Source organism: Papio anubis, chromosome 4 (genome assembly GCF_008728515.1).
Source record: "Papio anubis isolate 15944 chromosome 4, Panubis1.0, whole genome shotgun sequence".
Taxonomy (NCBI): Eukaryota; Metazoa; Chordata; class Mammalia; order Primates; family Cercopithecidae; genus Papio; species Papio anubis.
Genome location: NC_044979.1, coordinates 117,792,634 through 117,856,942, shown reverse-complemented (window position 1 = coordinate 117,856,942; position 64,309 = coordinate 117,792,634). Strand labels below are relative to the sequence as shown.

The 64,309-nt window shown below is 41.9% G+C and overlaps 2 protein-coding genes across 7 annotated transcripts in view; both read right to left on the bottom strand.

Annotated features, from left to right (window-relative positions):
* The window catches only part of UPP1 (uridine phosphorylase 1), a 20,538-nt gene extending 16,096 nt beyond the window's left edge, over positions 1-4,442 (bottom strand). Inside the window, exons 1-2 of one of the 4 annotated variants that reach the window (XM_017956724.3) lie at positions 4,103-4,442; positions 2,640-2,835 (exon numbers count right to left, since the gene is read on the bottom strand). The gene's annotated coding sequence lies outside the window, so the exon portion shown is untranslated. Of the gene's footprint in view, positions 1-2,639; positions 2,836-3,602; positions 3,881-4,102 lie in introns of those variants that run through there. The other 3 variants (XM_003895997.5, XM_009202978.4, XM_021935793.2) reach the window with 3 other exon arrangements.
* Positions 4,443-31,794: 27,352 nt separating this feature from the next.
* C4H7orf57 (chromosome 4 C7orf57 homolog) lies at positions 31,795-58,455 on the bottom strand. 3 transcript variants are annotated; one of them, XM_003895998.3, is made up of 9 exons: positions 58,349-58,455; positions 57,616-57,771; positions 52,256-52,441; positions 50,165-50,273; positions 46,444-46,600; positions 43,102-43,199; positions 40,154-40,374; positions 38,469-38,480; positions 31,795-32,877 (listed from the first exon to the last, which is right to left on the bottom strand). In XM_003895998.3, the coding sequence occupies exons 2-9, from the start codon at positions 57,668-57,670 to the stop codon at positions 32,831-32,833; spliced, it is 885 nt and encodes a 294-aa protein (XP_003896047.1). In that variant the 5' UTR covers positions 57,671-57,771; positions 58,349-58,455; the 3' UTR covers positions 31,795-32,830. The 3 variants fall into 3 exon arrangements, with proteins under 3 accessions (XP_003896047.1, XP_031521271.1, XP_031521272.1); XM_031665411.1 differs by having other exon boundaries at positions 40,154-40,326; XM_031665412.1 differs by lacking the exon at positions 58,349-58,455 and adding an exon at positions 55,156-55,191 and having other exon boundaries at positions 57,616-57,689.
* Between the last annotated feature and the right edge of the window lie 5,854 nt (positions 58,456-64,309).

Below are 64,309 nucleotides of genomic sequence, written 5' to 3'. Positions count from 1 at the left end.
AGAAAGAAAGAAAGAAAGAAAGAAAGAAAGAAAGAAAGAAAGAAAGAGAGAGAAAGAAAGAAAGAAAAAAAGAAAAGAAAGGAAGAAAGGAAGAAAGAGAGAGACAGAGAAAGAGAGAGAGAGAAAGAGAGAGAGAAAGAAAGAGAGAAAGAAAGAGAGAGAAAGAAAGAGAAAGAAAGAAAGAAAGGAAAGAGAAAAAGAGAGCAAGAGAGAAAGAGAGGAAGGAAGGAAGGAAGGAAGGAAGGAAGGAAGGAAGGAAGGAAGGGAAAGAAAGAAAGAAACAAACAGGGTTTCACTCTGTTACCCAGGCTGGAGTGGAGTGGTGCAATCATAGCTCGCTGCCGCCTCAAATCACTGGGCTCAAGTGATCCTCCCATCTCAGCCTCCAAGTAGCTGGAATTACAGGCATGAGTCACACCACCAGTGTAAAGGGAATGAGTTTTAAAAGAGGTATCACGCCTTGGTCCCCGGTTCACCAGGGGCCAAATGAAGGACAGTGTAGGGATGAAGCTTCATGAATAGGCAGAGCTACCTCTCCCTACATGTGTGGAAGGAGGAGAGAGGAGCCAGAGCAGTGCTTCTCATCAAAAGGCCCTACAGGAGGATCCTGGGGCGTTGGCATCTGGTCATGATTTCAGACCTTCTTCAGGATCCATTAAGCAGACCTACCGACTGAGGGAAAAAGTAGGATTTAGGGTCAGGCAGAGAGTCCTGGTCCCCAGGGCCAGTTTCTGTTGAGCAGGAACATTCCCCCATAAGAGTGGCTCCTCTGAAGAACATGCCCTCTTACAACCTCCCCCAAAACTCTGTACCCTCCAGGCTGCTATTTTTGTCTTTAGGGGTAGGGAGCTAATGGGAGGGAGCAGCCCCCCAGTGAACTGGGCAGGGGAAGAGCTAAGAAGTGAGCTCCCTTGGGTCAACAGCTGAGAACATCCCACTGAATCAGAGACTGCTAAGTGGCTCCTGGAAAGCTCTCCAGAGAGAATCCAACCCCGTTTGTAGAAAAGGAAACCCAACCAAAGACAGAACTTCCTGTCTGGTCTTGCAGAGTAAGGATGTTTCTCTCTAGGCTCGGTTGCTTTTCTTTACTCTGAACCAGAGAAACCAAGGCCACATCAACGGAGAAATCAGCTCCCTTGTCCAGCCATTGCCTTCGACTGGCTCCTTCCTAGTGGGGTCCAGGGCCCGCCTCACTCTCTCTTTCCCCTTGCAATCTTAGTACCTGTAGCATCCCCCCTCCTGGGTGTGAGTGTCCCAAGAGCTACCTTCTCTCCACTTTTCAGTCCTGCACTCAGGGAGGCTCTATTTAACCACACCCACGTAGGCAGAGAAAGTTGCAGATGTCTGCAATGCTCCAGTTGAAAAGACCCTGGTGTTGAGGAAGATGTCAGACTGGGCTGATTTTAGAAAACCTTTCTCCTAACATTGTACCACAATGTTCTCCAACTTCCGTATGGAAATGAAATTCAGTTTCTCAACAAGTCTTCTCTCACCTCTCTAGAAAGTCATGCTCTTCACTCCCCTCCCCACATAACAGGAGAGTTTTGCTGGTTTTACCTGGGCTGCAGATTCTACCTCCCAGGGAAATCCTAAACCTGGCTCAGGATTTGGTTCCCTGAGGAGGAGCCTTTTCAGTGATCAACTGGGGTTCCCCTAAATATTACCAGCCAGATCCAGCTTACTAAAAAAAAAAAAAAAAAAAAAAAAAAAAAAACTGAAGATGTTTTTACTTTTTTTTTTTACTTTTAACCCATTAAACTCAAATCAGATTGGTAAGTTACTTGCATAAATAGCTTAGTTTGTAAACATTTAAAATACTTTCTTGAACGAACATATTTCACACGCAAATGTGTATGAGAGAGATTGGAGAAGGGAGAAGAATGTTTGGTGTTTATCTTTAGGGAAGAGGAAAACCTAGAAGTTTCATTTTCTGTTATATATTTGATTTTTGGGTTTTGGGTTTTGTTTTGTTTTGTTTTTTTACAATAAGTTTGCATTAATTTTAAGATAAGTAAGGTCAACAAAAGTCCACTTTGACAAAAAGCCCATGTAAAGAAAAACTAATTTGTCCTTCTTAAATGAAACATGAATGCCCACCAGTGCTGAAAGTATTGGAACCAAGAATAAAATGTGTGCTCGAGAAACCTGTGCTGAATTAAAACGGTCTGTGGTGATGAGGTTTAATGCAGAGGACCAGAAGGTCAGGGTGGCCTCTGAAGAAAGAAATAATGTAAGAGTGGCTGAGAAGTGGGGAAAGCTTGGGCCAAAATGCAGATGGCAAACAAACTGAAAGGCGGAAGAGACAAAGGCCTGCCCTGGGAATGGCTCAGCAGAGCTTGTAAAAACCCAGAGTAAGACATTCTGTCTATTCAACGAAGTCACAAAGTTTTTTAAAGACCCGCGGTTACAGCCAATGAATGGAACCACTGGTCTTTTCAACCCAGAAGACCCCAGGAAGGTAGAAAATGAGCCAAGGAAAGGCCAGGCAGGGGACGTTGGGGAAAGGAAACAGGGATGGAGAATCAGAGACGGAAGTGCAGAGACAGGTCACCCAGGCGCCTGGAAACTGCCTCCATGGCCTTCACGGGAAACGGCCTCTTTCTACTCCGGATCCCAGACTGTGCTGCTTTGAAACTGACCGTCAGAGAACAGCGGCTGGAGGCGGACAGACGTCTGCAGTGGGAGCCGCAGTGGGAGGCCCTCCAGGCGTTCCAGGCAGGGGCAGGAAGACTGCCGGCGAGTCACCCACGACCGCGAGTCACCTCACCAAGCCCTGAACTGGAACAGGAGTCGAGAAGTGTCGACGAGCTGCGGAGTTCCTTGCTTCTCTTGGCCCTGTCAGGTCCAAGAACAGGTTGCCATATAAAAGAATCGTAAAGGGACCTCCTTCCCCTTGCAAATTATGTCATATAACGCATATGACTGTAAAGTTTCTCTGCGGAGCTGCCAAATAACTCGACGCCAATATTTTATGCGGTAACATTTTGTTAAATGTTGACTCGATGGCCACTTACTCCATCTTAACTGAGGGCTCCCGTAACAATCATCCTCCAAATGAAATTTTACCCCCTCTCCCTTTAAAAGGCGGTGGGGACCAAAACATCACTTGGTCACTGAAGTTACCAATTCCTTCCTCTCATCTGGGGCTCCCAGCACAGTTTTAGGGGTTCCCGCACTCCCTGCCCGGGTTTGGGCGCGAGAAGCGCCCGCCTGCGCCCTGCGGGACCTGACCCTGCCGGCTCTGCCTCCACCCTCGCAGCACCTCGGCCTGGTGGGCTCCCCGCCCGGAGCCCCGCGCGCTCGGTCGCCGGGACGTGGCAGAGGCGGGCACGGGGTGGACCCGAGGAAGCGCATCCCGCCCGCGCGCTTCCCCCCATGCCCACCTGCCCCGCACACATCGGCCCCAGAACCTCCCGGCCGCGCGCAAGCCTCCCCGCGCAGCCTTCCCGGGTTGCTCTCTGCTCCTTCTCGCAGCTGACAGCCAAGGTGCGCCTGAGCCTCCGTCACCGCCCCTACAGGTAAGTGGGCAAGTCGCCAAGGCAGGGGATGGGCCAGCCTCCAGGGAAGAGAGAATGGCGGGAACCGGGCCGCGGCGAACTCACCGCTCGGTCTGCGCAGAGACCCGCTACACCCGCTGCGCCATCCTTGCACGGCGACACCGGCGACAAACACTATGCTCCAGGGCAGGTCGAAGGGGCAGCTCTCGGGAGGCTCGCGGACGACGGGGCGAGGGTCTGTGTGCCGGAGCACTCGAATGAAGGAACCTCTTGCGAGGTGAAGCTCATAGGGAGTCTGCGAGCGCCCCGCCCTACCCTGGGGTTACCGCTTGGCTCAGGCCCCGCCTGCCCTGGGCCGGCGGACTCGGCTGACCGCACCCTGGGCCATCCGGCTGACAAGCCCCGCCCGCCCCCACCTTCCTCTGCTCCTCCGACCCCGCCCACCCCCACCACCCCACACCTCCCACCCTCTTCCCGCCTAGGTGCCGGGAGCCTCCGCCCTCACTTGCTTCTACCCTCTGCGGAGCAGTTGGGCAATTGTCAAAAACCAGCAGCCAGTTCTGTCACTCATTAAACCGCCCCTACTATAGAGGAAATCTCCTTACCCACGTGATCCTAGCCTGGGGTGGATCTGGGGCGGAGGAAACCCGGCTAGAAGCGGCTCTAGGAGTAACCCAAGGTCACGCCGCCAGGCAGGATCCCCGGTCTGTCTGTCTGGAGGTGGCCCCGCGGCTGGGGCCAGCGGAGACAAATGCCAGCGTGGAACCAGCCCTGGCCCGGTGGTCGGGGATGTGGAGCTGGCACTGTCACCGTGTGTACCCTCTATCTCTCTGGACGGCCTCCGCTTCCCCCGCGGAGAGTTTCTCTGGAACCTTCCTGATCCTGGGAGTTCCCCAGCTGGGGCAAAGCCAGGAGCTCGCCCGAGGAAGGGAAGTGACTCATTCATTTAGAGTCGCAGCTAAGTGGCAGAACTACCTCACACCGGCGCTGCACTCTGACCCCCAGCGGCCAGACCCGCCTCTCCCCGGCCGGTGCCCAGTCTCCGTCTAAGACGTCTTTCCTGGTCCTCTCCCTGCTTCCCGAACGCGCACTCTGGTGAGAGCACAGAGCCTGGGAAAGAAGACGACCTAGCGGCCCGGGCTGCCCAGCACATCTGTTACTTGCTTCCTAAAGGGAACTCCAGTTCCTGAGAAAACATGGGGTTGGACCAGGAGTGGTGGCTTACGCCTGTAATCCTAGCATTTTGGAAGGCCGAGGCGGATGGATCACCTGAGGTCAGGAGTTCGAGACCAGCCTCCCCAAGATGGTGAAACCCTGTCTCTACTAAAAATACAAAAATTAGCCGGACGTGGTGGCATGTGCCTGTAATCCAGGCTACTAGGGAGGCTTAGTTGAACCCAGCAGAGGATGCAGTGAGCCGAGATCGCACCATTGCACTCCATACTGGGTGACAAGGGTGAAACTCCGTCTCAAAAAAAAAAAAAAAAAAAAAAAAAAGAAAAGAAAACAAAGAAAGAAACGTGGGGTTGACAGCTATGGCCTGTAAGCCCCCATGCCCCGGAGATTACGTTTTCCTTCGTTTCCAGAGGCTGCACATGAGCGGGGAAATCAAACCAATACCAAAGACTTCCTGTGTCAAAAGACAAAATTATAACCAATTTAGTTTAAAGATCTCAGTTGGCTTTATTTTTGGTTCTAGGCTCTGGCAGTGCGTCATTACATAGAACAGAATAAGTGTTCCAATGAGCTGAGCAGAGGGATTTGGCTTTATAGACAGACAGGAAGGGCTGAAGAAGGTAGAAATGAAGATCAAAAAGCAGATGGGTCTTTTCAAAATTACTTTCCTTGTAAGGCAGGGACAGGGAGACGAATAATAGAGAATAACTGATTAGTCAACCTCAGGTTACTTCAGGCTACCTATTTTTGCGTGTAAGAATCAAAGCAGAGGGAACTTTATTATCATGTGGGCTTGTTAACCATGGAGGGTGTCCAGGTTCTTGGCATCTTGAACAAAGAATTGAACAAAACGCACAAACAAAGCAAGGAAGGAATGAAGAGTTTCATTGAAAATGAAAGCACGGCCGGGCACAGTGGCCCACACCTGTAATCCCAGCACTTTGGGAGGCCGAGGCAGGTGGATTACGAAGTCAGGAGTTCAAGACCAGCCTGACCAAGATAGTGAAACCACGTCTCTATTAAAAGTACAAAAAAAAAAAAAAAAAAAATAGCCGGGCACAGTGGCAGGTGCCTGTAATTTCAGCTACTTGGGAGGCTGAAGCAGGAGAATCACTTGAACCTGCGCGGCAGAGGTTGCAGTGAGCTGAGATCATGCCACTGCATTCCACCTTGGGTGACAGAGTGAGACACCATCTCAAAAAAAAGTAAATGAAAGTACACTCCACAGTGTGGGAGTGGGCCTGAGCATAGGGGCTCAAAGACCCCATTCCAGAATTTTTGGGAGTTTCAATATCCTCTGCTTGGGGTACACGCTATGTAAATGAAAGAGATGACGCAAAGTTACAAAGTCATTTACTTGGCCTAGGCAGAGGCTATTTCCTGTCATAGCTGAAGTGTGAATCGGCCTTATGTTCCCTGCCTCCAGACCCTATTTTCCTGCCTCATACTGAAGACTGAAACTGGCCTGGTTAGGAAGTTGGCTATTCTCTCTCTCTCTGTTGATTTCTCAGAAGGTAGATTAACAACTTAGTTTTAGTTTTGTTACCGGAAGAGGGTCCCAATCCAGACCCCAAGAGAATATTCTTGGATCTTGCATAGGAAAGAATTCGGGTCCAGAGTGAGTCCACAGATAAAAGTGAAAGAAGAAAGCTTATTGAGAAAGTAAAGGAATAAAAGAATAGCAACTCCCATGGGCAGGGCAGCCCCTAGGGCTGCTGGTTGGCCTTTTTTTTTTTTTTTTTTTTTGAGACAGAGTCTTACTCTGTGGCTCAGGCTGGAGTACAGTGGCACGATCTCAGCTCACTGCAATCTCCGTCTCCTGGGTTCAAGCGATTCTCCTGCCTCAGCCTCCCGAGTAGCTGGGATTACAGTCTCCCGCCACTACACCCAACTAATTTTTTGTATTTTTAGTAGAGATGGGGTTTCACCATGTTGGCCAGGCTTGTCTCAAACTCCTAACCTTGTGATTCGCCCGCTTCAGCCTCCCAAAGTGCTGGGATTACAGGCATGAGCCACCGCACCCAGCTGCTGGTTGGCTATTTTTATGGTTATTTCTTGATTGTAGACTAAATAAGGGTGGATTATTCATGAGTTTTCTAGGAATTCTTCCTTTTAGAACATATAGGGTAACTTCTAGATGTTGCCATGATATTTATATACTGTCATGGTGCTGGTAGGAGTGTCGTCTAGCATGAGAATGCATTGTGATTAGTGAATAATGAGCAATGAGGATGACCAGAGGTAGCTTTCCTCACCATCTTGGTTTTCGGCAGGTTTTGGCCAGTTTCGCTGGCTTCTTTACTGCATCCTGTTTCATCAGCAAGGTCTTTGTAACCTGTATCTTGTGATACCAGCCTGCCAACCTCCTATTTGATCCTGTGACTAAGGATGCCTAACCTCCTGGGAATGCACTCCAGCAGATCTCAGTCTCATTTCACCCATCTCCTATTCAAGATGAAGAGTCTCTGAGTCGACTCCTTCTGACATATTTCCTGGCTCTACCACCCTTAGGATTAAGGCTTCCCTTATAAAAGGGAAGAGGGAATAACCGAATAACCCGCCCCTTTCTTGGAAAACTCATGAATAATCCACCCCTTGCTTAACACATATTCAAGAATAATCGTAAAAAGTACCCACCAGCAGCCCTTGGGGATGCTCTGCCTATGGAGTAGCCACTCTTTTATTCCCTTCCTTTCTTAATAAACTTCCTTTGACTTTACTCTGTGGACTCATCCCAAATTCTTTCTTGCAGGAGATCCAAGAACTTTCTCTAGGGGTCAGGATCAGGACCTCTTTCCAGTAATAGTTTGGTGAACTGAAACTTTAACGTGGGTGACTTTATATTTATTTTTATTTTTAGTCTTGTCTTTTGGGGCCTAGTGCAAGAGCTTAGTCCAAAACAATGGCCTCCTATAATTTGTGTTTAACATTTGTCAGGTTAAAACCCTGTCAGTGTGACAAACTGGAAACAAAATTGTGTTGGGCAGCTACTAAACCACACTCAAAATGCCTGTGTCATCAATGTTTGCAAGCAGAGAGCAAATGCAGCCCACCGATGGTCACCTGGAGCAGCAGCTGCTAGAGGCAAGAAAGTCTGGAAGGGACCCAGGGCTTGCAGGCTCAGCCAGGCTCCCCCTGCTCCTCAACAAGGCCTTTGGGCTCTTTCAGAAATACAGTTGGCCCTGAGCTCTGAGAGGTGGGAAGGGGAGGGGCTGAGAGGCTGAAGGCCAGGCCACACCAGGCAGTGACACCCCACTGCCCTTGAGATTTCTCAGATCTGAGTAACTTCAAACTATTTGAAATTCTCCCAAAGCTAATGTGTCTGCCTAAAAGAAAGATGAGACAAAATTAACATAGAGACTTTATTTGTGCTCAGGTTGAGAACTGTAGCCCAGGACACACTTCCAAGTTGCCTTGGGGAGTGCTCCAAGAACAAAAAGGAGGCCCAAATTTTTCAAGATAAAAGAACAATTCAGGAGATGGGGTGATTACAGAGTTGTCAGGAATCCTCATTGGTTTATGGAAATAACATTGGTTAGTGATTGGCTACACAGTGTTGAATTATAGGGTGGATGACATCTTATGACTAATTGGCCTCAGTCTAGAGCCACATAGCAAGTGGCTTCAAGAGGTAACCATTTAGCTGAAGGGAGAGTGAGCCATGACTGTTGTTCCCTTCTAAATGTTCTCTGGGCCTGATAATTTAAAGGGGTTCACCTTCCTCAGGAAAAGAAATGTGTTTGGTGTTTGTTTGTTTGTTTGTTTTCTTTCTCAGATGATAATAACTGAGGCTTCTTCTCTGTTTGGCCTCACTACCCAATTCCTCATGCAATTGCTCTTTTCTTTCCAACCCAGCAGCCATACAGATTTCTAGAACACCCCTCAGAGAGGGCAGAAGTTCAGGTGCAGTGTTTTCTAAACAGCTGCCTGGTCCATCCGTGGGTCATGAAACCCACGTGGTGGGTCACAGCTAGCGTTTTCATTGTCAATGAGATAGAATAGAGTGAAAAAGCCTCTGCCTGCTTTCCACACCGGAGCACGTACTTTTGTCACACAAACTATGACTCAGACACCACAAACCCAAACCAGGCCCCCAGGTCAGAGGCTGATTCACCTGGGGCCTGTGGTGAGACTACAGCATGACTCAGACCCCAGACTCCTGACCTGCCCCCAGCTCAGAGAGGCTCACAGTGGCAGGCCCACTCCCCTGGCAGCCAAGTCCAGTCTAATAAGCCATCACTTTCCCAGGTTGCTTGTCCTAGTTGTCAGCAAAAAGAGTCAAACTCTGTAAAATATTTGAAGAGATTTATTCTAAGCCAAATGTTGAGTGAACATGGCCCATGACACAGCCCTCAGAAGGTCCTGAGAACATGTGCCCAAGGCGATCAGGGTGCAGCTTGGTTTTATACATGCATGAGACAGCAATCAAATACATTTAAGAAATACATTGGTTTGGTCCAGAAAGGCAAGACAACTCAAAGCGGGATGGGGGGCAGGGTTCAAGGCTATAGGTAAATTTAGACATTTTCTGGTTTACAATTGGTTGAGTTTGTCTAAAGACCTGGATTGATAGAAAGGAAATGTTCAGGTTAAGATAAAAGATTGTAGAGACCAAAGTTCTTTGAAGTCTTACAGTGGCTGCCTTAGAGACAATAGATGACAAATGTTTCCTATTCAGATCTTTAATAAAAGGTGCTAGACACTTAATCTCTTTAAAATTGGGAGAGCCTGGAAGAAAAAGCTCTAGCTATGTTAATAGAGATTTTTTACAGATGCAAATTTCCCCCACAAAGGACAGCTTTGCAGGGCCATTTCAAGATATGGCAAAGAAACATGTTTTGGGATAAAATAATTTTATTTTCTTCCCTGTCTCGTAATGTTATGCCAGAGTTAGGTTGGAAAGTAAGTCACGATATGTAGGGTTAGATAAAACCCATCTCATGAGAATTCATCGTTTTTAGGGCATGACTCCCCAGAGCCCTTAGATAAGAATTTGGTCAAGATAAAAAAACATCAGAGCTTAGTCCTCATAGTCAATGGCTAGCCTCCAAGGAAGCGGAGGATTCCCACAGGATTCCAGCTGCCCAGAGGCTGCACAGGCATATCCATGTTTACAGAAAAGATACAGGCCATGAGATATTCACACAAAACACTTAGGAGTCACAGCCAGCTACCCGACAGATGCCAATGGCTGACTGGTTCTTGCCCTCTGGGTCTTCACTTTTAGGACAGGAGGTGCTGGCAGGATGTGGCATTTCTCATGCAGGGCCTCTGAAACCATCTAATCTAGGAAACACCCTTGTCTCATGCCTCGCTGCCACACAGCTCCATTTGCACTGCAGTTATCCAGGCAGCCTTCTACCTGACCGGTGTTGCTCTTAACTACTATCTCAGACTGAAATTCTTCACAAATTCCACCCGGGAATAATAAGGGTTCATTTCTGAACTGGGCTCAGCACACCATATGACCCATGGAGACATTTTCCTCGTGAGATTTGACACAGGGGTTGTTGGCCATGCCGCACCCCAGCTGATGACTCGGCAAGTTACCAAAACCCATCTGAGCCAGCCTCCTCATCTACCCAAGGGAATAATATGGTTCTGCAGGAGGGTTGGGGTCAGGGAAAAATGTATTAAAACTGGCAAATTCTTGCCAAAATACAAAAAGTGAGATTCTTCCCACCAACTCTCACTCATCGTATAGAACTACTCAGTGCCCTGAGATACCTTCAATATTGCTGCTTTTTAAAAAACTTCAGGTTGGCTAAATCTTACTTCTATGATGTCATAGATCAGCAGTCCTCAATTTTTTTGGCAGATATTTTTTCTACAGACGTGGGGGTATGGGGATGATGGTTTTAGGGTGGTTCAAGCACAGTTCATTTATTGTACATTTATTTCTATTACATTATAATATATAATGAAATATTAAATAATTATGCAATCCATAATCATGTAGAATCAATGGGAGCCCTGAGCTTGTTCTCCTGCAACTAGACAGTCCCATCTAGGGGTGATGGGAGATAGTGACAGATCATCAGGCATTAGATTTTCATAAGGCACATACAGCCTAGATCCCTCACATGTGCAGTTCACAGTAGGGTTCATGCTCCCATGAAAATCTAATGCTGCCCCTGATCTGACAGGAGGCAGAGCTTACGCAGTAACATGAGCAATGAAAAATGGCCATAAATACAGATGAAGCTTTGCTCATTCACCCGCTTGCTCACCTCCTGTTGTGCAGCCCAGTTCCTAACAGGCCATGGACTGGCTCTGGTCCACAGCCCAGGGATTGGGGACCCCTGGCAGAGATGACCCTTAAAGGCATGGTTATTTAAATTACCAAGGGGTTCACTGTTCATTTTCTAGAAGTGCCATAATCCAACTTAGGAAGCCAAAAAGCATATGGTGTGGAAATGTCCAGGAGTCTGTGAGAAGACAAGCGCTGTCAGATCATCCAGGTGCCTTGAGCTGTCCCCACGGGTTCCTTTCCTGCTCTCTGAACATATCCTGCTGCTGCTCCAGGCCTTTCCACTCAGTGTTCACTCACCCTGCAGGCATCTTCTCTTCCTTCCTCATTTAGGTCTCAACGTAAAGTCATCTCCCAGAGAGCCTTCCCTGAGCCCCGGTTCTTCTAGAGCCCTATCCCTGAAATTCTAGCCCATTGACCCCTGCAATTTTTAAATTGCATTTTAATTGATTATGAAGTTTTAAGGAATAACACAGAGGGATCCCTTGTAGTCCTTACCTGGTTTCCCTCAGAAGTAATGTCTTGAAAAACTATAGGAGGGCGTCACACCCAGGATATGGCATTAACGTAATCCACCAATCTTCAGATTTCCTGTTTTTCTTGTACTCATTTTGTGCTGGCTTTAGTTCTATACAATTCTGTCACAGTGTGATACCATCGCAGTCAAGGTCCTCAGCAGTTTCAGGATCCCTCATTTGCCCTTTTTTAGCTCACCCATCTCACCGCAATTCCCCTTCACCCACTCCAACCCTAAGCCTGGCATCCACTAATCTGTCCTCCATTCCTAAAATGTTGCCATTTCATGAATGTTACGTACATGGAAATATACAGTGTGTAACCTTTTGAAATTGGCTTTTTTCACTCCACATAACTCCCCAGACATTCACCCATGTTTGTGTATCAGTAGTTCATTCCTTTTTATTGCTGAGCCATATTCCATGGTGTGATGTGCCACAGTTTAACGACTCACTTGTTGAGAGACATCCAGGATGTTTTCAGCGTTAGGCTATTAAGAATAAAGCTGGCGTGAAATTTCATGTATGCAACTACCATACAACTCAGCAACAACTTTTCTTCCCTCTTGGATAAATGCCCAGAGTGCACTTGCTGAGTGGTATGGTAATTGCATGTTTAGTTCTATAAGAAGTTGCTCAACTGTTTTTCAGAGTGGCTATAATGTTTTATATCTGTTATCTAACTGAACTAGAGTCCACTCCCCTGGCATGGGAAGACCAATTATCCACAATGAGGTTTGTAGGCACCAAATAAGGAGCATCAGCCAGCTCACACTTAAGTCCTGACCTCCTTGATGCCTGTCAGCTAAGGGTTTTGTTTTGTTTTGGTTTGGTTTTGGTTTTGGTTTTGTTTTGAGACAAAGTCTCGCTTTGTCACCCAGGGTGGAGTACAGTGGCGCAATCTCAGCTAACTGCAGCCTCCGCCTCCCGGGTTCAAGCGATCCTCCTGCCTCAGCCTCCCAAGTAGCTGATACTACAGGCGCCCACCACCATGCGGTACTAATTTTTGTATTTTTAGTAGAGACGGGGTTTCACCATATTGGACAGGCTGGTCTCGAACTCCTAACCTCAGGTAATCTGCCCGCCTCAGCCTCCCAAAGTGCTAGGATTATAAGCATGAGCCACCACACCCAGCCAGGTAAGGGATTTTTAAGGCAGGGGTGATTTCAGGAAAGCACACGCTACAGGCAAATTTTTAAATCAGTACATGGAGTTCACACATTGGTTTTGGCCTAAAGGATGGGCTATGAAATGGGGGCTTCCAGGTCACAGGTTAATTCAAAGATATTTTGATTTCCAACTGGCTAGGAAAGAGAAGCTTTGTTTTAAAATTTGGGGTCAGCAGAAAAGAATGTTACTTCTGGCTCATGGCTGTGACTTCCTCCAGATCCCTCAGGAAGAAATTTAGAATGAAGAATGATAGTCAGAGTTCAGTCTCCAGTTCCCCTTATCTGAGGTCTATGTGCTGGCAGATCCATTTGGTAGGGGTCTGAGTTCCTGAAAAACAACTCAGGAACATATGTGAAGCTATTATCTTTAACTTCTATAGGGGATCCAAACATCCTGTGATTCTAGCTTCCTCGGCTATTGTTCTAAGCTACTATTACCTTCTTACTTATCAGGTTGCTTATGTACTTCTCGGGGCTAGCTATATGTCTAGAATTTCCCTTGAAGAAACTCAGGGTTTTCCTTTATTGCTATGCTTGAAGAGTGGGGGACCTGCAGGCCCCTAAGAGGGGTGTCCTTGCTCCATCTCACGTTCCCAAAAGCAATTTATGAGAGATCCAGATTCTTTGCATCCTCACCAGTATTTAATGTTGTCATTTTTAAAAATTTTAGGGATTCTGATAGATGTTCAGTGATGTCTCAATGTCTCATTGTGGTCTTAATTTGCCCTTACCGGTGGCTAATGAGCACTTTTTTTTTTTTCTTTTTAGATGGAGTCTCACTCTGTCGCCCAGGCTGGAGTGCAGTGGCACGATCTCAGTTCACTGAAAGCTCTGCCTCCTGGGTTCATGTCATTCTCGTGCCTCAGCCTCCTGAGTAGCTGGGACTACAGGCGCCTGCCACCACGCCCAGCTAATTTTGTGTATTTTTAGTAGAGATGGGGTTTCACCGTGTTAGCCAGGATGGTCTCAATCTCCTGACCTCATGATCCACCCCCCTCAGCCTCCCAAAGTGCTTGGATTACAGGCTTAAGCCACTGCGCCTGGCCAATGTTGAGCATCTTGTGATGCTTATTGACATCGGTGTAACTGCATTGGTGAAATATTTGTTCATGTCTTTTCCCCATTTTCTAATTGAATGGTTTGGGTTTTCTGTTGTTGTTGTTGTTATTCTTGTGGAGATTTGAGAGTTCTTTGTATATTCTAGATATCAGTCTTTTGTTGAATACATGTTTGCAAATATTTTTTTCCCTGTTTTTAGCTTGTCATTTTATCCTCTTCATGTATTTGAGCTGTTATAGAGCATTTTAAAATTTTTTCAATTTTTTTTTTTTTTTTTTTTTGAGACAGAGTCTTGCTGTGTTGCCCAGGTTGCAGTGCAGTGGTGTGATCTTGGCTCACTGTAACCTCTGCCTCCTGGATTCAAGCTATTCTCCTGCCTCAGCCTCCAGAGTAGTTAGGAATACAGGTGTCCACCACCATGCCCAGCTACTTTTTATATTTTTAGTAGAATCAGGGTTTTACCATGGTCTTAAACTCCTGACCTCAAGTGATCCTCCTGCCTCGGCCTCCCAAAGTGCTGGAATTACAGGCATGAGCCACCGTTCCTGGCCTTAATTTTCAATTTAATTTTAATTTTTAATTCATATATTATCACTTTTGTGAATTATGCTTTTGTTGTCAAGACTGTCTTCTAGTCCTAGATCCTGAAAATTTCATTTTATGTTTTTTTCTAAAAGTTTAATAGTTTTCTACTTTACAGTTAAGTTTATGATCTGTTTTTAGGTGTGATGGTTGGGTGAAGATTTTTTTTTTTTTTTTTTTTTTGCCTATGGATATCCAATTGCTCTAGGACCATTGATCGAAAAGGTCATCCTTCTCCATTGAATTGCTTTGGCATTTTGTCAGAGTTTAGTTAAGCTTATTTGCGTGGGTCTGTTTCTGGGTTTTCTATTCTGTTCCAATCATGTATGTGTCTATCCCTCTTCTGTCAATACTGTACGTTTTTCATCACTGTACTAGACTTCAATATAGAGTAGAGTGATTTACCTGTTAGATTCTTCTTTGTTAAAATGTTAAGCTATTCCAAGGCTTGTCCCTTTCCATATACTTTTTTTTTTCTTTTTTCTTTTTATTTTTTTGAGACAGGATCTTGCTCTGTCTCCCAGACTGGAGTACAGCAGTACAATCATGGGTCACTGCAGCCTTCACTTCCTGGGCTTAAGTAATCCCTCTGCTTCAGCCTCACATGCAGCTGGGACCACAGGTGTGTGCCACCATGCTTAGCTAATTTTTTAATTTTTTATATGGACAGTATTTTACCATGTTTCTCAGACTGGTCTCAAACTCTTGGTCTCAGGTGATCCTCCGATCTCAGCCTCTCGTAGTGCTGGGATTACAGGTGTGAGCCACTACACCTAGCTAGCATAAATTTTTGAAAACACGCGTCTATGTCTGCAAAAAAATAAAATAAAACAAAACATACTGGGATTCTGATAGAGATTGTATTAAACCTATAGATCAATTTGGGTAGTGACTAAGGCTCTCTTTTTTTGACCAAGCTTGAGTCAGATTCCTCTGAGTCCCCTTTCTGACGAGAACCTGATCTGTCCTTAGTCCATAGTCTATGTCCACTTAGTTGAGTTTTAGCAATTATTCTGCTGAGTTAATTTAGCAAAAGTCCCCTATGCTTGGTATCTGATCAAATTTCTAATTATTTGCCCTAGATACCGTATCACTTTGCCTTGTCTTCAGCAAGTAGGTTGATTCAGTTTAGCTAGAATCCCCTTAGCCTAGATGTTTCCTCCTAGTAATTTTCTGTCTACTGATCCTGTACAGCTCCTTGGCTGTAAATTCCCACTTATCCTTGTATTAGGAATTGAACCCAGCTGTAATCACCTGATGTGTTAGTCCTAGCTGTTGCACAGACAAAATCAGTTCACTGAGACCACGGTATTGCAGTAAAGAAAGAGGTGAATTAGAGCAAAGCAACTGAGCAGTGGGGTTATCACTCAAATCAGTCTGAAAACTCAGAGACGAGTTTTTATAGATAACTTGGTAGGCAGGGGGCTAGGGAATTGGTGATGCTGATTGAAAAATTGAGCCGGCCTCTGCGTGTGGGCTACATGCCAGGTGGAGCCTTGAGTCATGGCTCCAGATGAAGTCAGCTGGCTGCCAGAAGGCAAAAATCTGAAAACCATCTCAAAAAACCAATCTTAGGTTCTACAATAGTGATGTTATCTACAGGAGCAATTGGTGAAGTCACCAATCTTGTGACCTCTGGCCACATGACTCTTGAGAAGTAAAGAATTATAGAAACTGTGCCTACATTTTAGCAGAGTTCAGGTTCTTCCCATGATCCTAATCTCATGGACTTTCACCCGTTTTCAGTCCCTGAGCAAGGAGGGGCTTAGTTTTAGGGAAGCGCTATTATTATCCTTGTTTCCGATTTAAACTATAAACTAAATTCCTCCTGCGGTTAGCTGGGCCTATGTGCAGGAATGAGTGAAGACAGTCAGCCCTCGGGACTAGAAGCAAGATGTTGTCAGGCATATTAGGTTTCTCTCACTGTCATAATTTTTGCAAAGGTTCTTCCATGATCTCTCTCTCTCCCATCATAGTGGTGTAAAAACCCATCATAGTGGTGCCTATATCTGTAGCAAAAGTCCTGAATAAAGCCTCTCTACTATCTTTAATAAGCTTCGTGAATAATATTTTTTCTTTAACAGTAGAAATGACATGTGTACTATGTTGAGTCTTCTAATCCACACAGTATGTCTCTCTATATATATGTAAGTCTTTTAAAAACTTTTTCATCAGCATTTTGTAATTTTCAACAGGCAGATCCTGTACATGTATTGTTAAGTGTATACCAAAGCAGTCCATTATCTTTAGAGTGAACGTAAATGGCATTGTGTTTTAACTTTTCAATTCTTACATCTTCATTGTTATATATAGAAGAGTGATTTATTTGTATGTCTGGGTCTTTTAAACTGCAACATTACCGGACTCACTTATTAGTTCTAAGAGTGTTTTTGTAGATTCTTTGTGAATTCTTACATGGACAATCATCTCATTTACAAATACAGTCAGTTTTATTTCTTCCTTTCCCACCTGTATACCTTTTATTTTGTTTTTTTCCCTTGCTTCAGTGGCTAGGCCTTCCAATCCTATGTTGAATAAGAAGGGTGAGAGTAGACATCCTTGCTTTGTTTCCGGTCGTTGAAGGAAAGCAGCATTTCATCTTTCACTATTAAATATGTTAACTGTGGGGCTTTTTGTGGATGTTCTTTATCAAATTGAGGTAGTCCTTCTTGATTCCTAATTTGTTAAGAGATTTTGTCATACATAGATGCTGAATTTTGCCAAATGCTCTGTGTCAATTTCTAGAATCATGTGATTTTTCTTCTTTAGCATATTTACATGGCAAACTGCACTAAACTAACTGATTTTTGAATGTTGAACCTCCTTGCAGACCTGTAATAGATTTCACTTGGTAATTGGATATAATTATTTTTACACATTCTTGAATTCTGTTTGCTAATATTTTGTTGAAGATTTTAAAATCTAAATTTATAAGAAATATTGGTCTGCAGCTTTCCTCCTCTATGCTGTGCTCATCTCATTTTGGCATCAAGATAATACTGGCCTCATGAAATAAGTTGAAAAGGGTTCTCTCCTCTTTAATTTCTAAAAGAAATTGTGTAAAATTGGCATTCATTCTTTACATATTTTGTTGAATTCCCCATTGAAACCATGTGGGAAACCTCCAGGTTGTGAGGAATTATGAATTCAGCTTTTAAAATAGGTATAGAACAATTCAAGCAGTCTATTTCATTTTGGTTGAGTTTTGGTAGTTTGTGCTTTTTGAAGAATTCATTTATTTCTTATAAATTGCTTAGTTTATGAAGGTAAAGTTGGTCCTACTGTTTTTTTCTACCATCTTTTTAATGACTGCAATGTCTGTTGTAGTATTCCCTATTTCATTATTGATATTGGTGTATGTATCCTCTTTCTTTTATTTCTTATCAGTCTTGCTAGAGGTTTGTTGATTATATTGATTTTTTTTCAAGAACAAACTTTTGTTTCAGTGATTTCCTCTACTGTTTTTCTATTTTCAACTTTATTGATTTCTGCTCTGAGCTTTATTGTTTCCTTTCTTCTGCTTTCTCTGGGCTTATTTTGCTACTTTTGTATAGTTTTTTGAGGTGACAACCTAGGATATTGATTTGAAGCCTGTCTTCAATTCTAATGTGGGCATAGATTTTCCTCTCAGCATTGCTTTAGCTGCATCCCACAAATTTTCATGTAGAGTTATTCCTCAATTAGCACTGGAGATACATTCTGAGAAATGCACCATTAGACAATTAGATGATTTCCTCATTGTAAAACAGCATAGAGCGTACTTCTACAAACCTAGATGGTATACCTAACATATCTGGGCTGGGTTATATGGTATATCCTATTGTACCTAGGCTACAATCCTGTATAGCATAGTACTATGCTGAATAGCACAGTCAATTATAACACAATGGTAAGTATTAGTGTATCTAAACATGTAAAAACACTGAAAATGTAATTAAAAATACAGTATTGTAGCCTTATAGGACCACAGTTGTAGATGAGCTCTGTCATTGACAGAAACATTATTATGTGGTACATGATCGTTTTGTATTTTCATATATCATAAGTGAAGTGAGTTTCTTATAAATAGCATATAGTTGGGTTGTAGTTTTCTGGGTTTTTGTGGTTTTTGTGTTTGTTTGTTTGTTTGTTTGTTTGTTTGTTTTTTGAGATAGAGTCTCACTCTGCTGCTCAGGCTGGAGTGCAGTGGCGCAATCTCAGCTCACTGCAAGCTCCGCCTCCTGGGTTCACACCATTCTCCTGCCTCAGCCTCCCAAGTAGCTGGGACTACAGGCGCCCACCACCACACCCGGCTAATTTTTTTGTATTTTTAGTTGAGATGGGTTTTCACCATGTTATACAGGATGGTCTCCATCTCCTGACCTTGTGCTCTGCCTACCTCGGCCTCCCAAAGTACTGGGATTACAGGCATGAACCACTGTGCCCAGCCAATTTTCTGTTTTTTTAATCCACTCTGCAAATCTCTCTTTTTTGATCCATGTATCTAGACCACTTATATTTAAGATAATTGTTGATATGTTAGTGATTAATCTGCCATTTCATTGCTCATGCTCTGTTTGCTTCAACTGTTTCTCATTCCTTTGTCTCTCTTTTTTACTCTCACATACCAGAATTGCTAAAATCAAAACAAAACAAAACAACCCAAGCAAACAAAAACTGACAAGACCTAGTGATGGAAGGCTATGGTGCTCCTGGAAACACTCCAGAGCCACTGGCAGCCCAAACTTTCCCAAGGTGAGGCACACAGTTTTATAAAGTATATGATGCCCATAACATTTTCTGAATATCTATCTTGCCTTGTCTCATGTTACTCTCACCAGTGCCATCTAGTTGCCTGAGTATCTCTCCATGAGGGAGTGGAATCCCAGGCCTGTCTGGAAGGGAGACTGCATCTCTGGCTATGTCTGGTTGGTGAGACTCCCCATCGACTGTGTTGCTCAACTAACTGGATTTTTTTTAACAAAGGTTTTATGGTTTTGTTTTTCATGTTTTTTTTTTTTACTTTTTAAATTTAGAAAATAACACATATAGAGGAGAACCTAAACCACACATGTATAACATGACAAATTGTTGTAAAATATACCCTCTTGTTATTACAACCAAGGTCCAAAACCGAAATAGTGTAGCTCCAGTACCCTGACACACTCCTTCCTATCGAGCCCTATTCATCCTCATGTTCAGGCAATCACAGTCCTGACTTTCTAAAACTCACTTCTTGCTTTTCTTTACAGTTTACCTCTTTATTATAAATCCTAGACAATATGCTTTAGTTTTGCTTTTTCACCTAAGAAAATGAAATCATACAGTACTTGTTTGTGTCTGTCTTCTCTCCTCCGACATTATATATGTTATTGTACATATTGGTTGTTATTCATTTCTGTTTTGTGTATGATGAACATTATTTCATTATATAAATATGCCATTATTTCTTATCCATTCTGCTGTTGTTTTCAGCTATCAGCTATGGTCAAGAAAACTTTTGAAATATTTTAAATTTTGAAAATTTTCGAAAACATTTTTGAAAAAGTTTTGAAATCCTAGGATTATTGTTGGGTCATGAGATATGGCTATTGTCAATTTTACTGGATAATATCTATTTCTTAATGTGGTCAAACCATTGGATACTCCTACTAGCAATATAAGGGAGTTGCTGTTCATCCAAGTCAAAGCTCAGTTTTGTGAGCTTTGACAGTCAGTTCATATGTCAACTTAGCCAGGCCACCTATTCTAGTCCACAGTTATTCAGTCAAACACTAATCTAGGTGTTTCTGTGAGGTATTTTGTAGATGTGATTAAGGTCCATAATCAGTTGACTTTTAGTAAGGGAGATTATTCTAGATAATCTTGATGGGCCTGATTCTATCCATTGAAACAGTTTAACAGCAGAATTGAGATTCCTCTGAAGAAGCAAAAAGTCCTGTGGACAGCAGCTTTAGTTTGCACCAGAGAGTTCCTATCTACCCTTCCTGATCATCTGCCTTATGAAATTCAGACTTGCCTAGCCACCTCAACAAAGGTGCTAGCTAATTCATGTGTGTGGGGGGTGGGGGAGTGTATACACACCCCACACACATACATACATATAGGTACACACAAACACACACACATTATTTAATTCCCTAGTGGAACCCTGATTGATACTATGTGCTGTCCAAATACACCAGTATACAAAGGAAAATAAATGTAGGGGTATAGGGGTTATTATTATCAGAGTCACATATGGTAGCTAACAGTGCTAATTTTTGCCTGTCTCTGTCTCTCTCTCTCTCTCTCGATCTCTCTCTCTCTCACACACACACACACACACGCACGCACACACACTCCACTTCCTCAGCAGTTACCAGCCTTCTTTGAGTCCTGTGCCAATGCTGGGAGGGCACCAAGCCCCATGGCACATACAGTTTTGTTCCTGGACCCCTGCTGGTGCACAAATATATTAATATATTTAGCTTTTTTTTTTTTTTGGAGACAAATCTCACTCTGTCACCCAATCTCAGCTCACTGCAACATCCGCCTCCTAGGTTCAAGCGATTCTTCTAGGTCTCCCAAAATGCTGGGATTACAGGCGTGAGCCATGGTGCCCAGCCCTATTTAGCTTTTTTGAGCTTTGAATGAGGTATGATTTGGAGGGAACAAAATAAAATAGAACGAGGTGCGGTGGCTCACGCCCGTAATCCCAGCACTTTGGGAAGCCAAGGTGGGCGGATCACTTGAGGTCAGGAATTCAAGACCAGCCTGGCCAACGCGGTGAAACCCTGTCTTTACTATAAATACAAAAATCAGCCAGGCGTGGTGGCCCATGCCTGTAGTCCCAGCTCCTCAGGAGGCTGAGGCAGGAGAATTGCTTGAACCCAGAGGGCGGAGGTTGCAGTGAGCCGAGATGGCGTCACTGCACTCCAGTCTGGTCAACGGAGTTAGACTGTGTCCCAAAAAATTAAAATAAAATAAAATAAAATAAAATAGGAAAAAGTGGAAATGATAGCTACAGTGAAGGATATGTTGGTAAGTACAGTGATTTAACTATACTTCCTGCTTTTTACATGTATGAGTGCATGCCTTTCTACTGCACATTGTACACCTATTTACATGTGATATATACGGTGTAATATGTAATATACACTGTGTAATATACGATAATATACACTGTGTAATATATAATATATTATACACTGTGTATATGTAACGTAACATGTAATATACACTGGGTAATATACAGCTATGTAATATACACTGTGCATTGTATGCTATGTAATATACACTGCGCATTGCCAAGCAGTTTGGACATTTATTCTTTTCTGCTTATTTCTCCTCTGTTGCCTTCTGTGTCCCACACCACTTCACCCTGTGACAGATGACTGTTCAAAGCAGGTCTATCTCAAAAGAAATGCTGGTGTGAGCTTTCCCTTGCACAACCTTGAGATATCAGAAAGCCTTTCTAGGTAACACCCTAAGTGGAGAGCTTGGTGTCCTTGTCCTGTAAACTACTTCAACTCCAGATCTGAGTGAGTGGAAAGAATAAGTGTTTTATACTCCACTGGCAAAGCACAAACACTGCACCAAATGAAAATAGAATTATTTAAGTAAGGGTTTTTTAAAAAGTGGCATCCAATTTGCATGTATCGTGTGGGGTAATGCAAAGGCTGGAACGCAGTAAAACAAGAAACAAAAGAGCGTAAAGTCCAGAGGTGGACAGACATCTGTCTGACACATGCTATGTGATAGTAGGGAAGTCACTTAACCTCTCTGAGTTTCTGTAACTCAACAGACCTCCAATGTTTTTGTCTCAGGACCCCTTTACACTCTTAAAAATCACTGAAGACTTCAAAGAAATGGGTATGTAGGTATTTAGCTATTGATATTTATTATGTGAGATATTAAAACTAATATATCTAGCCTATTTACTTATTAATTTATTTTAAAGTAACAATAATTAACCCATTACATTAGTATAAATAACATTTTTATGAAACAGAACTATATCTTTACAAACCAAAAAACATGTGAGGAGTGGCATAATTCTACATTTTTACAAATTCTTTCACTATCCAGCTTAATAGAGACAGTTGAATTCTCAGGTCTGCTTCTGCATTTAATCTGAAATAAAATCATATATCATATAGTACAGTAAACACTGCCAAATATAGGGAGAAAATAAGAGAAAAAGATAAATACAGTTTTTAAATTATTATGAAAATAGTTCTGACCTAGCAGAGTCCTGAACAGGTCTTGGGTATTCCCAAGCACCCTTGGGAACATGCTCTGAGAACCGCTGTTCTCTCTAAAAAGTGGATCTGAATCCTGTTTTCCCTTGAAGGGCTGCAGGTAGCTCACACTCCAGATGGCACCTGGTGTCTCACGATTGCTGTCATGTACAGATTAAGCTCTCACCAGGGCATTTAGACTGGGATGGCAGAGACCCAAGTGTCAGGTTTCATGAATTTTGACTCCCTTTTCTCAGAACTGGAAGAAGACCTAGCAATGCTGTTGTCCTTCCCACTTGACTGAGAGATGAGGAGCTTGCAACTGTAGCCTGGCACCACATAACTGATGACATGTCTTCTCAGGGTTCATGCTGAGTATTACTTGTGAATGGTGTGAAGTGTGCATCTAATTTTCTCTTTTTTTCCTTTTATCTATCCAAATGGCTGTATACTTGTCCCATGTATTAAAAACTTTATTTTCTCGGTCGATATGCGATGCCACTTTTATTATACACGTATTTATCTATGCCTGTAGTTGTATTATTTTCTCATCTTTTCCACTGGCCTGTTTGTCATTCATGTGCCAGAACCACACTGTTTTATTATGAAGGCTTTTTGGTATGTTTTACTTTTCAGTAGGCCTAGTCTCCCTTGTAGATTTTCCGTTTTAACTGTTTTCATTCTATTCTTGCATGTTTTCTTTTCTGTAGGGCCTTTTTTTTTTTTTTTTTTTTGACACGGAGTCTCACTCTGTCGCCCAGGCTAGAGTGCAATGGCACTATCTCTGCTCACTGCAACCTCCACCTCCCAGGTTCAAGCGATTCTCCTGCTTCAGCCTCCTGAGTAGCTGGGATTACAGGCGCCTGCCACTATGCCTGGCTAATTTTTGTATTTTTAGTAGAGGCGGGGTTTCACCATATTAATCAGGCTGGTCTCAAACTCCTGACCTCAGGTGATCCGCCAGCCTTGGCCTCCCAAAGTGCTGGGATTATAGGTGTGAGCCACTGAGCCTGGCCTCTGTAGGGGTTTTAGTATTGACTTTAAAAGGGTTATTCATATTTTTATTGGGATTGTATTAAATTTATAAATGAACTGGCATCCTTATAATATTGCTATCCTGGCTAAAGCAAGGGATGTCTAGTTCAAGACTACTTTTGTGTCTTCAGGAGTGTTCTAAATTTTTTTCTCATATAGATTTTCGTGTTGATAAATTTATTCCCAAATATTTAATATTCTTTTTTGTTACTGTAAATGGAATTTTCTCTACCATTTTATCATCTAAATGGCCATTGTTTGTGTATACATAACGTGCATTTATGGTACGTGCATACCATAAATATATATGATTTTGTCAATTAAAAAACTTATATTGCAGATTTCTGCATATTAATCATATATGCCAATAATACTGGTTTGTCTTACAGTCTGGGTTAGTTTTGTTATTTCTGTTTTAGGGTTTTCCAGATACACTCTCTGTGTTATAATTTTTGAAAGATACTTGGGTTTTGTCTTTGGTTTTTGGCACACAACTCCTAAAACCTGTGGAATCTCCAGAGTGGAAAAGAGTGTCGTTTATACGATGATGAGATGCCCTTTTTGGTTAGGAGCCCCTAGATTGGCTTCAGGATTAGGAAAAACCAAGGTAAAATTAAAGGATTAGAACTTCATACTATTCTTTCACCATGAATGGTTTTGACACCTTTGTTTAAAATCAACTGACTGTAGGCATATGGCGCTATTTCTGGACGCTCAGTTCTATGACATTGGTGTATATGTCTCTCCTTATGCCAGTACAACTATACCTCCATTAGTATAGCATTAAGTGTGTAGATTGTTTGCAGGAGTGTTGCTATCTTAATATTGTCTTCCAATCCATGACCACAGATGTCTCTGGATTTACTCTGTATTCTTTAATTTCTTTTAGTAATGTTTTGTAGTTTTTAGTGTACAAGTCTCCTCCTTATTTAAATTTATTTCTAAGTATTTTATTCTTTTTGATACTATTATAAATGGAAATGTTTTCTTAATTTGCTTTTCAGATTGTGCATTGTTGGAGTATAGAAATGCAACTGATTTTTGCGCATTGATTTTGTATTCTGCAACTTTGCTGAATCATTTACTGGCCATAGGCCATATAATAGGGGTGTGTGTGTGTGTGTGTGTGTGTGTGTATTCTTTAGGATTTTCTGTATACTGCACTGTATAAGATCATTCCATCTGTCTCAGTTTGTTCCTACTGCTATAAAAAAACTTCAACTTCTTAATTAATAAACAACAGAAATGTATTGCTCACTGTTCTGGAAGTTGGGAAGTCCAAGATCAAGGGGCCAGCAGATTCAGTGCCTGGTAAGGAGTCACAGTCTGCTTCAAATATGGTGGCTTCTTGCTTCATCTTCAAATGGCAGAAGCAGCAAACAGGTTCTCTCAAGCCTCTTCTATAAGGGCACTAATCTCATTTATGAGGACTCTGCCCTTATGACCTGATGACTTCCTAAAGTCCTCACCTCTAAATACTATCTTAATTGGGAATTTGGAGTAGGGAGACACCAATACTCAAACTGTAGAACCATTTGGAAATAGAGATAATTCTACTTATTTATTTCCAGTTGGTATGCCTCTTTTTTCCTTCCCTAATTGCAGTGCATTGTTGAAATAGAAGTAACAAAAGCAGGAGTTTTTTGTGTTTTTTGTTTTTTGTTTTTTTTGAGATGCAGTCTCGCTCTGTCCCCAGGCTGGAGTACAGTGGCGTGATCTCGTCTTACTGCAACCTCCACCTCCCGGGTTCAAGCAATTCTCCTGCCTCAGCCTCCCAAGTCTGGGATTACAGGCGCCCAGCCACCACGCCTGGCTAATTTTTTTATATTTTTAGTAGAGATGGGGTTTCACCATGTTGCCCAGGCTGGTTTCAAACTCCTGAGCTCAGGCAATCCACTCGCCTCGGCCTCCCAAAGTGCTAGGATTACAGGCGTGAGCCACAGCACCCGGCCAAAATCAGGCATTTTTATCTGATTCTTGATCTTAGAAGGAAAGCTTTCAGCCTTTCATCATTAATTTTGATATTAGCTGCGGGTTTTTCGTAAATATCCTTTATCAGGTTAAGGAAGTGCCCTTCAATTCCTGGTATGTTCAGTGTTTACCATGATATTGGATATATTGTGGATGTATGCTATACATACATTTCTGGATGAATTTAGATGATTATGGTTTTTTTTTTTGCCTTTCATTCCCTCAATGTGGTTGATTAATTTAGCCAGCCTTGCATTCTTAGGATACATCCCACTTGGTCATGACATATAATTCTTTTAATATGCTAGTGGATTCAGTTTGAATACTGTTTGTTAAAGATTTTTGCATCTATATTCATAAGGAATATTGGTTAGTAATTTTTTTTGCAATGTCCTTTGTCTGACTTTGGGATCACGGTAACGCTGGCCTCATGAGTTAGGAAGTACTCCGTCCTTTCCGATTTTTAGAAGAGCTGGAGAAAGGTTGTTGTTAATAACTGGTAACTAGTGAAGGCTACTTCCTTTATTGGGAGGTTTTTGATTACTGGGTCAGTATCTTTAATTTTTATAGATCTGTTCATATTTTCTTATTTCTTCTTGAGTCAGTTTTTGTAATACGAGTGTTCTAAGAATTTGGCCATTCATCTTGGTTATCTAATTCTATTGGAGTACAGTTGTTCGTAGTGTTATAATCCTTTTTAATTTCTTTAATATTGGTAGCAATGTCCTTACTTTCTTTTCTTTTTTTGGTAATATGAGTTTTCTCTCTTTTTTTCTTTGTCATTTGTCATTCTAGCTAACAGTTTGTCAGCTTTGTTAATCTATTCACAGAACCAACTTTGGTTTCATTGAGTCTGTGTTTTTTCCTATTCTCTATTTTGTTGACTTTTGCTTTAATCTTGATCATTCCCTTCCTTCTGCTAGCTTTGGGTTCAGCTTGTTCTTCTTATAGTTCCTCAAAATGTAATGGTAGGTTACTGATTCGAGATCTGTATTCTTTTTTCATGTATTTGTTTACATTAAAAAAGTACAACATGTAAAAATTTTTAAAAAGACTTATGGGATGCAGTGAAAACAGTGGTCAGGAATTATAAATTTCTAAATTTATAATGAAAATTTCTAAATTTTCTAAATTTATAATTTCTGACCATTGCTTTCACTGCATCCCATAAGTGTTTTTTTTTTTTGTTTTTTGTTTTTTGTTTTCTGTTTTTTGGAGACAGAGTCTCATTCTATCACCCAGGTTGGAGTGCAGCAGCGTGATCTTGGCTCACCGCAACCTCCACCTCCTGGGTTCAAGCGATTCTCTTGCCTCAGCCTCCCCAGTAGTGTGTATCACAGGCATGCACTGCCGTGCCCAGCTGATTTTTGTATTCTTAGTAGGGATTTTACCATGTTGGCCAGGCTCACCTTGAACTCCTGATCTCAGGTGATCTACCCACTTCGGCTTCCCAAAATGCTGGGATTAAGGTGTGAGCCACTGAGCTTGGCCCCCATAAATTTTTGCATATTGTGCTTTTGTTTCATTCATCTCAAACTATTTTCTAATTTCCCCGTGATGTCTTCTTTGACCAACTGGTCACTTACATATGTGTTGTTTAAGTTCCACATATTTGTGAAATTTCCAGTTTTCCTGTTATTAATTTCTGGTTTCAGTCCATTGTGGCTGGAGAAGATACTTCGTATGATGTCCATCTTACTAGCTTTATTGAGGCGTATTTTATTGCCTAAAATATGCTCTGTCCTGAAGAATATTCCATGTACACTTGAGAAGAGTTTGCATTCTGCTTTAGTTGGGTGTAGTGTTCTGTATAAATGTGTTGGGTCTAGTTATCATAGGTCCATACTAGGAGTATTTTTATTATATTTATTTTTAGAAATTTTGTAATTTAGGTTAGTACTTTCTCTTTCATCAAGGGCATTAAATATAAGTTGTGCAAGTTTTCAAAAATTTCCTGGTGGGAATTTTTTAAGTTTATTGATTTTGTGATTAATTTCCAGATTTATTGAGCTGTGGTCAGAGTAGTATTTGCACATTTCTACATTATTGTGTCCCACTATAACAACTATTTATGTGAATATTCTGTGCATGCATTTGAAGGTATACATTCTATTATCACATCTTAACTTTTGATATATATCCATAAGACCTGTCATATTGATTACACTGCTTAGGCCTTCTATAACCTTTCTTGTCTTTTTCTGGTTGATCTGAATTGCACTGATGTGTTAAAGTATCCTATTAGTAGTCGACTCCTTGCATTTCCTGTAGTTCCTGCCTCATAAAAGTGGTCTCTGTTATACTCGATACTTAGATATTCATAACTGTACTGTCTTTCCTGTGACTTTTGGCTTTTAGTATTAAAAAGTTCTTTGTCTCATGTAATGTTTATTGCTTGAATTTTACTTTGTATGACATAAATATTGCTACCTGTGTTTTCTATTATTTCAATTTTCCTGGTATGCCTTTGCTCATCATTTCATTTTTAGCCTTTCTGAATCCTTTGTTTCAGATGTGTCCCATGTCTCCAGCATATGACATTTGTGTCTTGCTTTGTACACCAAAATGAAGATCTTTTAACCGATGAGTTAAGCTCATTTACATTTATTGATATGACTTACAGGTCTTAATTCAGTCACATTATTGTAATTATTATGAGTATTATATTTACTATTTTTCTTTCTCTCTGTAATTTTTTTTAACTTATGTCTTTCTTAGTGCCCTTATTTCTGTTTTCTTATTTAATTTTTTACTATCTGTTTTGTCAGTTTCTAATGGTATTTGAGTACTGTGCATGATCTATCCACCAAAGGGTTTATTTTAGATTTATCTTTTCCTTTTCTAAATTTTTAGTTATGTTATTTCCAGTTTGTCAGAATATAGAACATTTATATATTACTCTCTCATGTTTTCCCCACTTTTATTTTAGTTTTAGGTCCATAATTAACTATATATTAAGTGCTCATCAGTAGTTCTTTTGCTGAATTTTCTTCAGTCATTTTTAGCTGAGTGAATCTCATCCTCTAACTGGTGCTTCAGAAAAGGCTCATTCTTACATGTTTGAAACTGTTCTTCTGTAGCCTTGATACTTGAGGGACAGTTTGGCTTGGTTCATATATTCTTTCATTGAGTTTCTTGAAAATGCTGCTTCAATGTTGCCTTGCATATTGCTTTCGAGAAATCTTATGCCAGATAATTTTGCTTGACCTTGTAAATTATTAGATCTTTTTGTTTAGAGGAACTGGGAATATTTTATTTCCAATAAAATCTCATAATTTTATTAGAATATGTCTTGACATTATTACAGATAAGTTTTCCTGGTACATTGTGGATCTTTCCAATATGTAGATTCAAGTATTATTTCTGAAATATTTTCTAGAGTTGCAGTTATAAATATTAGTTCTGTTCCACTGTATATAGCTTTTTCCTTCTTCAGAGAATCCAATTATACATATGTTTAATCTTCTTTCATTGTCTTCCATTTCAATAAATTTCCCTCTAATCCTTTCTATTTCATCTCATTTTCAATCTCTTCATTCTTTTCTTTCTTTTCTTCAATGACCCACATTACATTTTTATTTTAATCTGTTCTCCTTGGGGCATCTTATAGTCCTCATTTCCGATAAAATTTTTCTTTTGATTCTTTTTCTTCTTGAAATTAAATAAACTCTCATTTTATTTGTTCTTTTTTTTTTTTACAGGATGGAATTAATTTGTTCTTAGCTTTTAAATTTCCAAGTCAGAGTATATGTTTGTTGTTGTGTGCACATTTTTAAAATCTGTAAATGCTTGCTTGAGAAGTGTTGTAATAGAGGTATCTTGTGTTTCATTGTTAACTTTTTGGAGAAAATTTTTATCAGCCAAAATATTTTTATTCTCAGTTTTTGTCTTTGTCTTATTGTACTCTTAATAGAGAAAGATTTCTAGTATATTTTACTTTGTGAATAGAGTTGGCTACTGGGATGATTTATACGATTCAAATGTGCCATCTTCTATCAGTAGTGACATGTAAAGATTTTTTTCTTGAGTGGCTGTTTTCATACATACAGGGAAGGAATTGTGTGTCCTTCCATTTTTTTTGGCTTACTGTTGTTTGATAGAATCTTCCGTTTTCTTCACTTCGATTTCCCCTTCACCATGCATTTTTACTATGTTCCCACATAATCAGGACTTTTCCTTCTGCAGGTAGTTTAACCTGCACCCTTTCTTCTCTTTCTGGAGTCTTTCTGGATCCTCCCTCATCTTCAGTAAAGTGTGTGGTGGGAGCTGTAGAAATGACTCTGCTGGAAGTTTATGTTTGTCTATTTACAGGTCATTTTAAGCTTATGATGTCCTTTCTTTTCTAATTGTGCTGAAGAAATGGGCCTTTGGTGGTTGTCTTTATATTATAGATGTACAAAGATTGGTATATCTGCTCAATTTGGTTATTCGATCTGCTCAATTTTTAAATGATGTGTGGGGAGATTTAGCTGAGGTGGTTGTAATTAACTACTAGAAAGTCCCCAAGATGCAGTTTTAAAATAATTTTACATCTATAGTTCATGAGGCAAGGAATAGTTACATATTAATACATAATGAATAGTTTCAAAGAAATTAGGATATTCTTGGGTAGAAAAGTTGTACTTTATTGCAAATCTTTTAGTAACCTCATAAAAACATGGCACATTCAGAACAAAATCTTTTAATTCTAAGTTGCATTGACCCAAGTTACAGGGCGGTATGTCTCAAAGGAGGGTTCATGTCTTACCACCTGAAGAGCTTGCTACTGAATCAGAATTTCTGTTGCACATTATTGTACTTGTTAAAACTGCATAGACAGCCTCTTTATTGTTTCACAAAGAGCTCCCACATGAAATCTAAACTAAGAGCATGAGAGCCTGTCAAAGCTGCTGAGCTTTGCTCTCTAAGGACAAAAAGGCTTGAAAATATTTTTCCTCCTTATTTTCATTTTTAGTATATGTGCTGCCCTGGTGAGCACCTTTATTTTCATTTTTAAATGTTACTAATGCTGATTTGTCCTTTAGACCTAAGTTGATCTGTTGTTTTTTAACCTTTAACTCAAGGGATGTGATATAACCACTTGTATATCCCATCATTTAGCACTGCAGGCAGCATACCCAGCACTTTCTACTTCATACAAATATTTATTTATTTATTTATTTATGAGACAGGGTCTCGCTATGCTGCTCAGGCTGGACTTGGAATTCCTGGGCTCAAAAAATAGTCTCTACTCAGCCTCCTATGTAGCTGGGACTATAGGCATGTGCCACCATGCCCAACCTGCTTTTTTCACACTGTAGTTTTAATTTTTTTATGACATATAGGGCATTATCTTTTTTTTTTATTTTTAATAGACTTTTTGGGTCAGTTATAGGATCACAACAAAATTGAGCAGAAAAAACAGAGTTCCCATATACATTTTCCTCTCAAGCACTCACAGCCTCTCCTACCGTCAACACCTGGAACAGCAGTGATACATTTGTTACAATTGATGAACCCACATTGAGACACCATTATCACCCAAAGTTCATAGTTTATATTAAGGCTTACTCTTGGTGTTATAGATTCTATGGGTTTGCACAAATTTATAATGATATGTCTCCACCATTGTAGCATTATACAGAGAGTAGTTTAGCTGGCCTAAAATTCCTCTGTGCTCTGTCAATTCATTCTTCCTCCCTAATCCCCGTCTATCAGTGATAGTTTTACTGTAGCCATAGTTTTACCATCCCCAGCATGCCATATAGTTGGAATTGCACAGAATAGCAAAAGCTATCACAAAAGACTCTATAAAACTGCAACCTTGAACAAAGGGTATTGCAACCATACATAAAAAAATACTTCTGTGAGGACATCTGTCCAGCCACTGCCTGTTCAAACTTGGAGTGGCATCACCTTCATTATTGATCATTATAGTCAAGGATAATTATATCAAAACAATTATGTAATCCTCTCTCTTTTTGTCTTCCTTGACCTCCATGAATATGTGCACAGTTTACTATATGTGCATAGTTTACTATATTTCCATTGAACTGCCTCATTCCCAAATAAATACCATTTGCTTTCAGACAGCCTCTCTGCTTGTTGTTTAGGTCGACACTGGCTACTGTAGGTGGAGCCTAAATTTGATCACTGGTCCTTACTCCAAATTTTGTCCTCATTTTTCCTAAACCTCAGGTTTCTGTTACTATAATAATGTGAATAAAGAATTGAAGAGTTCTACGCTATTGACATCTGTTCCTGATGACTATTTCATTAAGGCGGAGGTGTCTGGAAATGAGGTAAGAATTCATATAGAGGAAGGAAGAGAATAGGAAAGGGAAAAAACAAACTTCTTACTGTAATTGCATATGATTTTTATTCAATGCATACAGCCATTTGCATTTTTTACATATTGCATACATTCTCCTGTAGCATATCAGTTTGATCAATGAATATAGATATATATGCTCAATTAAGTGTCTCATATAGAGAACCAATTTGAAACTTAAATTTTAGGTAAGCAAATGCATGATAAGTTTATTCTGGGAAAGAAGCTGAAATATCTGTGGCTTTATTTGGCTTTTTGAAAACATTCCCACATAAAATTATTGTTATTAATCAATTAATATACAAAACATAGAACTATATTTCAGCTAATTACTTAAATATAAACAATTTAACATTTATAAAACAAAGTAATTCAGCTTGGGAGTTTTTGTTAATTCTACTAAATTAAATATTAAAACTCAGCATATTTTTACTTAAAGGTTTATACAAAATAATAAATGTATAATATTTTGAATCTCAGTTTATGAAAAAATAGCAAACATTTAAAAACAGCAAATGTTACAATATTTTATATTAAATGTTAATAAATTCATGGCATAATAAATTAAAATATTTTTCTTAACATAAACTGTATCACCATATTCTGGAATTAAATTTTTTTGTAACTAGAAAATGATTTCTGTAAAGATCGCAATACCAAATATTGGAAAAGTTTTAACACCTGTTCTGTAAGTTTCCTCTAGTCAAGAATCCAGTAGCAATGCCCGCTAAGAGTGGTTCACACAGTAGGAGGTTATGTTAGTTGATGACAGGGGCAAGTGATTGGTTCTGAGATACTGGGACATCAACAGGCCAGCAGGGCAGAGGGTACCAGAGGCCATAGTTGTGTTTGTTAGCCACGTGTTTCACATCCCAGAGAAACACAAGAAACAAAAACCAACACCTGCCCCTTCTATGCAGCAATGTTAAATCTGCTACAAGTTAAATTATTCAATGAGAGTCTATATTAATAAAATACAAAAAGAGCCTCAGAAATATAGCTATAATATAGTCATGTCATATTTAGCCATTTTAAAATTATCCTAAATATATATTGCATCAGGATTTATTTGAGCTCTGCTGGTGTTGATGCAGATACAGATTCTTCTGGGCCTGCAACACAAAGTAAATAAATAAGTAGACAAAGATGACGTTTTCTATAAATTAAAAAACCTTAATTTTAAATATAAGAAAACACATAGCTCTGTACCTATTAATAAGGATTATTTCTGAGTCTACAGAAAAATCGAGCTTATGATCCTGGCATAAATCATACATTGGAAACACAAGACTACAACTTCTGCACTGGTAGACTAGAAGAGAGTGCCCCATTGGAAACAGTTTAATTCATGAGTTTTGCCTGTGTATTGTGGAAAGTTTCTGCTGACATAAGCACACTGACAAGAATTATTAAATAAATAGTATGAGCATAGCCTGGGCAAGGCGAGTAGGGAGGTGGGGCAACTCAGGCTGTCAGTCTTGGCATGACACGCGTCCCTGCTCCCAAGTCTTTTGAAATCTTCATTAATGCTGACCCTCTCAAAGTACAATAGTGTACCAGTTTCCTAATGCCAAGCTTTAGGGCACGTCAAAATATCTAGGACAGCTAGAAAAAAATGCAATAAACAAGAATAATAATAATCTTATGTCTCATGGAGGGAAAGAAACATTAAGAAGAAGCCTTAGGCTGGGCGTAGTGGCTCATGCCTAAAATCCCAACACTGTGGGAGGCTGAAGTGGGTAGATTGCTTGAGCTCAGGAGTTCAAGACCAGCCTGGGCAACATGGTGAAACCTCGTCCCTATAAAAAATACAAAAATTAGCCAGGCGTGGTGGCATGCACCTGTAGTTCCAGCTGCTCAGGAGGCTGAGGCAGAAGGATCACTTGAGCACAGGAGGTCAAGGCTGCAGTGAGCCATGATTGCACCACTGCACTCCAGGCCCAGCAACAGAGCAAGATCCTATCTTAAAAAAATAAAATAAAATAAAATAAAATAAAATAAAATAAAATAAAATAAGAAGCCTTGACAAGATTAGTCTCCAGAAAGTTATAGCAACACATTCTAAGTGGAGAGATGTCTAGTTGGAAGGAAAAAAAGGCACTTTCTAAATTGCCTATTGTTTATAAAGTTAAAACCATGATGGACAGCAGGGAAAATAGGAAAAAAGACAAGGAAATGAAATACAGGAAGGAAAATAGTGGTCAGACTGACAGTGGAGAGAGTGTGGATGTCAAAAGCTCTAGCATTAGCCTTGAAATCAGAGATACTGAGAGGTGGGAGCAAGCATTTCATAGTGACACCAGCCTCAGCTATCCAGAAACTAAGCAGAGCAGATCTTCTTCTCCGCATGATGATTCTTCCAGCTCTTAGGGGCTTTGCTGCTTATTTAGGCTTTCATTAATTTGAAAGCTTAAAAGGTTTCTTCAAAATTAAACAGATCTTGCTGATAATATAAACACAAAGATTACATAACACCTGCAATATAAAGTTTATATATTTATATGAATATCAAATGATAGTCCCTTGATCAGATATGTAATATTTTGTCAATGGTGGAGTAAATTCTATCTTCTTAAGAGAATGCAGAATAATAAAACCCTTATCATATCTTATGAAGGTGATCTTCTGTACCTGCTGCATTTGTATATTTAACTTGAGGTCCTAAAGAAGAATAATTTAAGCCCAAGGTTAGCAGAAGGAAAGATAGAAAAGATCAAAAATGTAAGAGTAATATTTTTATTATAAACAAAATTGACAAATATTTAGTTAGACTAAGAGAGAAAAAAAGAAAAGACTGAAAAAAATAAGAAAAGAAAGAGGATATCTTGCAACTGATACTGCAAAACACAAAGGACCACAAAGGACGACTGTGAACGATTATACACCAACAAATTGGATAGTTAGAGGAAATGGATACATTCCTAGAATCATGCAATCCACCAAAGCTGTATCATGAAGAAATAGAAAATCTGAAGTCTAAGAACGAGTATGGAGATTGAATCAGGTAAAAAAAAAAAAAAAAAAAAAAAAAAAAAAACTCTCCCATCACAGAAAAGCCCAGGACACAATGGCTTCACTGGTGAATTTCTACCAAACATGTAAAGGAAGAACTCATACTAACTCTTCTCAAGCTGTTCCAAAAAAATTGAAAAGGAAGGAGCACTTCCAAACTCATTTTATGAGGCCAGCATTACCCTGATACCAAAGTCAGACAAGGACACTATAAGAAAAGAAAATTACAGGCCAATTTCCTTGATAAACATAGATGCAAAAATTCACAACAAAATACTAGCAAACCAGATTCAACAGCACATTAAAAAGATCATAAACCATGATCATTTGGAATTTATCCCTGGTAAGCAAGGATGGTTCAACATATGCAAATCATTAAATGTGATATACCAAATTAACAGAATGAAGGACAAAAACCATATGGTCACCTTAATAGATACAGGAAAAGTGCTTGACAAAGTTCAACATCCTTTTATGATAAAAACTCTCAACAAATTAAGCATAGAGGAAATGTACCTTTACACAATAAAGGCCATACATGAGAAGCCCACAGCTAATATGACATTCACCAGTGAAAACTGAAAGCTTTTTTTCTAAGATCAGGAGAAATACAGGGGCACTCACTATCACCACTTCTATTTGACTTAGTACCTGAAGTCTTAGCCAGAGCAATTAGGCATGAAAAATAAATAGAAATCATTCAGATTATAAAGAGACAAGTGAAATATTCTGTTTGGTGACAATGTGATCTTATATATAGAAAGCCCTAAAGACTCCACCAAAAAACTGTGAAAACTGATAAACAAATCCAGTAAAATTGCGAGATACAAAATCAACAGACAAAAATTGGTAGCATTCTATGTACTAACAACAAATGATCTGAAAAAGAAAGTAAGGAAACAATCCCAGTCTCATTAGCATTAAAAAATACTTAAGAATAAATTTAGCCAAGGAGGTGAAAGACCTGTACACTGAAAACTATAAAACATGGATGAAATAAATTGAAGAAGACACAAATAAATGGAAACATAGCCTACATGCATGGATCAATAATTAATATTGTCAAAATGTCCATACTACCCAAAACAATGTACAGATTCAATGCAATCCCTATCAAAATTCCAATGACATTTTTCACAGAAATAGAAAATAAATCCTAGAATTTGTAGGGAACCACAAAAGGCTCTGAATAGCCAAACCAATCTTAAGCAAACAGAAAAAAAAAAAAAAAAAAGCAGATATATGGAATCATGCTATTTGATTTCAAAATATATTGGAAAGCTAGAGTAAGCAAAACCGCATGGTACTGGCATAAAAACGGAAGTATAGATCAATGGATAGAGCCAAGAAATAAACCCACGCATTAACAGTCAATTAATTTTCATCAAAGGTGCCAAGAACACACAATGAGGGAAAGGACAGTTTCTTCAATAAATGGTGCTGGGTAAACTGAATATCCACATGCAGAGACAGAAAATTGGATCTTCATCTCATTTAATATGCTAAAATCAACTCAAAATAGATGAAGACTTAAACAAAAGACCTGAAACTGTAAAACTGCTATAGGTTGAGTATCCTTTATTTGAAATCCTTGAGACCAGAAGTGTTTGGGATTTCAATTATTTTTAAATTTTGAAATATTTGCCTACTTACTGGTTGAGCATCCCAACTCCAAAAATCCAAAATCTGAAATGTTTGAATGAGCATTTCCTTTGATTTCAGATTTTCAGATTTGGGATGCTCAACCTATAGAAAAAATACAGGGAACAAGTTCCCAGCATTGGTCTGGGCAATGATTTTTTGGATAGAACACCAAAAACCCAGGCAACTAAAGGAAAAATAAGTGGGACTACATTAAAAAGTTTCTGCAAGCAAAAGAAACAAACAACAAAATAAAAAGACAAGCCACAGCACAGGAAAAAATATTTGGAAACTGTATAAGTTTCCAATAAGTCTGATAAGGAGTTAATATCCAAAATATATAAGGAACTCAACTGAGTAGCAAAAAAAACAAATAATCCAATTTAAAAATGGGCCAAGGACTTGCACAGATATTTCTCAAAAGAAGACATGTAAATGGCCAAGAGGTATATTTTAAAAAGCTCAACATTACTGTCATCAGGGAAATGCAAATGAAAACCACAATGAGGTATCATCTCACACCTGTCAAAATGGCTATTATCAAAAAGATGAAAAGTAAGTGTTGACGATAATATGGAGAAAAAGGATCCCTTACATACTGAAGGTGAAATGTAAATTAGAATAGCCATAATGGAAAACATTATGGAGTTTCCTTAAAAAACTAAAAATCGAATTCCCGTATGATATAGCAATCCCACTGCTGGGCATATATCAAAGGAAATGGAATCAGTATGTCACAAAGCTATAACTGCACTCCCAAATTTTCTGCAGCATTATTCACAATAACCAAGCTATGGCATCAACCTCACTGTGCATCAGCAGATGAATAAGGAAAGAAAATGTGGTATATACACGATGGAACACTATTCAGCCTTTAAAAAAGAAGTAAATTCTGTCATTTGTGACAACATAGATGAACCTGGAATACATTCGTCTGAGTAAACTAAGCCAGGTACAGAAAGACAAATACTGTATAATTGCAGCCACATATGGAATCTAAAAAAGTTGAACTCATAGAAGCAGAACAGAATGTGCTACCAGGTGCTGGGGATGGGCTAGTAGTTGATGGGATAAGAGAAGAAGTTGGTCAAAGGGTACCAAGTTTCCCTTAGACAGGATGAGCTAAGTTTTAATGATCTATTTCACAGCAAGGTGAATAAAGTTAATAATAATATATTGTATATTTCAAAATCGTTAAAAGAACAGATTTTAAGTGTGATCACCACAAAAAAAGCATAAGTATTTGAGGTAATGGATATTTTAGTTATCTTTATTTAATGATGCCACAATGTGTACATATATCAAAACATTGCATTGCACCCCATAGTTGTATGCAATTATTATTAGTCAATTAAAAATAAAATAAAAAGTAAACTAAAAAATAAATTGGAGTCTCCCATGGCTTTTTACTTACCTTTTCCAGTATGACTCTCACATGGCGAGTAATACAGTGTGTGCCTATGAACTAAAGTATGTTTTTGCTTGTGTAACATGTATAAAAGAACAATAGGCCAGGCGCAGTGACTCACGCCTGTAATCCCAGCACTTTGGGAGGCTGAGATGGGCGGATCACGAGGTCAGGAGATCGATACCATCCTGGCTAACACGTGAAACCCCGTCTCTACTAAAAATACAAAAAATTAGCCGGGCGTGGCGGCGGGCGCCTGTAGTCCCAGCTACTGGGGAGGCTGAGGCGGGAGAATGGCGTGAACCCGGAAGGCGGAGCTTGCAGTGAGCCGAGATCACGCCACTGAACTCCAGCCTGGGCGACAGAGTGAGACTCCCTCTCAAAAAAAAAAAAAAAGAAGAAGAATCATGTTGTAACAGTGTAAGCAATCCTCTTTTTGCTCTCCCTAAGTTATGTTTCTGGAACTCCGATTTTTTTAAAACATACATGGCACAGGCTTTGTAGTCAGAATGCATGCAGTTTGGAGAAGGACATTCCAGGCTGCGGAGAGGCTGTAGTCTCAGATTACAGGACTATGTCCGTCAATTTTTTTGTGTAAGACTTTTGTCTTGTTTTGGTGCAGGTTACTTTATAAATACTCACTTTGAGAAGACTCTGTAATAAAAAACAAGTACATTCATTGTTCAGGTTAACGAAACAGACCAAGTATTAAAAGAAGTCATAATTACTTAAAGAGTTAATAAAAATTCTATATTACTTAAAACAACAATAAGTCATAAAACACTCTTGGCATTGTAAAGTTCAATAGGGCACACTTTTTTTGTTGTTGTTTTGTTTTTGAGACGGAGTTTCCCTCTTGTTGCCCAGGCTGCAGTGCAGTGGCGCAATCTCGGCTCACCTCAACGTCCGCTTCCCGGGTTCAAGTGATTCTCCTGCCTCAGCCTCCCGAGTAGCTGGGATTACAGGCATGTGCCACCACGCCCAGCTAATTTTGTATTTTTAGTAGAGATGGGGTTTCTCCATGTTGGTCAGGCAGGTCTCAAACTCCTGACCTCAGGTGATCCACCTGCCTCGGTCTCCCACAGTGCTGGGATTACAGGCATGAGCCACTGTGCCCAGCCAATAGGGTGCTTTTTACCAACACTGAATATGAACTTGTCACCATCTCATCCTCCAGGATAATAAAGGAGAGAGTCAGCCAGTAAGTGGCAGATCTTGCTCAACAAATACAGCAAGGAACAGGGTGTGGGGAATAATGGCAAGCAGTGACCTCACTTACAAATAACCACACCAAACACTTGAAATGTCTGAAGAGGCATATACACCATCTTTCCTCTTAATCAAAGAACTCAAGCCTCAAGAGTAAAAACAAGTTTCCCAGAAGCAAATGGTCAATAATTAATAGAGCTATGGATACTGAACATAATGCTCAATAGGTGTTAAGATGGATGTGTTGAAAAAATAAGATGAATTCTTTCTGTACTATTAAAAATAAAAATGAATGTGGTTGTGCACAGTGGTTCACACCTGTAATCTCAGTAGTTTGCAAGGCAGAGGTAAAAGAATTTTTTGAGCCCAGGAGTGTGAGACCAGCCGGGGCAACATAGTGAGGCCTTGTCTTTATGAAAAACAAAAAAGTAGCTGCATGTAGTGGTGCATGCCTATAGTCCCAGCTATTTGGGAGGCTGAGGTGGGAGGATTGCTTGAGCCCAGGAGTTCGAGGCTACAGTGATCTGTGATTGTGCCACTTCACTCCAGTCAGGACAACAGAGTAAGATTCTGTCTCAAAAAATAAATAAAATAAAATATTATAATAAATTAAAACTAATATAGTACTTTGAACGTCTAATTACGGAGAAAGTTCTAAATTATTCAAAGTTTAAGATATGCCAATAATGGAGTAATTTTAAGTTGAATTTTGACTTATTTTCAAAAATTTTTAAAAAGTGATCTCAAAAAGGACCAGTTGCTTATGCAAAAGTCTAAGCATTTTAGGGTCAACATTTTTTGGATCTGGAAGATTAAAAGTTGATATTATTTGGTATGTTATTTGTTTGTTATATCAAATGGACTATCAAACTTTTTAACAAATAAAATGTAAAACCCCAAAAGTCATGACTTCCGCTATTCATTTGAATAAAGAGGAAAGAGCGAAACATGTATTACCCTCTTGCTTATCTGTAACCTTGGTACTTCTATGGGTGTTTTCACATCGTTTTTGGGTTACTCATTTCTCATTACGAGAAGCATCATGCGATAAGAACATCAGCTGCTGCATCACAATTAACCAAGCCTCCAGTAAACACAGATGGCTGCCTGTGCCTCACCTGGGGCATCCTCAGGACCTTCAGGAGCCTCTGCGTCCTGGAGCCTCGCTGCATCCTGGGGACCTTCCGGGTCTCGTGGGGACTGAGATGACACTGATGCCCTGGAGATCTTTGGGGTCCTCTTGCCTGAGTCAGCTCGCTGCTGCTGCAACCACTCATCCTTATAACCATTGCTAATGAGTTTGGAAAAATTGGTAGGTGAACTGTTTTTTTGACCAGGCCTTAAAAAGAGTAAAAGTAATGTGAAACTTAAGCACAAGGGTTAATGATAAAGCAGAAGCAGTATTCCGTGAACACACTAAATAGGTGTCACTGTCCCTTCAAACCTAACAAACCTCTCTCTCTCTGTCTCTCCCTCTCTCTTTCTCCCTCTACCTCTCTCTGCCCTTTTGTATCTCCCTCTGCTTCTCTGTCTGTCTCACTGTCTCCATTTTTAAGCATAACAAGTGCATGTCAAAGCATCCCTTGTACAGGGATGAGAGAATGTTTAGTTCAGCTTCCAAAATCTTTCTTTGCGACAGTCAATTAAGAATTGGTAATAATTCTAGTATTTCACTGGGAAGCCTTCCTAAGAAAACACCACCCCCTCCCTTCCTTCATAGTAATGGATTGCTCAGAACTACCTTTAAAAACAAAACAAAACAACAAAAAAAAAACTGCTAAGTACGGTGGCTCACGCCTATAATCCTAACACTTTGGGAGGCCGAGGCAGGCAGCCACGAGGTCAAGAGATCGAGGCCATCCTGGCCAACCTGATGAAACCCTGTCTCTACAAAAAATACAAAAATTAGCTGGACATGGTGGTGCACACCTGTAGTCCCAGCTACTCGGAAGGCTGAGGCAGGAGAATCGCTTGAACCTGAGAGCCGGAGGTTGCAGTGAGCCGAGATCACACCACTGCACTCCAGCTTGGGCAAAAGAGTAAGACTCAGTCTCAAAAAAAAATAAAAAAGGAAAAAAGAGAAAAGGAAGAAAGGAAGGAAGGAAGGAAGGAAGGAAGGAAGGAAGGAAGGAAGGAGAAAGAAAGAGAACAAGAGAGAAAGAGAGAAAGAAAGGAAAGAAAAGAAAGAAAGAAAAGAAAGAAAGAAAGAGAAAGAAAGAAAGAAAGAGGAAGGAAAGAAAGAAAGAAAGAGAAAGAAAGAAAGAAAGAAAGAAGGAAGAGGGAGGGAGGGGAGGGAGGGGAGGGAGGGGAGGGAGGGGAGGGAGGGAGGGGAGGGAGGGAAGGGAGGGAAGGAACGGAAGGAAGTGAGGAAGGTAGGGAGGAAGGAAGGGGGCTGGGCACAGTAGCTCACACCTGTAATCCCAGCACTTTGGGAGGCCGAGGCGGGCAGATCACTTGAGGTCAGGAATTTGAGACCACTCTGGCCAACATGGTGAAACCCCACCTCTACTAAAAATACAAAATATTAGCCGGGCATGGTGGTGGACACCTGTAATCCCAGCTACTCAGGAGGCTGAGGCAGGAGAATGGCGTGAACCCAGGAGGGGAGGTGGAGCTTGCAATGAGCCAAGATCGCACCACTGCACTCCAGCCTGGGGGACAGGGCGAGACTCTGTCTCAAAAAAAAAAAAAGCCAGCTGTGGTGGCAGGCACCTATAGTCCTGCTACTTGGGAGGCTGAGGCAGGAGAATCACTTGAACCTGGAAAGTGGAGGCTGCAGTGAGCTGAGTTCGTACCACTGCACTCCAGCCTGGGCAACAGAGCAAGACTCCATCTCAAAAAAAAAAAGAAATGATTGCTTTCTTATTGGTTCTTTCTTGTCCTTATCAATGGTTACCCGCTGCTATTTTACTCTCTTACACAGGTTTGTCTCCAGTCATTTCTTGATGTTAGCTTAGCCTTTCACCACCTACTGCGTCTTCACATATCTTACCCTGACCCACACTGAAGAGTGACAGGGCAGTTTGACATGGTTAAGGTAGTGTGAGCTTTCAGCTCGAGCAGTAGCAACCCACCACCTGTTCTCTCTGAGCCTCCATCTCAGCACTTTGAGAGACAGAGGCAGGAGGATTGTTTGAGTGCAGGAGTTTGACACCAGCCTGCGCAACATAATGAGACCTTGTCTCTACAAAAAATAAAAAATCAGCTGGGTGTGGTGGTGCATGCGTATAGCCCCAGCTACTTGGGAGGCTGAGTGGGAGGATTTCTTGCGCCCAATCACTTTGTTATCAAGGCCACTCCTAATGCTTCATTTTCTCTCTCTTGCACATCTATAAATACATGTCTAGGTATACCTATATACCTACATATATATAAACACATATGGATACATGTATATTCCCCTCTCTATCAGTCTAGCTTGGTGCTGTCATGGCATTTGTCACAACGCAATGTATCTGATTATTTTTTCCCCATTGGACAAGAAGCTGTTTGAAGAATTAGTCAGGTAATTAATAACATTTATCCTAGCATTAAACTTGGATCTGGGAGAGTAAGAAGACACCTAAGGCCTCAGGGATTTCACTCTCCAGCTGGAGGATAAGCAAATGTCAGTGTGCCTACTATATCTTCCAACTGGAAACAGAGCCAGCATGCTTACAAGGCGCAGACACCTCAGTTCAGGCCTTGGACACAGAAACGTCAGGACCTAGTGGCCCCTACATGCAGGACAAGCAGCCCCGGCAAACTATGGTGAGGGTGGTATCTTGGAGGGGGCCGGTGCTTCAGGCAGGACACAGCCTGCCTGTGATGGAGAAGCAGGGCCTCCACACTGCCAACCTGCAGCAAGCATGACCTGGAAGGGCAGATGTGTTCAACAGCGGCAAAATGACATTAGGAAGGAACAGAAACCACAGTGAGGGGGCGACAGGCACAGCCAGGCCAGGCCGCAGACAGGGCTTCGGGAAGTTGTGTGGATGCTGTCACTGGCGCAGTCATCACCGGATGAAAGACGGAAGGCCAAACCCAAACCCAGTCCAGACAGTGCGGGTGTAGCTCAAGCACTTACATGGGGGGGAAGGAGAGTCTACTTCCTGTAGGGTCCTTAGGGCCAAGTTGGGTGTCTGCTTTGCTTAGGTACTTTGAGTCAATGGCCGGTAGCCTCAGCTGTGTGAGGAAACACACAAAACCCTGAGTTAGTGGAAAGCACTCAACAACTAGAAGAAAACTCACCAATGGTAGCAAAGATACAAAGCTTATAGGGCTGGACTTTCAATGTGGTTATTGTAAATGGTCACAATAAAATATAATTCAGCAATCATCTCATTCAACAAAATAGTCATGTAAAAGGGACTATCTGTAACTCAAAAGCAGTTGCTATATTCGAGTAAAGATGCCATCTGCTCAGGAGGAAAAACAATGAACAGCTAAGAGCCTGGTCCTGAAGGAATTTCCCACACCCGGATGAAAACATATGTTCACAAAAGCACCTGTATGCTTTTGTAATAATCACCCAGAACTGGAAGCAACCCAGATGTCCACCAACAAATGAATGGATAAACAAATGGTATCATGATCAGCCAATGAAACTCAGCAACAGAAATGAATGAACTACTGATACTCGGAACAGCACGGCCATGCGTATGTAATGTAGATGCATAATGTAAATGCATTACACCATATTGGAGAAGTCAAGCAGGAAAGACTCCACGCCGTATGATTCCGTTGATTTCACATTCTGGAAAAGGAAGCGTACGAATTAAAGAAAGAGGAAAGAAACACGAAATGTGGCTTGACAGTCAAAGACAGGTTTTCTTTAGTTAAAACCTGAGAGGCGCTCCTGGCCGATTGTGGTCAGGAGCACTTTTTCTTACAGACTAAAAGTATATATGGTTTTAGGGTGAGGGGGCTTATGAGAAGCTTGGAATGTCCATGTGTGTGGAGAAGTTCATGGTGGGGTTGGAAACTCTCTGGGAGGAGGGGAGGTTATCTCGGGGCAGGCATCTTTCAGCCCGGAGGGCGCTTAACTCGGGCCTGGAATCTTCCTGGCTGGAGGGAGCTTATTTAGGGGCCACCACGTCTCTGGTCAGGGAGGAGTTTGAATGTTTCTGGTTGGAGATGTTACCTGTGGTTCATGGTCGTGTTGACCTTAGCCATTAGGCTGATGCCCCTTGGATTTAGGCAGTTTTTATTAAGGTGAACTTTTAGAATGAGAGGCTTGTCCAAGATGGCGATGCCCCTGCTCTGTCCAGAAGAACTATAAAGACTGAAAACAGATCGGGACTTGCAAGGGTCTGGTGAGGGCTGACCACAAAAAGGCGTAGAAATGCTGGGGGCGACAGGACTGCTATGTTCTTTGACGGCTGTGGTGGTACACAAACACCTTAGTCAAAACCTGGAGAGCAGTTCTCTATAAAAGGTGAGTTTCGCTCTATGTAAATTATTTCTTATTAAAAGAAATATAAATAAATGCTATAGGAAAACTGGAAAAAACAAAACCAAGCAAACAAAATCCATGGAGGTATTACTAACAATTACAGGAAGAAAAGATGGCTATTCAAAAAAAGGAAACAAGATCCCCCGATCACCCTGTAGGTGAGCAAGACCCCCATGAATGCTGGTAACCAACAGGCAACACATGTGCCCTAAGTCTTGTCAAGCGTCCACCACGTGCCCCATGTGGGGCCAGGGCACAGTTGAGGAAGCACTCTGTCGGCTGGCCCACGCCCAGGATGTGATCATCACTCATAGGTGACCTTCTTACCAAAGTGGTGATTGTGTTGTCTTATTAGGGCAATCGGAGTCCATCCCGATGCGGTGCTCATCCCCTGCACCTTACCCGACATCATGTCCCTCTACCTGTTAAATATTCAGCATGTGTATCTTTAACCACCACCGCTTGTCACCCTATCTCCTTCCCCACAGTGAGGGGCTGGCTTCCGGAACTTTGTGCAGCCCCTAGCACACCTTTTGTAAATGGGTACTAACTTAGAAACCCCACTTGATTTGAGAGTGATATAGCATTTAGCATTTTAAGATTTCTGTAGATGTGAGCTGTAACCATGGTTAATATCCAAAGGTTCATTTGTCACTAGAGGCTGTAACTCAGTGTAATTGGCCACTTGCACAACACTAAGAGATAGATCTGATTCTTAACATGGTCCATTTCGGCTGAGTGTCTACGGTAGTATCCATCTGTAGATCCAGCTACTCAGGAGGCTGTGGCAGAGGAGCCCTTCAGCCCAGGAGTTCGAGGGTGTAGTGAGCTATGATAATGCCGCTGCACTCCAGCCTGGGTGACAGAGAGAGAACTTCTCTCTAATTAAAAAAATAAACAAAAAACAACAATAAAAGGTCCAGTGCCTTTGCACGGATCACGGAAACAACCCAAAATCCGAATCACAGCTGGACGTGGAGATCTTAAAGAAAAAGCATGTGGCCCATTGCAGCCAGTTGACATTCTACTTGGTGTTCAGCTACTGAAGTCCCCAAAATAAACTGAGGGGTTTCCCTTCAAACCAAGATGCTGAGGCAACAGTCTAGGAATCAGGCATAGATAGTTCATAACAACTGCCGCCTATGCTGAGACACATCCATTCTCTTCACTGTTCAAAATGATCACCTGTCAGGTGACAAGAGTGTTCACTCTTATTCTCAGTATCAAACACTACTGTTATTTGTAATGTGAACTTCACCGTTTCACTCACAAACCCCAGAGTTGCAAGAACTGAGACTAATCTGAGACGTGGTGCTGAAGCCCCAGGCAATACTGAGCCCTTGGCAGAGCTGCAGGCCTGGCTCTTGTTCCTTCCAGCCCCAAGGAAAGGGGAGAGAAGGGCCTCTGATCAAGACTTCCCAACAACAGAGCCACCAATTCAAGATTGCTTCCAACTTTCTTCATTGCATTCTTAAAATACACATCCTCTGAGAAGACTTCACTGCACGGCCAGTCACTCCTTTGCGATCAAATGCACCACCAGGACTTCACATAGAAGAAGAGAATTCATCTTCTCTTCCTTTATTATCAACAAAGAGTATTCCAGAAAACGCTTAATACTTAAATAAATGAAAACATTCAGAAATGGGATAACTAAATATAAAATTCCTTTTCTGTATTTGCCAGATCAGAAGTGCTAAGCCAGTTTTCCTCTAGATAAGCATTAACTATCTGTAAATCATTTAGCAAAAAGGAATCTTACCTCTTAAAGTCATTATTCATAAAAAGAAAAAGAAAGACCACAGTATGGTGGCTGCTTGCCTTTTAGTAGATCCAAACTTAAAACACAGAGCACGTGGCCGATGCCACGGGCAACATAAGACACCACCAGCAGCTAACATCACAGCACTTAATTACTCGGGGCCACAGAAGCAAAGCGGATGCGGATGCCATCTATTTATGGGCTCCCATCACCTTTTTTTTCTCCTTTTCAAGTTCCTCAGCCTCTCTTTGCCAAACTGTTTTCATGTCGAAGTCGAAGGGCCCTCTTCTGGATGCATAGCTACCGTTGGCTTGATCAGGGTTAAATTCTTCATGAACCATGTAATCCGGCATGGAGACAGCCCGCACTCTGCAGGGACAGACAGCAGTTATAGCCTGGTGCTCAGAGCCATTTCAGCTCCCTCCCTCCCTTTCATCTCCATTGCTGGCTCTCCCTCTCCCTCTCTCCTGTCTCCCTCCCTCTCTCACTGTCTCCCTCCTTTCCTTTCTCCTCTCTCTCTCCCTCTCTTGCTCTCTCTCTCTCTTTTTCCTCTTCCTCTTCTTTCCCTCTTTCTCTTTCTCTCCCTCCCTTATTCTCTTCTCTTCCGTCTCTCTTGACATCAGCACTACCCATCCTCCTTGAAAACACAGACAGGCCTTTCCCTCCTGTGCCTGCTAAGCAACACACCAACCCCTCCAGGGCCTGCCTCCCAGGAGGGCCACTCAGAAATCACAAGGTCTCAACATTAGTAAAACGAGATATACTAAAATATGAAATTATAAAACATATCTTCTAAAATAATTATTTATTTTAGAATAGCATCTACCACTTTGACCCCTTAAAATAACTAAACACCCTTAAACATTTACCATTTAACATGTTCATTTAAAATAATAATAACATGCTCTGTTTCCTGTTGGATGGTCATTTTTAATGTGGGCATTTAAACTAGCAACCAGTCTTCCCATACACACAGCGCATACAGAAGGGGCATCAAAGGCACTGGAATGCTTCAGCCTTTAGATCCCCGAAGATCTGTACACATAACCAGGTTTGAACAGGGAAGAATACTGCATTCAAATTTGACACGGCAGCACAACCCCCTCTACCACGCAGAGTCTGAGGGGCTGCAGGGACCGCCCCCCCCGCAATGTCCCGCTCCTCATTTGCACTTGTTCAGGGCTCCAGGATGCTGAGAAGAGGCCCCAGCTGCAAAGTGGGCATCAAGGGCAAGGTTGAGGAATAGGGTCCTGGGCACCACTGCAGCAAAGCCCCTAAAAGAGGTGGCTGGGGTCCTCTGAGAGAGCGAGTGAAGAGGCCAGGGAGCAGCGGTCAGAGGCTGGAAATGCAGGCTTGGAAGGTGGCCCCAGATACCCAGTAAGAGAAGCCACGAGTGTGGCTGAGTTGCTCAGGGAACACAGGTGTGAGAAGCGGCACCTCTCCCCAGCCCTCCCACTTCTGATACAGTCTGAGGGCAGTAAAAAGCCCACAGAGACAGATGAGCATTGAAAACAACAAAGGGAGGGACAATTTTTTTAAAAAGCGTGTTAAGTTGTAGCTCCTGGGTTCCCAGATTTTCAGTGAAGGAAGAATTTCTCCTGTGCTTCCCACTCTTCACATCCTCGGCCTGTCCCAGGACCTGGAGCAGGTGGTCTGCAGTCCAGAGGAGGACAAGGTCCCAGGAGGACGAAAAACACTGAAGGCCCCAGAAGTAGATCATCACTAGAAGGCTTGGACAATTAGTAAGGACATATAGGGTGGGAGGAGACAGCAAAGGGACAGGGGTACCAACAGTTTGGAAGGAAAAAGCAGAAAGAAGAGATGAAAAAGTCCATGTGGAAGTGTGGATATGGGAGGAAGGGGCATGCCTGAGGTAACGCTCTCCAGGAGCACCCCAGAGACATGAAGTGCCCCCACCTCCCTCCAAGAATTAACCGTTGGCTCAGGGCACCCAGCTAGAGCAGGAGCCGCCCTCGGCTGCAAGAAAGTGCACAGCTGCTTAGAGTCCAGTAGCCGCAGGACCACTGGGCACCCCTCAGTCAGAGCTCAGGGTCAAGGGTGCTCAGGAAACCCATCCCTCCACATCTGCCTGGGGTACTCGCTTTCTACTCTCACCTGAGGCTGCCTGCTCTGCTCTGTTCTTGCAAGCGCAAGCAGCATTGCAGGAGTGCCCCCAGTCTCCTGCTTCCCCTTCTAAGACTCTCTCTTCTTGCTCAGCTCATCCACTTTGATGTAACCTCTGTTAGCACAGAGTATTCCTTTTTTTTTTTTTTTTTTTTTTTTTTTTGAGATAGTCTTGCTCTGTCACCCAGGCTTGAGTGCAGCAGTGCTATCTTGGCTCACTGCAACCTCTGCCTCCTGGGTTCAAGCAATTCTCCGGTCTCAGCCTCCCAGGTAGCTGGGACTACTGGCGTACACCACCACATCCAGCTAATTTTTGTATTTTTAGTAGAGATGGGGTTTCACGATATTGGTCAGGCTGGTCTCGAACTCCTGACCTCAGGTGATCCACCCACCTGGGTGTGAGCCACCCTGCGTATTCATTTTAAACTACAGAGGGAACCAGAATCCTGAAGACAAAAGTCGCGTTGTGGCCATGGCAGAACATTCAAGTAACACCAGATAACTACCTGGAAATGTATCTATGGTAGTCCTATTTTCAAGCCAAAAAAAATGGGGAAATGGCCTGAAATGATTTTTCATTTTACCTCTCAATCCAAGAGAGGTGGTTTTGGAGATAAAGTTTGCATGTCCACAAATAGAAATTTCTTAGACATTTCAAATATTATGGGAAAAATGGCTCCTCATAACTCAATACTGAACATAGAAATTCAGGATTTCATATATTTGTAGCTTTACCTAGTGTCTTTTGTCTTTAATGAGAACCCTTTGGGATAGGCTGCTATTTCTACGTCAGGAGGATGTGGTCAGTCCTACTGAGAGACAGGACTAGCTGGATTTCCTAGGCCTGCTAAGAATTACTAAGCCTAGCTGGCGAAGGTGACCGCACCCACCTTTAAACACCGGACTGGTAACTCAGCTCACACCCGACCAATCAGGTAGTAAAGAGAGCTCACTAAAATATCAATGAGGCTAAAAGCAGGAGATAATGAAATAGTCAATCATCTGTTGCCTGAGAGCACAGGGGGAGGGACAATGATCGGGATATAAACCCAGGCATTTGAGCTGGCAGTGGCAAACTCCTCTGGGTCCCCTCCCATTGTATGGGAGCCCTGTTTTCACTGTATTAAATCTTGCAACTGCACACTCTTCTGGTCTGTGTTTGCCCCGGCTTGAGCTGAGCTTTCGCCCGCTGTCCACCACTGCTGATTGCCTCCGTCGCAGACCTGCCGCTAATTTCCACCCTTCGGATCCGGCAGAGTGTCCACTGCACTTCTGATCCAGCGAGGCACCCATTGACACTCCCCATCGGGCTAGAGGCTCCTCATTGTTCCTGCACAGCTAAGTGCCTGGGTTTGTCCTAATGGAGCTGAACACTAGTCGCTGGGTTCCAAGGGTCTCTTCGTGAACCACATCTTCTAATAGAGCTATAACACTCACCGCATGGCCCAAGATTCCATTCCTTGGAATCCGTGAGGCCAAGAATCCCAGGTCAGAGAACAAAAGGCTTGCCACCATCTTGGGAGCTCTAAGAACAAAGACCCGCCGGTAACACTACAGCGCAATTTACCAAGAAGGAGCCCAAAGACACACGACTCTAGGGTGGCACAAAATGCCAGGGTTTCCAGAACTCTGGTTTTCTGACAACTTAGGCTATATCCCTCAAAGAGCGGGCTATTGTAAAAGAGAACCTGAAGTTGTCATATTACATGCTTACTATCAGTATTAGACATTTGTATTTTTAAAATTCAAATTGGGCTATTTTTTTTCCTGTAAAGATAAACAACAATGTGAGTGCTTTAAGATACTTACTCTTGCTGGTTGGCTGTCGGTGGCTTGCTGTGGTGGATGTACCAGTCTGGCAGGGAGTAGGCCACCGGGGAGCCTTTCCTGGTCCCAGGGGCAAAGTGCTTCAACAAATCTCAAAGAGAAAATGACATGGCTGTGAGACACACCGTTGCCCCTACACAGACACACAGCATTGCCAGTGATAGGCTCAATTTACAAGGGGAACTGTAGGTCTCCCTGGGGTTGCCTCTGGGATCCAGGGGCTAACAGAGCATCCCTGATCCTCACCTGTCTCTGCACAGGCTGACAGTTGGGCGTCCTGCTTTGTGCTCAAGAAGGGACATCCTGTATGCCTCCCCACATCTCACTCTTTGCAGATCTGGACAGAGCTCCTGGTCTTGAGCTGCATCTATGCAGGCCAGCATCCACCAGTTCCTGGAGGGGGCCCGTCCCTCCACTGCTGAGGTCTCCAGGGACTGCACATGCTGGCTCCCTCATCCTCAGCTACCCCCACACCATTCTCCTAGCATAGGACAGTCTGACTGTCCTCTGCCACTGTGGAGCTGTCCCTAACCCCACCCCCACCATTTCCAGAAGAAGCTACCCCTCCAGGTTTCCAGATGGGAAGTAGGATACAAGCCCCTGAAAGGTACCTGGGAGATTTCACAGTCACCTTGGAGCCAACCCTGAGAGGCACAGAGAGTACAGGGTCCTTCTCAGAGGCCCAGGCCAGCTCCCGACTCACCCACTTGCTTTCTAGCTCCCCACACTTCCCTCCTCTGGTTTCAAAAAGCAGGGAGTGGGAAGAACTGACTTTCCTGATAATAAGGACAGCAAAATGATAACAGTGCCCATGGCAGTAGCAGACAACTTTGGTTGACCTATTACTATCAATAATAAAATTTTAACTTTTCATTTTTTTTTTTTACTTTTAAAGCACTTTTCATTGTTAAATGTTTCAGACTTACAGAAACATTGCAAGAATATTATGAGTTCCCCTGTACCCTGACCTAGGCTCCCCAGATGATATTCTACCATATTTGCTTTATGTTTTCTCTCTTTGTCTATCCCTCTCTCTCATTATTATTTTTGTTGTCATTATTGTTTTCAGAATCATTGGGCAGCGTGTTGCAGACATAATGCCCAGTCATCCCCCTATATCTCAGCGGATGTTGCCAAAAGACATTCCTGATGTAATCATGGCACAATGATCACATTCAGGAAACTACTATTGATGCAATTCTTTTATCTGATTTACCGACATTCAGAGTTTGTCCCCTTAATGTTCTTTTAAACAACAGCAGGAGGAGGTGAATCTAAGAAAAAATGTCTAGGTCCTGTTCTCTGAGTGTCACACCTAGTCCATCAAACTGTTTAGTCCAACCTTTTAATATTAAAGCAAAGATGTCACCATTTTGCTTCCCATTTTCTTTCTGACAATCCCCACAGGAGTAATGGCAGCCAGAGGGGAAAAAAGGTTAGTGTCTCTCAAAGTCACTGACCCCAAGACTGGCTCTGAGACATTTTAGATGTGATCTCCCAACCCTCTGAGTAATTTCTGTTGAGCTCAAATACCTTAGTTTTTAGCATGATTAAGCAGTCCTTTCTCAATTAAATCATGTATCAAAATTTGATCCTCATCAACATCACACTGAAACTCATCTATGGTCTTCATTTTCTAAAACATTTTCATACAAAGGACAAGCCGCAATGAGAATAAACAACAGGAAACAAAACCTTTTCAAAAATTAGCCAAGAGTTGGTAGCGTGCAAAGACAGATTCTCTCTTGGAGGCAACTTCCTGAGATTCTCTTTGTAATAAGAATATAAAGTGGGTGAGGGAAGGTTGGATCATCGCAAAGGCATTACTCAGAAGAAATATCCTACACAGGCAATTCTGTGAATTCGGCCTATTTATTCTAACATCATAAAAATTAGCTCATCCCTGGAGAGCATGCCCATCCCTACACCTAGTTAATTAAACTAAATTTCCAAAGGCCCTAAGCTAAACATGTAGACTCTATAGTAATATTTTTATATGGAAGAAATTAGGAACAAACGCCCCCCTCACCGCCCACGAGGCTGCCACATTGAACAGGGCAGGCGGGGGCTCACCAGGCCTGCCGCCTTGTTTCGCGAGCTTCACATATTCCGAATCTGTTTCTTTTATCCAGTATCTCCGAGTCCCAGGCAGGTCCCTGCCGTGTGAGTCTCCCAAATTGCTGAGACCTGGGATCTGGGACGCCGGTGGGGCATCCATGGCCTTCTCAGAGCGCTTCACTGGAACATGGTAATACCAATCTATAGAGGAGAGAGGCAGAGGGCCACACTGTTGCTGTGTGCCAGGGTGGCCTCTAGTCCTCTACCAGAGTGTCTATGCAGACAGCCCCATCAGGTGGAGTAGTGCAGGCCACAGAGCCTATTAGCAAGGAAGAAAATGCCCTCTTCTGAGTTCCTGATGTGAATCATAACACAAGCCATGCAATCCAGTCTCTACTGCCCACCAAGACGCCACCACTGGCACCAACCAAGGGGAAAGCTCTGAGGGCTCAGCCTCTTTCATGGGTGCTTTAGCTTCCCAGGGAGTTACCCAAGCCTCATTAGGTCTCTGTCTCTCTCTCCTAATCCTCCATAAAAATAAGACAACTGTATTTCCGGTTATGCTGGGAAATATACATTCCTGAAAAATCCCAAATCACTTAAATAAAACGTTATGGGTAAGCCTGTGGAATATATGGCTAAATGTTGACCAAGATTTGCTAAATTTAGTATGCTAAAAATACTGAAATCTAAGTTCTGTCACAGAAATAACAGCCTGTTTGAACACATTTACCACTAGCACAAAAGTGACAAGAGGCGGAACTGGGGAGTGGTCAAAGAGACCTGTCCACCAAGCAAGGGTGCTAGAATCAGCTTAGCAGCCCGTCTCCACACGAGCGAGTACAGTACCTTCCCTCTACCCAGACTCCCCACGTGAGAGTTCATCTCACCTTATCACTCTCCTTCTCCCTCTCTCCTTGTCCCTTTCATTATTATTAATGTGTAATTACTGTTTTCGATAATAATGGCTTTGCTTATGCCTGAGGCCAAAGAGAGCAGTGAAAGGTGGCCAGAGGTCTAGATGGTTCCTGAAAAATGGTGGAAACAGGTGCCTATGTGTTATGGAAAAACTTCTCAGGTGGAGACTCAGAGATTCTTAAGGTTACTGGGTTTGGTTCCCTTGAGAAAGATCAAGTTGAAACACAGGGAGTGTAGATTGTGTGGTTTGTATTGTCAAAGGTCCCGTGAAGAAGCCAGGCACAATCGAGTGGAGGAGGAGAGCTATTCTCTGCCCTTCTTCCCTTCCTGATTGGAGCCCATGCAGAAAGGGGCTGTGGACAGCGAAGCTGAACATGGGCCTGGTGAAGCCATGAGGCTCCCTAAGGCCTTGAGCTGAGGGCATCCAGGACAGGCCCTGCAGACTGGCTTGGGACCACCCAGGAGACTCCCTGGAGTCCTACTGGGAGCTTCTGTCAAGTGAGTTGGCAAAATCCCAGGGACCTGGAGTTACCAGTGTTTATTGATGACCCTCACAGAGAGAAGAGATCTGGGGCATTCAGACACCTGGTGTTCTAGGTAACTATTTGAATCTGAAATTGATTAACCAGATACCCAAATATAAGACAAAAAAATCACACCTGATTGAGAACTTTAGAAACAAAACCCAGGAAGAATGTCAGATACAAAAGATGCAATTAATGTGACACAAGGGACTGGGTGTATTTAGTAGCACTTATCAGAATGTCCTGTCACAGGGGCAGTATGTTCAGTCTAACACAATATCCTCTTCTTGGGTAGATATAATGTCTAATTTTATGTGTCAACTTGGCTGGACCATGGTACCCAGATATTGGTAAGGCATTATTTTAGCTGTGTCTATGACGTTTTTTAGATGAAAATAACATTAAAAACAGTAGAATTTGAGTGAAGTAGACTGTCCTCTGTAATGTGGGTGGGCTTCCTCCAGTCAGAGTAAAGCAAAAATAAAATGCTAAGCCCCGTGCCCCCCCCCTCCCCCAGCTGACTAAATGAATCCCCCTACTCAGCCAAGGGCATTCCAAAGTAAACCTGAAAAACTAGTTCAGGCCATAATGGGAAGGGAGGTTGCACGTGCCTCCTTATACCCTCCTTCCTTTGGAATTCAGGCACAGCAGACCAGCATTATCATTAAAACAGAGATCTTAAGACTGAAAAAACAGACTGTTTGTGGCAATCAGAGACCAAATTGCAACCTGACTGTAGTAGAGCATCACATGACTGATAGCAGGTCCTGAAAGAAATTGAAGTATTTTACCACAAAATAGATTTCTTTGACATAGTTTGAAATGGTCCTACAAAGCTGTCTCTTGTGGGGAAAATCTGCATTCTGTAGAGAATCCCGTTCCCTTTCCAGCTCTTTTCCTGATCCAGGAGAGAATTAATTGAGTCTGACACCTTTTTAGGTCTGATAAGAGATGTTAGATGGGCGGATCACGAGGTCAGGAGATCGAGACCATCCTGGCTAACGCAGTGAAACCCCATCTCTACTAAAAAAATACAAAAAACTAGCCGGGCGAGGTGGCAGGCGCCTGTAGTCCCAGCTACTCAGGAGGCTGAGGCAGGAGAATGGCGTGAACCCGGGAGGCGGAGCTTGCAGTGAGCTGAGATCCGGCCACTGAACTCCAGTCTGGGTGACAGAGCAAGACTCCGTCTCAAAAAAAAAAAAAAAAAAAAAGAGATGTTTACATCTACTCTCTCTGAAGTTGGCTACCTGGAGACTTCATCTACATGACAAAAACCCTAGTCTCTGCAACTCCTTATCTTAACCCAGTCACTACTTTCTATTGATTCTGTGTCTTTGGTTAATAACTTGCAACGAATTATCAATCAGAAAATCTTTAAATCCACCTATGACCTGGAACCAACTCCCACCCACATACACACACACATACTTGGAGTTATCCCACCTTTTCAAACTGAATGAATGTATTCCTTACATGGATTGATTGATGTCTTCCATGACTTCTGTCTCCCTAAAATGTATAAAATCATGCTGTGACTCAACCATCTTGGGCACATGTTCTCAAGACCTCCTGGGGCTGTGTCACAGGCCTTGGCCACTCATATTCAGCTTAGAATAAACCTCTTTAAATATTTTACAGAGTTTGACTCTTTTTGTGGGCAATTAATTGAAAGTCTTAAGAGAAAAGAAAGAGATTCCCCCAGAAAGAGGAAACTCTTCCTCCAGACTGCTCTGAAACTCAAACAGCAACATCAGCTCTTCCCTGGGTCTCCGGCCTGCTGGTCTGCACTGCAAATTTCGAACCTGCCAGCCTCCACAATCATGTGAGCCAATTCCTTAAAACAAATCTCTCTCTCTCTCTCTCTTACATCTATCTATCTATCTATCTATCTGTCTGTCTATCTATCTATCTATGTATATATGTGTATGTATATAGAAAGGTAGACATGGATATGCTGTTGGTTGTGTTGGTGTGGAGAATGCTGACTAACGCAGTAGACACACAGGAAAATAGTACTGAATAAATCGATTCATTTAAGCATACAGAAATGAGAAGTAACCATCCTTTAAAGCTAAAAGCTTAGACATCGAATTTTTAATGGATGGTATTTAATACAATCTTTTAAGTATCTAAAGGACATTAAATAGCTGAATAAACACTATATGGTTTTGTAAAGGAAAGAAAAAAATTGGAAAAGGTTTAAAGAATTGCACAAAAGATCACAGAGAATCAATTTAAGAATGAATAGGAGAATTTAGCAGCTTCATAGTCTGATCATATTCAGTTCAAATATTTTCTTTTTGAGAGAAGGCATTTTATTGTTGCTTTATTTTTCCAGTCTGTGTTTTGATTACTAATTAATCCACAGAGAACAGTGTGTCTTCTACCTTCTTCTCATTACTGGAAGCTGTGAACAGGCACTGAACTCGAATCTGGTTGGCCATTTCTAAATGCAGGCAAAGGAGGCACTCAGAGAGCGAGGGCCCGGATCAGTAAGAACCAACCGTGATCACTTCATGTGCGCACACACACACACATACACACACACAGAGGGTTAAAGGGACTAAGAGTTATCACAGTTTTTATCATGCAAAACACATTGTTGGCACTTGTACCATATCAATCATTTACTATCATATAGATTTTTTTATATATAGCCTTCCCTGCCTTCTCGTTTGCCAAATATTAGTACCCTTGTTTCATCAGTGAGGAAACACAGTCTGTGACAGTCTATGAGATGAACTAAAGATCCCCCAGCTCTTCTGGTCTCTAAGGCACAAGGCAGTGTGTTATATGCTCACATACTCGCGGGGCACAGGCTCCTGCTTTAGGCTGCTGTGGCCTCACTTAACAGCTGTGGAGTCACTTACAAAGTGTGTGACCTTGGGCAAATTACTCCAAACTCTATAAAACGAGGGTAATGTTACCTTGTAGGGCTGTTATGAGGTTAAATGAGTTAGTATATATTAATATAAAGCACTTAGAACAGTGCCTGGCAGTTATTAGTGTTCCTTAGTGTTGTTCATACAGACAAGGCCACTAGAAGACACCAAGAAGTCACATAAAGGCTCCAGAGCCCACTGGGAAAAGGCAAATCAGCCAGGCCTTCTGTGCTGTTCCCTTTCCAATCCCCAGCATGGCCACACTATCTTCAATAGCGGTCACAAGGTAGCGCTCTGGGCTAGCAACATGCTTAGAGTATGCAGCAGGGCCACATATGGTTCACTTCTGAGCAGATGTGCTGGCTCCAGGGTGCCGATCAGCTCCAACTCGGCTGTCCCAGCTGATCCCCACGACCCTCTTCTCTACCCTCTTACTGTCTTTCCCAATAAAAAAAAAAAAAAAAAACAGGAAAAAAGAAAAAGATGACAGCATCTCAAGACTTATTCTTCCTTCCCCTCTCCTCCACTTCAAACCCTGGCACATAAGAAGACATGAACCTCACTGAATTCCTTTTCCTGTAGCCAGACACTAAAACCAGAATGTATGTTTAACTTGCTTGGGGTCTAAAGTAGGAGCAAGGTCTAGGGATTCAATGAAATACCTAGGGAATTCAGCTAGAAAAGAAACTTCCCAGGTCAACATTCAGGAACGCAGTTGTGAGAACTGTATAGGGTTGAACTATGACAATGAAAACTTCCAAGGGATCCTGTTGCTCCAGATTGAACAAGATAGGTAGCCTTGGTTCTCTCTTGTTGAAAATAAAGAAAAACAAGACTTCCCCCACTCACATTTCTCTTTAAGTCTTGATTTCACACTCAGGCACAGGAGCAGTTTGTGGCTTTCTTTGACTTGTTAGTTTTATCACTTGGTCCTCCATCGTTCACACTCCCCTCCAGCCCACATAGAGGACGACGGGTCCACAGCGTGTCTAGTAAGCAGAGTGCACGCACCCAGCTCTTTCTGGCCGGGACGCGCTCAGGGCGCACTCACCGCAGGGAGCGTAGCGGTGCGTGGCGCCCTGAAGTTCCTTGCTCGTGTTCCTCATGGTCAGGCGCTGCACGCTGCGGGAAAAGACAGATGCTGCCGGACCTGGTGTTCGCAGGTGCTCTGGACGCTGCCTGCTTGACCCGCTGTCAGAAGCTGCAACTGCAAAAGCAAAATCTGCGCGCCCCCTCTGGGTCGGTCTGTACGCCTCCACCTGACACGCCTGCAGGCGCCTTGCGATCGCCTAGCGCTGGCACTTCCATGCAGGGTGTACAGCAGGGGGCATGTCGACGCCAGGTAAACAGAAGGGAGCACATCACGCCGGTATACAGCAGGAACACATGCACGCCAGGTAGACAGCAGGGCATGTCCACACAGTGTACACAGCAGGGGCGTACGCACTCCGGGTACACAGCAGGGGCACATTCACGCGGGGTATTCAGCAGAGATGCGTGCGTGCGGGGCACACAGCAGGGGGTACGTCACGTCGGGTATTCAGTACAGGCACGTCCACGCCAAGGATACAGTAGGTACAGAGAGGATAAACAACAGGTAACAAAGGGGCCGCGGGACTTGGGCAGGCTGGGAGATCCCGCCCTGTGCTCATCCCAACCCGGCGACAAGGTGGTCCCCTCCCTCCAGCCCCGGCGCGCACTGCCCGCACCGTGAGCTCCTCACAGTGGACAAGGCCGGGGCCCCTGTGGGCGCCCCCATTGTCCTCCAGCCCGCTCAGGCTCACCAGCTCCCCGCGGGTCTCCGTGGGTGCTGCCCGCGGCGCCCGGCGTTGGAGTTTTTACACGGCTGGCGGGCTGCAGCAAACCAAACCCAAAATCCCAGGGCGCTGCGGAACCACAACATCGGCGTCGCCAGGGCAACGGCTGAACGGCCAACCGGCGGGCGCGGCGGGATCACTGGCAGCCAATAGGGGAAGCCTGGTGGGCAGCGGTGGACCAATCAGGGCCGGAAGCGGAGCGCGGGCACCGCCTGTCAACTGCCCGGAGCCCAGAGCCGCACCAGGGCAGGGCTGCGCGGCGATGCCACCGGGAGCCGGGCGGGACTTAGCGGGGATGGGAGCAGGGCCTTACTGTTGCAAGCGTGTGAGGGTGTGGGAGTGTGGGGGTGTGGGGGCGTGGGGACGTGGGCCCAAGGCAAGAGTCAGGCCTCAGTCCTCGTGCCGCTCTGGCTGGGAACCACAGTTACTGCAGAGAGGTCCAGAAAAATTGGGGACATGCATCATGTTTTCCAAAGTATAACTGTCTCACCCTAAAAACAAAACAAAACACCCCACCAGTATACAAAAAAAAAAAAAAAAAAAAAGAATTTACTAATGAGATGCAGGAGTAATGGTTCACTTAGTAAAGGAATCTTTAGTTTTAGACAAGTTTGCTTGCAAATTTCTCATCTAATGCGTTTTTTAAAGACTAATAAGTATTTGGAAATTGTGTGTCGATGATAAAATTATGTGAACATTCTTCCTTATATCTTATTTTTCGGGAATAATTCTGTTTTGTAAGTTGAGAGACTTTTTTTAAAGCTCTTGACCATATTTATATAGAATCGTGTTTAGAACTCCAAACACTTGGCTTCAGTGCGAACTTTTTGGTTGCGTGGATTTTGAGGTCTACAGAAAGTACAATGAATATATTACCAATGGTGCTTCATGGGAATGAAGATTATCGATCTGGCATATGCTTGTTGAGGTCAATAGACACCAACAGCTATGGCACAGTTCGGTAGGAGACACTTTTGATACCCAGAAAGCCCCATGCCACCCTGGCAAAAATAATAGGGCTAATTACCCAGCGGTAACCCCTTGTGAGAGTTTGAGGGGATAAGTTGATACAGAGAACATTCAAAGAAATCCTGTTGTTCCAACGACTGCAGCAACAGTTAGTAGCCTTGGTTTTCTCTTGTTGAAATTTTTTTTAAAAAATCAAGACTTTTTGTGACGGTGGGTATTTGACAACTTGAACTGAACAGGAGTCTGTTTCTGTTACATGAGTATAGCCTTAGAAATCTAGCAGGAGACAGGTAATATCAGAATTGGTTAAAGAGAAGATAGTTTTTGTGCAGGAATTAACTCTAATTCTGTGGTTTATCCTGCAGTAATATAATTTCATAACAAATTCTAAGCATCTTCAGTGGTCCAGTCATGAGTAATCAAGACTTCATACTGCAATGTCAAATGTTTGTTCCACTGCATATACAGGCTCTTAGGTTATTGCCAAGCATGACAAATGCTTTTGTTTGTGCAAGTCACGGCATCCTCTAGCTACGTGATTGTATGGTCAAGAGAAGGTTATTTATTTATTTATTTACTTAGAGACAGCCTTGCTCCGTGGCCCAGGCTGGAGTGCAGTGGCGCGATCTCGGCTCACTGCAACCTCCACCTCCTGGGTTCAAGCAATTCTCCTGCCTCAGCCTCCGGGGTAGCTGGGATTATAGGCACGTGCTACCACACCTGGCTAATTTTTGTATTTTTAGTACAGACAGGGTTTCGCCATGTTGGTCAGGCTGGTCTCAAACTCCTGACCTCGTGATCCACCCGCCTCGACCTCCCAAAGTGCTGGGATTACAGGCATGAGCCATGGCTCCCGGTCAAGAAGGTTATTTTTTTTAATTGATCATAATAACTGGAGCTGCCATTACCAAAGAGCATCTTTATTTCTCCATTGGATTAACAGAAGAGTACAGCATTCATCCAAGCTGATAACCTTCTTGACTAGCTGAAATCATAAGTTGGGTGATGATGAAGTGTTATCATTCTTTAGAAGAAACTTTTTATTTTATTTTATTTTATTTTATTTTATTTTATTTTATTGACAGGATATTGCTCTGTCATCCAGGCTAAAATGCATTAGTGTGATCATGGCTCAGTGAAGCTTTGAACTCATGAGCTCAAGAGATCCTCGCACCTTAGCTTCCGGAGTAGTTAGGACTCCAGGCCCACACCACCACATCTAGCTAATTTTAAAATTTTTTAGTAGAGACAATGGTTTTGCTGTGTCACCCAGGCTGGTCTCCAACTCCTGGCCTCAAGGTATCCTCCTGCCTCAGCCTCTAGGCATGAGCTCCCCCATGCCTGGCCAATTTTTGACTTTTGCAGTGTGATTGAAATTACGAATATTTGCAAACCAGATCAGATAAGAATGTAGGTAATGATGCCATGCAAATTAAAACATGATACAAGAATAATTTATTTATAATGAGAATATCTCAATGTCTTTATTTTCTATACTTTATGACATGATCATCTTTCTACCACATTATGGCCCTCAGTATTTAGAAAGATCCAACATTCTCTGACATATATTTTCACTTTATGCCTAATTTTATTCACTTTACTTGTAGATATGCAGATAATCTCCTGCTTATGACCTTTTTGAGAAGAGGAAAAATGTATTTGAGTACAAATTCGGATTTTTCAAAGCCCTCTGGTCCTTCTTTCCTGCCTGGTCTCTGTTGGTTTACCCATGTTGTTGGCTGAAGCTGGTTTATTTAAACTTTCAGGGTACATCTTCTGTTTGTGCTTTTCCATCTCTCCACTTTGCCCTGCCTTGTTACTGTCTATTCCTATCTCAAGCAGCTGAAAACCCTTGTATAATTCCCCTCTCCAAACTTCACCTCTGTGGGTTCAGTCTTCCCCTCTAGAACACACAACACACTCTCACCAGGGTTTCACAAACTGGAGGGGCTTTTACATTTTGTGCTTTTTTTCTGATAATCTGAATAATTTAAAGACAAACTTTTCTTTTCTGATATATATTTATGTATTTCAATGTTATATAGCAGTTTGGGTTTTCAACCTCGTTGGAGAAACAAGATCATCTTCTTTCACACAGGAGAGAGACTGGATTTCTTTGACTCTGCAGTGCTCTGCATGTGAAAATAATGGCCTTTTTCTTTGTTTGAAATTCTTCCCGAGGAAAATGACACATTTTGGATTTTTTCCAACTTTATTGAGATATAATTAACAAACAAAACTTCTATGTTTCAGTTGTGCATGTTAATTTTATACACATCTACCTTGTGAAATAATTACTACAATCAAGCTAATTGACGTATTCATCATCTCACTTAGTTACCTTTGTGTATGCGTGTGTGGGGTAAGAACACTTGAGATCTACTCTCTCAATACATTTCAAGTATGTAGTACAATATTGCTTACTGTAGTCAGCCTGCTGTATATTAGATCCCCAGAATGTATTCCTCTTGTAACTGAAACTCTGCACCTTTTGACCAACATCTGCCCATTCCCACTCCCTCTGCCTATCAGCCACTGGCAACTCCCGTTTTACTCTTCGCTTCTACAAATTTGACTTTTTAGGCTCCACATATAAGTTAGATCATACAGTATTCACCTATCTGTGTCTGGTTTATTTTACTTAGCATAATGTCCTCCAGGCTCATTCATGTGGACACAAATAACACAATTTCCTACTTTTTATGCTGAATAATATTCCATTCTCTTTTTCTCTCTCTCTCCCCCCGCCATCCCCCACCCACCGTGTGTGTGTGTGTGTGTGTGCGCGCACGCGTGTGCATAAATCACAATTATTCGTCCATCAATGAACACTTGGGTTGTTTTTATATCTTGGCTTGTAAATAGTGATACAATGAACATGGAAGTGCAACTATCTCTTCAACACACTGATTTCATTTCCTTCGGATATATATACCCAGAAGTGGGATTGCTGAATCATATGGTAGTTCTATTTTTAATTTTTTAAGGCACTTCCACACTGTTTTGCATAATGAGTATACCAATTTCCATCCCACCAACAGTATACAAGGGTTACCTTTTCTCCGAATTCTTGCCTACACTTATCTTTACATATTTTTGTTTGTTTTAAGATTAACAAATTTTTAAAAATACGGTGTCTGGCTATGTCGCCCAGGCTGGTCTCAAACTCCTGGGCTCGAGCAGTCCTCCTGCCTCAACCTCCCAAGTAGCTGAGATTACAGGCGTGTACCACTTTGTGCAACACTAGCCGCTTATCTTTTTTATAATAGCCATCCTAACAGCTGTGAAGTGATATCTCATTGTTGTTTTGATTTACATTTCCCTGATGATTAATGATGTTGAGCATCTTTTCATATGTCTGTTGGCCATGTGTATGTCTTCTTTGGAAAAAAAAATGTCTATTCAAGACTTTTGCCAACTTTTAAATTCAGTTATTTGTTTTCTTGCTATTAAGTTCCTTTGTTGTGCAAAAGCTTCTTGGTTTTTGGTTTGATGTGGTTCCAGTTATTTATTTTTGCTTGTGCTTTTGATGCATATGTAAAAAGTCATTGTCAAGACCAATGTCAAGGAGATTTTTTCTTGTTTTCTTCTAGGAATTTTATGGTTATAGCTCTTATGTTTAAGTCTTTTATCTATTTCAAGGTAATATTTGGGTATGGTGTAAGATAAGTGTCCAATTTAATTATTTTGCATGTGAATATCTAGTTTTCCCTGCACCATTCATTGAAGGGACTACAGGGTCCTTTCCTTATTGTGCACACCTGGCAAACTTATCAATGATTAGTTGGCTGTATATGTACGGGTTTATTCTTGAAAAATACACATAGACTTTGACCCAGAAATTCCTCCTCTGGGTATATATCCTTAAAGATATATTCACACATATGGATAATAACTTAAATACAAGATTACTATTGTACATTATTTTAAATATCAAACTGCCCATGAATATGAGACAGGCTAAACAGCCTATGGCCCATGCACCCAATGAAACACTATTCAATCATAAATGAATGAGGAAGATTATCTCAAACCATCAGAAAAACTTCCAAGATAAATGTTTAAGTGAAAGAAGCAAGATGGAGAGCACAGTTTATAGTAAGCTACCATTAGGAATGTGGAGAGATAAATATACATATAAAATACTACATATATAATACAATGTCACATATTGTGCATGCATATCACATCTTTGCAAGGAAATAGTATAAATGGTAGCATAGATGCTAGGAGGGAGGGGAACCAATAGCTAGAAGGCAAATGCAGGGTGGAAAGGCCATATTTGCTGTGTACCATTTTGTAACTTTCAAATTTTGGACCAATAGGTAAAAAAGTAGAAACTTGGGGGTTTCTTGGGATAGATCTAGACTCTCAGAAAATAGATAGTAAATTGAAAAATAACACTTACAAATTCACCCAGAAATCAGCATAAGTAAAAAGAGAAAAGGGCAAAAACAAATATGAAGGAGCAGTTGAACTATATGGAAAGTAAAGGGGAGACACAAGTGTCAATAGGTGGACCATTCTAAGAAAATTGGGGCAGTGGCAGAGTTGCAATATTTGAAGACCTGATGGCTGAAAAATAGTCCAGAACTGAAAAAAACACACAAGTGTCCAAACTGAAAAGACTCTCTGAGTTATAAGTGAGGAAAAACAAAAACTAGTATCAAACCTGGATACACTAAAATACAACTGGAAAATATGGATAAACAGAAAACCTTAAAAACTACCAGAGAAATTGCCAAAAACACAAGAGAAATGAAGATCAGACAGAATTCTCATCAGCAACAATAATCCACGAGGCCATGGAGTAGTATCTCCAAAGTGCTGAGAGTGAAATAACTGTCATCCTAGAATTTATGCCCCAAATAAACCAGCTCATCCTTCCACCTAACTATTCTGTTTCTAGGTGTATGTTTAGAAAAACCTTGTGATGTGTATATAACAACATGCAAT

Coding starts and splice junctions, on each gene's coding strand:
- C4H7orf57 (XM_031665412.1), bottom strand. CDS start 57,670: ATGAGGAACACGAGCAAGGAACTTCAGGGCGCCACGCACCGCTACGCT. Junction 52,442..55,155: donor GAAGACATCAATCAATCCAT/GTAAGGAATACA, acceptor TCTCCTCTATAG/ATTGGTATTACCATGTTCCA. Junction 46,601..50,164: donor CCGACAGCCAACCAGCAAGA/GTAAGTATCTTA, acceptor CTGTCCCTGCAG/AGTGCGGGCTGTCTCCATGC.